The sequence below is a fragment of the Bubalus bubalis genome, chromosome 1, assembly GCF_019923935.1.
Source record: "Bubalus bubalis isolate 160015118507 breed Murrah chromosome 1, NDDB_SH_1, whole genome shotgun sequence".
Lineage (NCBI taxonomy): Eukaryota > Metazoa > Chordata > Mammalia > Artiodactyla > Bovidae > Bubalus > Bubalus bubalis.
The window spans coordinates 42,961,610-43,033,698 of NC_059157.1; positions in this window are offsets into that span (position 1 = coordinate 42,961,610).

Sequence of the window (72,089 nt, forward strand, 5' to 3'; positions counted from 1 at the left end):
CTGCCGCTGTGACAGAGCAGGACGCGGCTGTGCACTAGACCCACCGGTTCCCTTGAAGAAAGCGACTGCAGCTTGTCTGAACCGGCCTTCCTGCGGCTGCCAGTGCAGCCCATGGGCTCAGCACCCTCTCCCTGTGTGACCCAACATCAACCTGTGGGCGGTGGCGAAAGCGACAGCAGATACTGAACAAAGCGTCACAGGCACTGTCCCCAGGGCCCCCTCATACGTTCACTTCTTTCACTCCACAAAATTCAGTGACTTATACTGTGATGATCTGAACCCTCACGGGGAGGAGGCCGTACACGTGGGCTAAACAACTCACCTCTGGTCGCACAGGAAGGTAGTGGTGGACCGTGAGTTTGAACAAGGAAATCTGTCTCCTGATTCTTTGTTCTAAAATCTGCATCGGGAGGAAACATGCAGGAAGCAGATGTCCAGTTTTCGCTCGTAACTTGTTCCTTGTATTTATTACAGATCAGATCTGGAAATTCATTCCAAGAAGAAAGAAGAGTTGTAATGTAATTTGTACGAAATAATAAGATATGCTATAAAATACATTTCACTCTAATAAAGCCAATATTGAAAAAGAAACAGTATCTTTTAGTAAACATTAAAACCCCTTCCAATACTTCTTTCAGGGAAAGCATACACCACGAAAGACAAAGAAAGAAGACATTACAAAACACTATAATTTTCAGCAAAAACTTGTTTTATTATTTTAGTGATCACAAAGAGGAAATCTGCAAGTAATGATATGACCTATTATATCACAATAAAATAGCAAGAACAACATTCCTTGAAGTGGGTTTCTGAGATTTGCTATCAACATAATACTTTATACATGTTTTTATGAGCCAACAACCATAAAACTTTCCTAATATCTTTATCCTCTCTCTTTTCTTAATTTTTTTGCTTGTTAAAATTATGATGAAATAGTTTTGGATATTTTTTCCTTTACACATTTGAATTGGTTTGACATGTGGAAACTGAGGAATACATATTTGGGTTTGTTTTGATTTCCAAATATGGCCAGAAAGAAATGTAATAGGCTTACTCTATCATTTCCTTCAGCAACTCTTTTCTGCTTTAAGCCAACATTTAAAAGAGTGGAACACATATTCATCTAACTATTAAGGACCTTAACATTAGTGCCCAATCTCTTTGGATAAATATGTACTTAAATTGCATGTTTTCGCAGATGAAAAATCTCTTCATCGCCATCCCCATGTAAATAGGGTCATCTTTTCCCCAGTGGCTCCCACAGCAAAGCCCATCCTGCACCACAGGCATCCTGCAGTCCAGGGATGCCCCGGGGGAAGCCAGCCTCGCAGGGGCAGGTGTGCCCGGCAGCCTGCAGCGCAGGGTCGCAAGCGCGCTGTGATGGGTGAGGCGGGCCCCCGTGGGCTGACGCGGGGACACGCGTGAAGGCCACGCTGTCGGAGCCTCGCAGGGGCAGGTGTGCCCGGCAGCCCGCAGCGCGGGGTCGCACGCGCGCTGTGACGGGTGAGGCGGGCCCCCGTGGGCTGACGCGGGGACACGTGTGAAGGCCACGCTGTCGGAGCCACGTTTCCTTGCCGTCACCACTATCCCCTGTGCCATGTGTGCTGGAGTCGCTTCAGTCATGTCCAACGCTTTGCAACCCCGTGGACTGTAGCCCGCCAGGCTCCTCTGTCCATGGGGTTTCCCAGGCAAGAACGCTAGAGTGGGTTGTCCTACCCTCCTCCACGGGATCTTCCCAACCCAGGGATTGAACCTGCCTCTCCTACATCTCCTGCACTGGCATGCAGGTTCTTTACCAGAATTTCTGCCAAAGTCATAGCCTTCAGAATATTCAGGCCAAAAGGACCGAATGCTTGATCTTAGGGTACCAACAAAGCATGAAAACCATCTATCATTCCCAATGTACATTTCAGAAAAGCACCCAATGGTCAACATGGACAAAGTCAGACTCAGGCTGAGCACAGTGAGCACAGCTTTAGGTGGAATGGCAAAAACGGGAAGAGGGCGTGGATAGGAGCTGAGAAGGGCCACAATATGTTTAGTGCTCACACTTCTATCTTAGTTCAGTCCTATGCAATGACCGGGATATTTGGTCATAGTATCAATTTTCCAATAACAGTAACTCGCAGATCTTATGGAAAGAATTCAGAGATTGTCACTTTTATCACTTTGGTGATTAACATTTAATTTTGATCCCTTCCCTCATGGAAAGTGGTGACGTTAGGACATCTACCAAGCACCTGATACATTATTATTAGAGTCAAACATTAAAGTTGAAGGAAAAATTGACAGCCACAAAACACATCCACTCATTCTGTATTCTCATGCACAATGTCCTATTTATGTACTCAATGATTCACGGTTGCTTTGAGTTTATGGGCTTCCCTCATAGCTAAGAGGGTAAAGCGTCTGCCTGCAATGCAGGAGACCTAAGTTCGATCCCCAAGTCCGGAAGATCTGCTGGAGAAGGAAATGGCAACCCACTCCAGTACTCTTGCCTGGAAAATTCCATGGATGGAGGAGCCTGGTAGGCTATAGTCCACGGGATCACAGAGTCACACATGACTGAACTTCTTCACTTTTGAGTTTATAATTATAATGTATATGTGAGGTTTTTTTTTTGTATTATATGTGCATATAATGTATATGTCTGTTCAGTGAAAGAAAAACAAGGAGAAAGCCACATTATGAATTAAAAATTTGGAACGGATTCTGATGTAACACAACCGCACACATGCACGCACACAGTCACACAGACACAGAGCTCTGGCTTACGGTAAATAACATGCCTGCTGAGAACAAACAGAAAACCCAGAGAGTCTACAAAAACAAAAACCTTCTTGGAAAGCAGTGATATCTCTTAGGGCAACCAGTTCTCAAGTGCCCAAGTCAGAGATGAGAACTACACAGACGCGAGCTTACTGTGAGACCTGCCATTCTCACCAGCCTCTCGCCGAGTCGAGGCTCTGCAGAGAGAGGCTTCTAAGAATAAACACGTCTGCAGAGCCTTGGGAAATCTCCTGGACTGGAGAGGTAGGACTGGAGTTGGGAGTCCCCGGGCAGCAAGGGCTCCGAGGCCCCATCGTTGTGGCCCTGTGCCCCGCGGGGCAGTCTCAGGCAAGTGCTCAATCCTCAAGCTGAACTGAGTGGGTCCAGGGGAGCTGATAAACCATCAGAAGGCTGGGAGCTCTATGTCTGAGAGCAGGTGTGGCCAGGTGGGTGCGTGAGGGCTCCTAACGCCGCGGCGTCTCTGAGGGAGAATCCCAGTGTGTATCCATGTGTGGATGAAGACAGAGCAGGACACTATGACTGACTATTGAGTCCAAAGTAACATCAGCCTTATATTTTAAGGATTTAAATAAATATCCATAATATATTGCACATCAATAATGAGCTAATAAAAGGAAAAGTGGAAATTAAGAAATAAACTAATGCAAAAAGACAGAAAAAGAAAAATTTAAATATGTGAGATAAATAGGAAAAATTAAAATCATAACTAGAAATCAAATATTCCAGTAACTATATTAAATGCCAATGGTTCAACTATCCAGTTAAAAGACAAAGATTATCAAGTTGAATACAATATAGAAGTCAATACGTGCTACTAACAAGCAACATGCCTTAAATAGGAGGACACAGCACGCTGAAAATAAAAGTATGAAAAAGACAGACCTAAAAAGAACCCTAAACAAAACAAAGCAAGGGTATGTTAGTAATATCAGACTGGAAGGCAAGGAATGCTTCTGAAGATTAAGAGGGCATTTCAGGACAAGAAGATCAGCCCACCAGGAAGACATCACAATTTAAAATGTATCTACATATTGTACCATAACTTCAATATATGTGAAGCAAAGTTGAAAGACTAAAAGAGAAGGGAAGAAAAGGCAACCTATACAACTCTGTAAACAACCAGTAAAACAAGCAAATTTTTTAATACAGACAATCTGAAAACTATTAAGTTTTTGACCTAATTGATATTTTGTGTACATGTTCATCTACATGCACACTGGGCCTGATGGCACCTGCTGAGCCCTAGCATCAGGTTCCTGCCTCTGTGCCGCCAGCCTCCCGCCTCTGCCAGCACCCCCAAAACTCTGCTACAGTGACTGCTCAGCAGGGGAAGGTCTCAGGTCCCTCATATATTTTGACAAGGATATGACTGACAATGAATAACAAGGTATTACAAAACCTGAGTTCAAGAACTGAAATAAATTGAAGAAGTTGTTCAAAAAGTATAACTCTCAGCTGCAATATAGTCACTGGCTCCCCAGTGCTGCTCTGCTCCACCCAATGGGTCAGACACGTTCCTGAGGCTGCCCTGCACACAGTGCATGGGGGGACTGGGCTACTGATCCCAGTTCTTCATGCTCACCCTGGCTCTCATGCATATCCTCTGACATATGACTGCGTCATGCCCACTAGAGTAAAGAACGTTTTCCACCCCATTGGCATCGGACTCTGCCACATGACTTGCTTTGGTCGGTGGAAGTGGACAGAAGCTACGTACTCGAGTTTCCCACTAAGGCCTTAAGAGGTACTGTGTATTTTTCTTACCTCTCCTGTTCTTCAGATCCCTCTGTTAAAAAGGCAGGTAGCTGTTGGTCACCTAAATGAATCTGCCTTGACTTCTGGCTCCAAAATCACTATAGATGGTGACTGAAGCCATGAAATTAAAAGACGCTTACTCCTTGGAAGGAAAGTTATGACCAATCTAGATAGCATATTCAAAAGCAGAGACATTACTTTTGCTAACAAAGGTCCGTCTAGTCAAGGCTATGGTTTTTCCAGTGGTCATGTATGGATGTGAGAGTTGGACTGTGAAGAAAGCTGAGTGCCAAAGAATTGATGCTTTTGAACTGCGGTGTTGGAGAAGACTCTTGAGAGTCCCTTGGACTGCAAGGAGATCCAACCAGTCCATTCTGAAGGAGATCAGCCCTGGGATTTCTTTGGAAGGAATGATGCTAAAGCTGAAACTTCAGTACTTTGGCCACCTCATGTGAAGAGTTGACTCATTGGAAAAGACTCTGATGCTGGGAGGGATTGGGGGCAGGAGGAGAAGGGGACGGCAGAGGATGAGATGGCTGGATGGCATCACTGACTTGATGGACGTCAGTCTCAGTGAACTCCGGGAGTTGGTGATGGACAGGGAGGCCTGGCGTGCTGCAATTCATGGGGTCTCAAAGAGTCGGACACCACTGAGCGACTGATCTGATCTGATCTGATCTGACTTCTGGAGCCAGGATTTGCAAATCAAGGTGAGTAGAGGAGTTATGTGTGACCTGAAGGTCCAACTAATAAACACTTGTTGCTATAAGTCATTAATACTTTAGAGATATTCTGGAAGCAGCAAACACTTTTTAAGACAGCATTTCTATGCTCATAAAATTCAATGGGCTTCCTCTGGCCTGAAGGATGAAGATCATAAGAGTTATGTTCAGTGTTCTCTATAATTCTACCCTTGCTGTCTACTCACTTTCATCTTTTTCAATTCCTTCCATTAACCTAGGCTTTTTACCAAGACTGCTCCATAGTTTAGTCCATGAGCGATTACCACCTACAGTATCTTTACATGGCCAAGTCCGAGGTACACTTCCTTATAGCACATTCCATAAAAATCCATCTATTCCAGCAGACTATCTCCTCGATAGAGCTTTTTATTAAGAATAACTTTGTTCTAATCAAAATTCATAACTTTAAATCTACCAATACAAGGTTTTAATATCACCATCTACCTCATAAAAGGCTGTCTTGATAAATGCCTTTAAATTCACTGGTGACAGAAATTATACTCCTCTCAAGCTACAATACTTGATAGTACATCACCAGTGTTCTACACAGTGCGGCAAGTTCATTGAATTGGACTGAATTACTGTGGGAAAATACTACGTAAAATATTTTGCAAAAATAAATAGAGAGGAGCAAAAATAGGTATGGTTACATAAACAATTAACCCTCCAGAAATGAGACTTGTAATTTTTCTCAGAACTAGTCATGAAGGGCAGGTGGAAGATGACCAGAACACAGCGATCCTCTGCTGTAATTGACAAAGTCCAAATCTGGAGCTGAGGAAGATGCAGAAGCAAGAAAACACATTCATACTGAATCATTCCAGGTCACCGACAGCTACAAACTGAGCGTACAGGTATAGCTGTTAACCACACACTTAATATCTGATTCCAAGGTGCAGATGCTGGTGCCACAAAAAACTCCCCAGGCCGCACCAACATGAAAAACACTTTTTTTTTTTTTTTTTTTTCAAATTTTGCCCCATTCGCAGGATCATAACATTCCTATAACGTAACCCATTTTTGCTTTGTTGTTCAGCCTAGAGGTGGGAGGCTGCATCTGAGAGAGGTTATTCTTTTCTTTGCTTGGGTGATTAGATTGTCAGGTATTCGCAAGATCAATTATTTCTACAATGAGTACTGGAAGCCAGGAAAGCGCTGGTCAGGAGAGACCAGTGAAGACAAATGGAACTGCATGGGGACAAGACGGCGCATCAGACCCGCCAGCCCACTTTGGGCACAGCATCACAGCAGCCGCTGGCATCCCCAGGACAACTCTGGAGGCTCACTATAGCCTCCTCTTTTCCCTGAAGCTCCTGCCAGTTAAGCTTTTCACCACCTTCAAGCCAAAAAGTCCAACATTTTCAAAGACATGGAAATGACATATTTTCAGAGCTGGTGGTTCTTTCCATATACTTAAGCAATTATTTTGCAAATTAGAAGCAATGTAGGCAGAGATCATTCTGCCAAAATGCATTTCTTTCCTCTAGACACATTTTTGTTTAACATTCAGAAAGATGTATGGTACTCGATTCTGCCCATGTAGGATTCATGAACCAGAGGGCAAAGCATGGTTGTCATCTTGCAGGAAACAATTCAGAAGTCCAAGGCTGTTCAACCACACTGACACTGAGGAGACAGATCTGTACTGGATGAAAATACAGACTGATATCAGGTTACCTGGGCTTCTCAGGTGGCTCAGTGGTAAAGAATCTGCCTGTCAATCCAGGAGATGCAGGAGATGTGGGTTGGATCCCTGGGTCGGGAAGATTTTCTGGAGGAGGAAGTAGTAACCAACCCCAGTATACTTGCCTGGGAAAATTCCATGGAGAGAGGAGGCTGGTGGGCTGCAGTCCATGAAGTCACAGAGAGTCAGACATGACTGAACGACTGAGCATGCACACATTAGATTACCTGAGAGTATTCCAGTGAAGCAATATCAGTAGATCTCTACTTGCTCATGTTCTATCCCTTTGTCTCTGACACCGGTTACCTAAAGGCAGACAGAGGACCCTCACCCTCTCCCAGTGCTTTTAGGAGAATCATCTATATTTTGCAGACTTTTTGTTGTCTTTTGTCGAACGTTTGGGAAGAAGACCCAACCCAAGAGAACGTACACTAAGTTTCTTTTTGTTCAAAATGCAGCCTCAGGATAATTTTGATAACAACGAAGAGATTTTCCCTGGCATTTGAATGCATGTACACACCTCTGAAACAACTATTTTACTTCCAGTTCATCTGTAGCCTTCTTTAGAACCACATATGTTTGCATATGTATTCCAATTTAACTCCTAGTGTTTTGAGTCACTGAGATCCTAAGGCTGATCTGCACAGCACCAAGCACTAACGCAGGTCAAATGTCAGGAGCCCAGAAAAGTCAGCCTTTATCTGTGACACACACAGAGGTCTGAAACTTGAGATGGATACTTAACTCTGTGTCAAAAATAAGACGTGGAAGACTGCCTCATAGACCTCAAAATCTGCTGCATTTGGGCAATCAAATGATAGTTTTTTTTCTGGCTAATCTTTCATGGGTCCAGTAGTTTTCTTTGGCAAGAGGGCTATTTACCTTTTATTATCAATCATTGTGCATTTGTGCTAGGTCACTTCAGTTGTGTCCAACTCTTTGCAACCCTTTGGACTATAGCCTGCCAGGTTCCTCTGTCCGTGGGATTCTCCAGACACAAATACTGTAGTGGGTTGCTATGCCCTCCTCCAGGGGATCTTTCAGACCTACAGATGGAGTCTTACTGTCTCCTGCATTGGCAGGCAGCTTCTTCAACCACTAGGGCCACCTGGGAAGCCCATCAATCATTACCAAAGATATTATAAATGATTATATTTTTCTAAACAATATTTAAACAGTTTCTTCACAGGGATGCTTTCTTATCCTGGATTATGCTGTGTTTCAGGTGACACAGGAAGTTATTCTAGCTATCCAAGTTGCGCTTCTGTATCTACATTTATTTCAGGCAGCCATAATTACAGCTAAGTACATCGATGCTTTATTGTGACCTCCATGGGATTTACTGTTGTGGGCTAAACTGCTTACATCTGTTTATGCCTACGCCGCTATAAATCAATTCAAACAAACCTCATTCTGCTAATACTCCCATCTGCCAACTCCTACTCACTGTTTACCAATAGTAAAGGCTCCCCATCAGTCTAATAATAAGTGAATGAAACATTTTGTTTCTTTTCTCAGGCAGCAGGAAGCCATTCACTATGCTTGCTAGATTCTATTTAGCAAATAAATGTTTGGTAAAGGATTAACAGACTGGCTGGTCTCTAAATTCTGCAACTGAACAAATTTAATCAGCACTCCTACATTTTCGTTTTACTGATATTGTGCAATGCATTCAATATAAAAAGTTCTTAATTGACTGACCAGGGACAAATCAATCAGGTTCTCATTTTGTTTTGCCATCTCCGGCAGATGGCTGAATACAAAGACACAGAGTCAAGCCTCAGGTCATATCACACACAGAGCTGGAAGAAAGCATTAGCAAAGATCCCTTGGCGGCAATCACCTTGGGAAGGAAACTGGCTTGAGTATATAAACAAGGGCAGATCAATTAAGAATATAAGGGCTTGTGGTCATTGTGTAAGACTCTGAGGTCATTAGATACCCTGATCACACTGACCCCAAGTCCCGAATGAGCTATCAGCAGAGTAGCACTGATGGCCAAAACCAAGCACTGACACATGTTGAAAAAGTAGAAATGTCACCAAAATAATGGCTATACCTCCAAGGCTGAATTATAGAGGCTTAGTTTTTTCAAAGATTAATAAAAAGTACATACAGTATCTAGAGGCTTAGTTTTTTCAAAGATTAATAAAAAGTACATACAGTATCTGGTTGGAGTCTTGGAAGTAGATGGAAACATCGAAGCATATTTGAAGCTTAGATTCTTATGCGACTTTCCAAGTTGCTCTAATACTATCTAATCACTTTCATGTTACAAAGTAACCCTCAACTTATTACTATATAAGTTTAAAGACCCTCTGCTATCTATAGAGGACATCTTACTGTCACTAAATTCTACAACTACTGGCAAAGAAAAAAGATAAATCGTAACTGACCTTGGAGCATAAGAAAATACTACTGTCAATCAACACTTAAGAGGCAAAAAACGACTTATCACTTTAACAGCATTCTAAAATTATGTTGCCATGGTTTATCATTGAATAATAGCTGTTAGGGTATACTATATTATGAGAGATGCTACAGCAAATTACACATTAATAATGCTGACCCATGTGAAGAAGTTTTCATTATCTCCAAATTTAATTGAAAATATCCTTTTAAGGATGCTTCAAATGTGTGAGTCATTTTAATACAAAATTACAAGTAATCAAAATGCATTAATTATTTGCATGCATGTCCCATATGGTTACATTTAGAAATTAGCTTCTGACCCACATATACGCAATACAAAATTTCATGTTGCTATTATTTATTAAGATAATTGGTGATAATTATCTGAGCAATCTAAGCATTCTTGTAATGACAGGCAAGAACTGATTAAAATAAGAAAGGGAGGTGAAGAGACGGGTTAATTCAATGTTAAACAAGCTCCTGAGTGTCCTCCCCATGGCAGTCCCTAACCTTAAGGAGCCTCCACCCCGTGTCCTTTTGTTTCAGGTAGAAGCAAACTTAAATACTTCTTTGAGAAGGATAATGTTTTCCCATGCCTTAAGTTAGCCCTAAAACTTCCACATACAATGAACAGCATGCAACCAAAAAATAACCAGGCATATAAGGAATTCTACAACATTGAAAGTCAAAAAAATAAAATGGTGGGCAATAGCAATAAACAATAGACCCATATCTTGAAGTGATGAGACTTCATTACACCCATGCTTAACATATTTAAAGAAATAAAATATTGAAACTTTCAGAAATGAACTGAAAACAAACCAAAAAAGGAGAACCAAATAGAAATCTAAGACAGAAAAACAATAACTTAAAATAAGGTCTCAGTGAGATATTTAATAACAGATTAGATAAAGCTAAAAGAGAAATACTGAATTAGAGGTTGGTCAGCAGAAAATCCGAGCATCAAACATGGAAAGACAGAAAATACACTAAAGTGTGGAGGAGACACAGGGTGGAGATGTGCTGCTGATGTCTGAAGTAAAAAGTGAAACTGTTAGTTGCTCAGTTCAGTTCAGTTCAGTCACTCAGTCGTGTCCGACTCTTTGCGACCCATGAATCACAGCATGCCAGGCCTCCCTGTCCATCACCAACTCCCGGAGTTCACTGAGACTCACATCCATCGAGTCAGTGATGACATCCAGCCATCTCATCCTCTGTCGTCCCCTTTTCCTCCTGCCCCCAATCCCTCCCAGCATCAGAGTCTTTTCCAATGAGTCAACTCTTCGCATGAGGTGGCCAAAGTACTGGAGTTTCAGCTTCAGCATCATTCCTTCCAAAGAAATCCCAGGGCTGATCTCCTTCAGAATGGACTGGTTGAATCTCCTTGCAGTCCAAGGGACTCTCAAGAGTCTTCTCCAACACCACAGTTCAAAAACATCAATTCTTCGGTGCTCAGCCTTCTTCACAGTCCAACTCTCACATCCATACATGACCACTGGAAAAACAATAGCCTTGACTAGACGGACCTTTGTTGGCAAAGTAATGTCTCTGCTTTTGAATATGCTATCTAGGTTGGTCATAACTTTCCTTCCAAGGAGTAAGCGTCTTTTAATTTCATGGCTGCAGGTGTCCAATTCCTTGCATCCCCATGGACTGTAACCTGCCAGGCTCCTCTGTCCATGGGATTTTCCAGGCAAGAACGCTGGAGTGGGTGAGTACTTCCTACTCCAGGGGATCTTTCCAACCCAGGGATTGAACCCACGTCTCTTGTGTCTCCTATACTGGCAGGAGTGTTCTTTACCACCAGTACCACCTGGGAAATCAGGATATTTCTGTAGGGTATTTTGAGTGTGATTAACATTTAAATGAGTAGATTTTGAGTACAGTAGAATGCCTTCCATAATGTGGGTGGGACTCAAAACTGGTTGAGGACTTCAGTGAAGAAAGGCTGAGCTTTAGCCAGAAGAAATTCTGCCAGCAGACTGCCTTTGGAGTTGAACTATAACTCTTCCCTGGGTCTCCAGAATGACTCTGGACATTGACCTCACAACTGCGAGAGCAATTCCTGAAAACAAATCTCTCTAGATAAACACACACCTCCTGCCACTTCTCCTGCCGTTACCTCTGTGTCTCTGGAGAACCCTGACTAGTTCAAACAGCAGGGAGAGGATGGCTTGTCCCTCCGATGTTTGGGCTGGGGCTCCTGCCATGTCTCCACTGAGATGCCCTCCCATCTCCTCTCAGCCCAGGCAATCTCTGGCCCATTGATGATCTGTCCAGTCACTTCAAAGGTGGAAGATAACAGCACTATACAAGTTTTATGACACAACTACATATGTTCATTATATCTAAGGAAATTTTTTACTTACTAATACAGTATTTATTGGAGCTTCCTCAGCGGCTCAGGGGTAAAGCATCCACCAGAAATGCAGGAGCCTCAGGAGATATGGGTTCGATTCCCGGGTCGGAAAAATACCCTGGAGGAGGGCATGGCTACCCTCCAATATTCCTGCCTGGAGAATCCTACAAAAAGAGGAGCCTGGTGCACTACAGTCCATAGGGTTACAAAGAGTTGGACAAGACTGAATTGGAGTAGCACACACAGTATTACAGAAAAGTTGATAAAGTATAAGCACCGCCACTTCCTCCTCCCATTAAATCCTAAAACTCACACGCGCGCGCACACACACACACACACACACATAATGCCTAGGAGAATGAAACACTCCCATGATCCCATTTCTAGTATGATAACCACTTAAACTCAATATATTCAATCTAAAAATTTCAATTTCTATTTTTCCTGTGAGCTTGTGTATATTTATAATAATGCATGTATATTATAATTTAGTATGTCATACTGTGAATACCAGTAATAAGACCACCTTAAATATTACTGGCAAGGTGCACTTCAGAAGGAAATCTACCTAAAAATATGATGGGCAACTTAAATATACAGGAAAGTGAAAGTGTTGGTTGCTTAGTCGCATCTGACTCTTTGTGACCCCATAGACTGTATCCCTCCAAACTCCTCTGCCCACGGGATTCTCCAGGCAATAATACTGGGTGGGTAGCCATTACCTTCTCCAGGGGATCTTTCCAAGCCAGGGATCTAACCTAGGTCTCCTACATTGCAGACAGATATTTTTATCCACTGAGCCACTAGAGAAATCCTAAAGCCCCTATATAAATATACAGATATATATTTACATGTATATGTAACAGAAATTGTCATGATATTATTCAATATTTAATTTAGTTACCCATACACAATTTGTCATATCATATAGAACAAATAATTTATAAATATTAAATATTTCCACTCAGGTTTCATGAAACCATTTTATTCAAAATCTCCACATGTATTTTTGATATTCATGCATTCATCACTTTGACAACTAGTTTCTGAATCACCTAACACTGTCTTCTAGCATACATCACCTTTGCATCCACCTAAAATCTTAAAACTCTATCACTTTTTGAATGCATAAGATATTGTCACTGGAAAATGTATCTCAACTCAGAAGGTTCTATTCATATAACATTAGCACCTGCTTCCTCTCACACCACTGCAGATGTGCATGGTCTCCAGACCTCCACAGTGCAGTCATCCATCTTCCTTCAGGAGATTTTTAGAAGTCCAGTTTACAATGGCATTAAGTTCTATTTAACCCGCGGTCTTACAACCATATAGTCAAAGCTATGGTTTTTCCAGTAGTCATGTAAGGATATGAGAGTCAGACCATAAAGAAGGCTTCAGAAGGCTAAAGAATCGATGCTTTAGAACTGTGGTGTTGGAGAAGACTCTTGAGAGTCCCTTGGACTGCAAGATCAAACCAGTCAATCCTAAAGGAAATCAACCCTAAATATTCATTGGAAGGATTGATGCTGAAGCTGAAGCTCCAATACTTTGGCCACCTGATGCAAAGAGCTGACTTCATTGGAAAAGACCCTGATACTAGGAAAGACTGAAGGCAGGAGGAGAAGGGGCCAACAGAGGATGAGATGGTTGGATTGCATCACCGACTCAATGGATGTGAATTTGAGCAAACTCCGAGAGATGGTGAAGAACAGGGAAGCCTGGCATGCTGCAGTCCATGAGGTCACAAAGAGTTGGACATGACTGAGCGACTGAAAAACAACGTACAACCAGAAATATCTACCAAATCTATGTTACTCTGTGTGTGTGTGTGTGTGTGTGTGTGTGCATTTTGTGCACATGTGTTTCTCTCCCCTAACTTCCAGAAGCATTTAAATTTTCAATGTTCATTATAACATGTCTTACCCATGGGTGCTTCAAAATATGACGTGATTCACAGAGCAACATACACGTGAGAAGTTTTTAAGTGGAACTGGTAAACAACTCTTTGAAAGGTAATTTCAGGATATAATACATATCTGATATTTGGGCACAAGCTGTTTTATTTTTAAACCTATGTTTTATTCATTATGCAAATATTGAATTGCAATATTGCAAATAACTATATTTTATTAAATACTTTCTACCACAAAAAGTTTAATGATTAAACAGTATTTTGTTGTGTAGATTTGGCAAGTTTTGTTCAACCAGTTCCTTTCTGTTTGGCCTTTGTTTTGTTTTCTGATACTTCCCTAATGGAAAAACACAAGGATGAACCCCTTATGATTATAACCTTGGAAATCCCAGTTTCTTTCCTTAGCATAAATTCTTAGACATGCAAATGATGCACCTTTTATTTAAGGCTTTTTTGTGTACTTCCAAAGTAAAGAGGCAGGCCCCACTGGGCAGGACTGATTGTCTTTACTTTTGTGACATGCATTATCATCCTAAAGGCCAGTGCAAGTCACAGAGTCAGTGTGGGATGGGGTACGCAGTGGTGTGAGTATAGAGAGGTATGAGTAGATTTTTGCAACAATCTGCAGACGGTCTTGTGGTGCTTAGATCCATGATATTGGCATCAATCCAGGTTCAAGTTCTGGTTCTGAAGCTTAAAGTATGTGTGATTATGGACAAGTTACTGAAATTTTCTGAGCTTCGCTCTGATGTCTGAATTATGCCTAATCATAGCGGCTAGAGTGTAAGAGGGAGAATTAAATAAAACAGTGTACCTAAAGTACTTAGCATGAAGCATTCTACATAATAAGGGCTCAAAACATTTCAGTTACTCTTATTGAGTCACATTCTTAGGTTCTGAATGTTCTCTGTGATAAATTCTTTTCATTCCTTGTGGAAACATGTCAGTGGTGCCCACTCCTCTGAGGCTACATGTGTGTACAGGCCTGAATGCAAGGCTGGACACAGCTCACCTCTGAGTGAGCTCAGGACTGCATGCTCATCCTCCATGAGCAGTGCTTTTCCTCACTGCCTGCTGAGGAATTCCTAATGCAGAGAAATCCATCACCCGGCCTAGTTAGCAAACAGTAATGTGCTGGCTTCACCGTGGGGAGATGATTCAGATTTCCTTCATTGTAAAAATGACAAAGACAATTCTTCAGTATCACCATCTTTCATTAATAGGTTGCAAGAGGCAATATGTATGCAATCTGTTATCCTGCACTTAGCCTGTTTAAGAGCTCGCCTGCCAAAATATTACTTCTCATATGATTTTATCAAAAACATTCCCAAGTTTGCACATTTCCCCCACTAACTTTTCTCTAGTAGTTGGATTCACCGCTGTAATAACTCTACGACTGATCTTTCCACCATCCTCCACACAATACACAGAGTGCCATCCAAAGCACAATTCTGGTTGCCTACTGATGGATATACATCTGCCCCCCTGAGCTGCAGGGCTGCCCTACTCTGAGCTGCTGAAGCGTGAACTCTGCACACCACGCTCCAGGAGGCGTCCTCTGGCAGAGAGTGGGGGAAGGGCCATTCTTCCCCACATTCGGGTTTCTCCAGAATCACCCCGGCAGAAGCCGATGGCTCCAAGAGTAGCTACAGTGAACTGAACTCAGTACAGAGGCTCAGGACTTGGCCGGGGCACATGGAGCCCTGGACCTGCCGCACCTGGGCACCTGAGTACAGTGGCGCGGACTCCCCCCTCGCTCCTCAAGCTGCGGCAAGACCCGGTTCCATCCCCCGCGGGAGGCGGTGCCTCATCTGAAGAAGACTTTCCTGTCTGAGGCCTCCTTGGTCCCAACTCTTCCCCAAACCACAGAGAAGCGTCTTCTTGCATTTAACTACTTTGGGTTACCTTCAGTTCAGTTCAGTTCAGTTGCTCAGTCGTGTTCAACTCTTTGTGACCCCATGAATCACAGCATGCCAGGCCTCCCTGTCCATCACCAACTCCCTGAGTCTACTCAAACTCACGCCCATCCAGTTGGTGATGCCATCCAGCCATATCATCCTCTGTTGTCCCCTTCTCCTCCTGCCCCCAATCCTTCCCAGCATCAGGGTCTTTTCCAATAAGTCAACTCTGCATCAGGTGGCCAAAGTATTGGAGTATCAGCTTCAACATCAGTCCTTCCAATGAACACAGGACTGATCTCCTTTAGGGTGGACTGGTTGGATCTCCTTGCAGTCCAAGGGACTCTCAAGAGTCTTCTCCAACACTACAGTTCAAAAGCATCAATTCTTCGGTGCTCAGCCTTCTTCACAGTCCAACTCTCACATCCATACATGACCACTGGAAAAACCATAGCCTTGACTAGACAGACCTTTGTTGGCAAAGTAATGTCTCTGCTTTTGAATATGCCATCTAGGTTGGTCATAACTTTCCTTCCAAAGAGGAAGCGTCTTTTAATTTCATGGCTGCAGTCACCATCTGCAGTGATTTTGGAGACCCCAAAAATAGTCTGACACTGTTTCCACTGTTTCCCCATCTATTTCCCATGAAGTGATGGGACCAGATGCCATGATCTTAGTTTTTTGAAGGTTGAGTTTTAAGCCAACTTTTTCACTCTCCTCTTTCACTTTCATCAAGAGGCTCTTTAGTTCTTCTTCACTTTCTGCCATAAGGGTGGTGTCATCTGCATATCTGAGGTTATTGATATTTCTTCTGGCAATCTTGATTCCAGCTTGTGCTTCATCCAGTCCAGCGTTTGTCATGATGTACTCTGCATAAAAGTTATGGGTTACCTTAGTGACATTCTTTTTCAGGTTTTCAAGCCTTCAAACACCTCTGAAAACCAACCCTTGTGTTCAGTCCTTCTGCTTGAAATTCCTAGTGTTCTCTGTTTTCCTAACTGAACCCTGACTGAGGCAGCATGGGCAACAGGAGTTGTCCAAGGAAAGGACACAGACTAGAAGAGGGGATGATGGGGTCCCTCTGGTTATGTTCTTGGCCTCATGCGTCTCAGAGCCCCTTCCTGCTGGGAGATGGCACAGGTCACCCAGCTTGTCACAGTATCACAAGGATGTAGGCCCATGCCGACTAGGACAAAACACGGCTTTATGCCTGCTGGGACTGCCGAGGTCCACAGACCGGGAACCAACCTTCATTTGTCTCTGCCCCTGTTATCCCCAAATTTGACTTTGCATGGCCAGGAACCAATCAACCTGTTTCAAATATTTAACATCCCTAAAAGGCCCAGGCACTTTTTCCCAGGTGTACAAGTTCCCTAGTAACTGGATATACGTTTGTTCCAGGAAAACTTGGAGAAAGTGTTCATGACGTTGCTCTAGGTTTCCAAAGTCAAACACAGCAAAAGAGTGATCATAAGACACCTGAGAGTCTGGTCCAAGTCCAAGCAGCGATGAAGACCTTCTGTGTGGAAGGGTCACAAATTTGGGCTGGTAGTTAGAACAAGTGTACCCGGCAGGTAGCAGCGTCCGCCCACTGGCCCCGGGGCCCCAGAGTGATGACAGCTGGAGGGAAGGGAAGGTGAAGCCAAGGGGACAGCAGGCCTAGGAGGCACTGCACCCTCCAGAGGCGGCACGGGTGTGGGCAGCAAGGCTGATGCGAAGGCTGTCACAGCTCGGGCAGGGCATAGTTTCCGCTGCAGAGTCGGCCCCACGTGTGATGACTCTGCTGAAGCCAGCCAACGCCGCTCCCGGCACTGGCGGCCATTACCCAACTCCCCGAGGACTGTCAGACACGTCCCTCCACTCAGCAGAGGCCACGGGCTCCTTCATGTTCTGCTTCAGAACTGCAGACTCTTCCGCTCTCCATCACAGTCCAGACTCAGGACCAGAAAACCTGCTCTTAGGGGTCAGATTCCGAGTATTTTAGGGCCACATTCCCTAAATGCATGGCTGCACGGCGGAGGGCGAAGCCATGTCTGAGTGAAACGGTCTTCACGGACACAGCAGCCAGACTGACTCCATATGCAAACCTGAGCAGTGTGTTATCTGAACACCCTACAGGATAATCCCATTTACACTACAGTTGAGGACCCTCAAACTGACCTGACAAGCAATAATTAGCATGTTTTTTTAAAGAGGGCTTAGAAAGGTTTGTTTACAAATTTTTGTCAACAAGAGTTATCTCTTGGGAGACAAAGTTGAAAATATTTACGGACTTGCCAGTTGGTAAAGTTAAAGGGAAACCTAACTTTAAGCTAAGCATGCTGGAATATGCCTCCAATGTGAATGACATTTTGTTGGACTTCACGTTAACAAGATGATTGGATGGCACCATGGACTCAATGGACATGATTTTGAGCAAACTCTGGGAGATAGTAAAGGACTGGGAAGCTTGGCATGCTGCAGTCCGTGGGTCACAAAAAGTCTGACACGACTGAGCAACTGAACAACAATGAGAACTTCTGCTAACAATATACACCACATTTGAAAGGCAGCTAGTTAATCAATAAAGGTTGCCAGTTTCTCATCAGGTCCAGGATGAGAAATTACTCTGTATGTGTCCTGTGGGAAACTCGGCAAGAGAAACAGAACTGATCCCTAGGAACTGGGAACAGCCTCTGCTCTATGTGTTTGAAAATATCTGGTCTATGATTATTGGTAGAGAGCCTCTAATAGTTTCCTTAGATAAAGTGTGATGATCATATTTTAAACAATTCTTCCATATTGGATCTGAGTATAGTCTCCTTGGTCTATCGCTTGATGAGAGAAGTATGTATGTGTCAAAATCCTATAGACACTAGATTAAAAAGAATGAGTCCACTGATAACCATCAGTTTTATTGCCATGAATAAATACTTCTTCACACAATAAGAGAATGCTCTGCACTGCTTCATGAATGCTGTGTTTCTTTAGCCCTGGCAGTGAAAGGTTTAGTATCTTTGTTCCAAACAGGTTTCTAAATTTCAATTTAATGTTACAAAATTAAGTCTTTATTCTAGTTCTCAAATTATATTTATATGTTCTTTTCATTTTAATCCATTTGAGAAATACCTTTAAAATATTGTGGTTTTGATATTAAAAACATTGAGCTCCATAGAGAAAAGAGACATTTACCACTGACATTTATGAATAATTGAAGCAAGTATTAAAACCTTATTAAAACTCTCATCTTGGCTGAAGTATTATAGTCATATAATCACATACTTCATTGCCATGATATATTAATAAGAAAAACCATGTGGAATTCAGTTAGATTAGGTTTCTTCACTTGTATATCATCCATGACATTTTTGAGTATTTCTGATATGGTCTTCAGCCTCCTGCCAGAAATAGAGGACTTTATTTCCAGTTTCCACTTTTTCCCATGTGTTAATGCTAGGAAAATAATGTGTTAGGGACCACTTTTTCAATAGTTTCCTCTTTTTTCTGCCTAATGCTCACTTTTTCACTCTTTCTTAATGGTAAAATGTAACAATATAAATTAGGTTTTTCTACATATAAATTAGTATAATATTTGATTGATTTTCAGTATAACGTCAGTAATCAAAAAGCATCTAATTCATTAAATGGAGAACTTTCTATCTATTCAATTGTTTAATACTAGTCTGTGTGCAGGAAAGCATAATGGCTCATCTACATACTCTGTACACATTCTCTGGATACTCTCATAAATGTATGTACTTGTTAACTCTTCTAGTCAAGATCTGCACTTATGAGGGTGTCCCTGTGGGTCCAGTGGTTAGGACTCTGCACTCCCAATATTCAGGCCCGGGTTCAGTCTCTGGTTAGGGAGCTAGATTCTGCACGCAGCAATGAAGATCTGCACAGCCAAATAAATAAAAGTAAAAAAAAATTAACATATATGCACATATTGTATCAGGTTTCATGAACAGATTACATTAAAGGAGCACTAATTCCTGATGTTCAAGCTGGTTTTAGAAAAGGCAGAGGAACCAGAGATCAAATTGCCAACATCCGCTGGATCATGGAAAAAGCAAGAGAGTTCCAGAAAAAATTTCTGCTTTATTGACTATGCCAAAGCCTTTGACTGTGTGAATCACAATAAACTGTGGGAAATTCTTCAAGAGATGGGAATACCAGACCACCTGATCTGCCTCTTGAGAAATTTGTATGCAGGTCAGGAAGCAACAGTTAGAACTGGACATGAAACAACAGACTGGTTCCAAATAGGAAAAGGAGTACGTCAAGGCCGTATATTGTCACCCTGCTTATTTAATTTATATGCAGAGTACATCATGAGAAACGCTGGACTGGAAGAAACACAAGCTGGAATCAAGATTTCCGGGAGAAATATCAATAACCTCAGATATGCAGATGACACCACCCTTATGGCAGAAAGTGAAGAGGAACTCAAAAGCCTCTTGACGAAGGTGAAAGTGGAGAGTGAAAAAGTTGGCTTAAAGCTCAACATTCAGAAAACAAAGATCATGGCATCCGGTCCCATCACTTCATGGGAAATAGATGGGGAAACAGTGGAAACAGTGTTAGACTTTATTTTTCTGGGCTCCAAAATCACTGCAGATGGTGACTGCAGCCATGAAATTAAAAGATGCTTACTCCTTAGAAGGAAAGTTATGACCAACCTAGATAGCATATTCAAAAGCACAGACATTACTTTGCCAACAAAGGTCCGTCTAGGTCAAGGCTATGGTTTTTCCAGTGGTCATGTATGGATGTGAGAGTTGGACTGTGAAGAAGGCTGAGCACCGAAGAATTAATGCTTTTGAACTGTGGTGTTGGAGAAGACTCTTGAGAGTCCCTTGGACTGCAAGGAGATCCAACCAGTCCATTCTGAAGGAGATCAGCCCTGGGATTTCTTTGGAAGGAATGATGCTGAAGCTGAAACTCCAGTACTTTGGCCACCTCATGCGAAGAGTTGACTCATTGGAAAAGACTCTGATGCTGGGAGGGATTGGGGGCAGGAGGAGAAGAGGACGACAGAGGATGAGATGGCTGGATGGCATCACTGACTCGATGGATGTGAGTCTGAGTGAACTCCAGGAGTTTGTGATGGACAGGGAGGCCTGGCGTGCTGCGATTCATGGGGTCGCAAAGAGTCGAACATGACTGAGCGACTGAACTGAACTGAACTGAACTGAATATACTTATAGAATTAGTAGTTAAACTACTAAACTTCCACAATAAGTCTGGAGTCATCTAGTCATTTTAATGGATAGTTATCTATCCATCTATCATCTACCTGTCTGCTTGTCTGTCTATAGGCAGAGGAGAAGGACAAGAAGATTAATTATTTCTCAAAGTTATGTACTCAATTTAATTCTTTTCTATGGGTAGCACAGAGTCTGTGCCTAGTAAAGTTCATACAACTATTTTGTTTTAAATAAATACTTCAGGTCCTATTGCGTGATGGTTTAAAGTCTGAAGGAAAGATCAACTATACTTTTTTTGCTCATGTATCTCACATCTGCCCATGGATCTTGCTTCTGATAATGACCACTGAACTGGAGCGGCACTTGCCGTGCACACACTGGTGCCTGCAGTGCTAGGCGGCGGCGGCAGGCTGCCTCTGTGACGGCTCTCTGGCACAGCACGGGCAGTGCCGCTGCCTGACGGGCAGGCTGCATGTGAACGTGAGAACGCGGAAACTCCGTGTTCACAATGTAATCTGGGGAAGCTTCACACAGCTGTTGCGACTTGAGCTAGTTCTAACATCTTAGTTAGGACTTTTCCCCCCGATAATATAAAGAGAATTTGTTGAATTTCACTTGTGAGCAGATATCAGGTGGGGTCTCCATGCCCACGGATGGGGTGTGACTGGCCTCAGAGCTTATCTAACTTAGGGAAAACCCACTGTCTCCACCAGGATTTCTGCAGGATGGGACTAATGGCAACTTCCAACACCAGCCTCTGTCTTCTGAGGACTCGTGTCTTCTGTCCATCATCACTCCTTGGCCCTTAACTCCAAAGTGGAGATGAAATAAAATCATGAGAAAGTATATATCTACAGGAAGCAGTGGAAAAGAAGAAAAAAGAGTCAAAACAAGGAGAGAGATGAGAAGAACTGAAAGCAACAAGCAGTGGTAGATTTATATCCAAACATATCAATAATTACATTGATACACTTAGATAATTTATAATTAATTAAAAAGCAAAGGTTTTTTGTTGTTGTTGTTGTTGTTTTAGGTTTTTGTTTGAGTAACAATTTAATATCCAATTATGTGCTATCTGTGACATTCACACTGCATTAAACATGTAGACATGCTATAAATAAATGTATGGAAAACATTGCATGTAAATACTAATCAAAGGACAGCTAGAGTGGCTGCATTCATACAAGACAAAATAGAGTTCCAAATAAGGAATTATCAGAAGTACAGAGAAAACTAAATAAGGAGACACAGCAATCCTAAAGGTGCAAGCATGAAACAACACAGCATTTAATAATCAAAGCAAAAACTAATAGAATTGAAAGTAGAAAAAGACAAATCTGTAATTAAAGTTGGATAATTCAACAGACATCTTTCAGTAATTAATAAAACAAGCAGGCAGAAAATCAGTCTGAATAATCCTATTAAGCAACTTCAACTGATTGACATTTCTATAACAACTCACTGAGGAGGAGCGTAGTACACATTTTCTCACATGCACATTGAGCTTCTACCAGGACGGGGAAAGGCAATCATATAATATATAGTCTTTGTCCAAAAGGAATGAATTTAGGAGCCAGTTACAGAAAAATATCTGGGATATCACTGTAAATTGAACAGTACATGGTATATTAGGAAATATTTCTAAGTGAATAAAATTGAAAGGAAAACACAAAGAATCAAAATTTTTAAGACATAGCCAAAGCAGTGCTTAGAGGGAAATTTACAGCAATCAGTGTTTGTATTAGTCAAGGTTCTCTGGTTAAATAGAACCAGTAGGGATATATATGAAGAGATTTAATAAAAAAGAGTTGAGTCCCACTATTGTGGAGACTGAGAACTCCCACAATCTGCTCTCTGCAAGCTGGAGCCCCATGAAGCCAGAGGTGGGATTCAGTCCAGAGGCGAGGCCTGAGAACCAGAGGCAAGTTGTATATGAGGAATTCAATGTCCTCGTGCAAGAAATTGGGCAGGAAAGGCTGAGTTCTCTTCCTTTTCCTGTCTTTCTGTTGTATTTAGACATTTCCTGGATTAGAGGATGCTCCCCACACTAGGGGCTGCAAAATCGCTGCGGATGCTGACTGCAGCCATGAAATTAAAAGACACTTGCTCCTTGGAAGAAAACTATGACAAACCTAGACAGCATATTAAAAAGCAGAGATACTGCTTTGCCAACAAAGGTCCATATAGTCAAAGTTACAGTTTTTCCAGTAGTCATGTATGATTGTGCGAGTTGGACTATAAAGAAAGCTGAGCACCAAAGAATTGATGCTTTTGAACTGTGGTGTTGGAGAAGACTCTTGAGAATCCCTTGGACTGCAAGGAAATCAAACCAGTCAATCTTAAAGGAAATCAGTCTTGAATATTCATCAAAAGGACTGACGCTGAAGCTGAAACTCCAAAACCTTGGCCACCTGATGCGATGAGATGACTCATTAGAAAAGATCCTGTTGCTGGGAAAGATTGAAGGCAGGAGGGGAAGGGGACAACAGAAGATGAGATGGCTGGATGGCATCACTGACTCGACAGACATGAGTTTTAGTAAGCTCTGGGAGCTGGTGATGGACAGGGAAGCCTGGCGTGCTGCAGTTCATGGGGTCGCAAAGAGTCAGATATGACTGAGCAACTGAACTGAACTGAATCCACACCGGGGAGGCAAGGTACTTTATGATCCACAGACCAAACACTAATTTCATCTGGAAACACTCTCACAGACACATCCAGAAACAACGTTTATCCAAATATCTAGTCACCCTGGGATCCAGCCAAATTGACATATAAAATTAACCATCACGATTATAAAGAAAAAAAAGCCTTGAAACAATAGTCTAAGCTTCCACATTGTAACACTAGATAGGAAAGCCAAAAAGGGCAAAATTCAGTGAGACAGAAGAACAACAGAGAAAACAAAACCAACAGTGAGTGAGTCTAGTAGAGAAAAAAGATGGGAACTACAAACTACCAGTATCAGCCTAAAGATAAGCCACGAGTACATTCCGTACATACATAGAATGATAGTACCATGGAAAAATGAACAAATTACTCTACAGACACAATCTTCACAGTCTTCAAATTACTCTAAAGACACAATAAATAACCCAAAATACAGTGAATAAATGAAGTTTTAGTGAAAAACCTTCTTTCAAAGCAAACTCCAGTCCTAGGTAGCTTAGCTGCTGATTCTACCTACTACTTTACAGGCAAATACTACCAATTTTATTTAAATTCTTCCAAAAAATAGAAGAGAACAGAGTATCTCTCAACTAATTTATGAGACCAGAATTACCCTTATATCAAAACCACACAAAGATTCTACAAAAAAAGAAAACTTCAGATAATTTCACTCATAATCATATATGTAAATGTCCTTAACAAAATATTATCAAATCAAATCCAGCCATATATATACTAAAATTATACATGACCAATTAGGGGTTTATTTCATAAAGGTGAGCTTTTTTCAACATTGCTATTTTTCATTCTATTAACAAATTTAATACAAATTAATTATTGTATCTAAGAAAATAAAATCACCTCAACAAATGCTGAAAAGTCTCTTAATAAAATCAACATCCATTCATATAAAAATCTTAGGAAAGTCATCCAATTTCATACATGTATGCACACAAAATCAATAGTAAATATCATAATTAATAGTGAACAACTGAAAGCTTTCCCCCAAAACTGGGAATCTTAATGTTTTCCACTCTCATCACTTCTATTCAAATTGTACCAGATTTTCCAGCCAGTAGATAAGGAGAAAATAGACTAAGACTGTTTAAATTATAAAATAGACTTTTTCAGAAATAACTTATTTTTGTTAATATAGAAAATCCCAAGGAATATGCAAAATATCTCCTAAAACTATAACAATAACTGAATTTAGCAAGGTTGCAGAGTCAAAGAGAAAAAAGCCCCACTGTTCTATCTTCACTAGCAATAAATACTTTGATATTGAATATAAGAAATAATGACACAATATAATCAAAAAACATGAAATGCATAGGGATAAATCTAAGTAAATATGAGTTTCATATGATGAAAATTATTAATGAGATAAATTAGATAAGACAAATAAATTCAGAGATACATTTTGTTTATGGATCTGAAGACTATTTTAATATGACTGTTATCCTCAAGTTAGTCTATACTTCCCATCTCCTAGTCAAACATTCAGCTGAAATTTTGAGCAAATGAAAAACAAATGATATAATTTACATGGAAAAATAAACATCCTGAAAGAGCCAACATAGCCTATTTTAAGACTGTACTATAACAACACTACACTAACCAAGATAGAGTATTGGTGTTGGATAGACATGAATGGAATAGAATCAAAATTACAGAAATATGCAAACTCTTATTCAGTTCATTTTTGTCAATGTTACCAAAGCAATTCATTAGAGAAAGGACAGTCTTTGCAATAAGTGATGTTGGTATAAAAAATAAAATAATCAAATTTGAAAACAACCCTTTTCTCTGAAGCTCCAGCAGTTTGGCCACCTGATACAGAGAGCTGACTCACTGGAAAAGATCTTCATGGTGGGAAAGATTGAGGACAGGAGAAGGGGGTGGCAGAGTATGAGATGGTTGGATGGCATCACCAATCCAATGGACATGAATTTGAGCAAACTCTGGAAGACAGTGGAGGCTTCCCTGTCCTGGTCTATGAGGTCTATGGGGTCACAAAGAGTCGCACATGACTTAGTGACTGAACAACAAACAACAACAACCCTTTCCTCACAGCTTATACAAGACTAACTTGAACGAGATCATCTTATGGATCATAAATACCTAAAAGTTTAAAAATCTGTGTCAAAACATAGGAGAATTTCTTTGCAGTCTTGAGTTACATACACATTTTTTAAAGAGTATACCAAAAAAATTATAAAATATCATAAAAGAAAAAATGAGACTTAAAATTACAGTGTCTGTCTTTGAAAGATCCTGTTAAGAAAATAGACAAATATGCTCTGGGAGAAATTATTTTAAAACCAATATCAAATTAAATATCAATTCAAAAATACTAACTGAATGATCAGAATCCAATAAAAAAGAAAACCACAAAATCAAATAAATAAGGGGGGAGGGCATATCATTTGAAGAGATGTGTCACCAAACAAAAACCGAAATAGCTGAAGCAGCACACAAAAGATGCTCCACACCTTTATCCAACAGGGAAATCCCAACTAATAGCTGAAGAAGCACACCAAAAGATGCTCCACACCTTTATCCAACAGGGAAATTCCAGCTAAACCACAAATGAAATACTACTTCACACCTGCTAGAAGAGCTAAGAACAACAACAAGAAAAAGTGAACAAAACAACGCGGACACTAAGAACACCAAATGCTGGCACAGATGTGGAGCAACCAGAACTCTATCCTTTCCCATTAAGTCATACAAATGCTTTACCACCCTCAAAAACAGCTTGGCGGCTACTTATTAAATTAGCAGCCCTAAAAAAATAAATAAATAAATAAATTAGCAACCCTACTCCTAGATATCTACCCAAGGAAAATAAAAACACTGTCTACAGATGGTTTGCAAATGTTCATATAGCTTTTTACTCATAGGGGTCAAATACTGAGGGAGGAAATGTAATGTCCAAATTACTGAGCAAATTATCAGATTGTGGCCTACAGACAACAGTGAAAATGAACAGAATTATATGAAAGATTACAACAAGGACTGATGGAGGGGATCAGATACAGTCTGTCTGAGCCCATTTACAACATCTAGGAACTGCAAAACCAGTGACCAGATTAGTAGTTATGAAGGCCCAGGGGGCAGAGAGAGGTTAATTACAAAAGAGCATTAAGAAGACTCCCTGGAGGGACAGAAATATTCTGCATCTTGATTAAAGTATCAGTTATACCTCTGTATACGTATGTCAAGACCCCTCTAAGTACAAATAAAAGAAGTATGTAAATAATACCAATAAGAACCCAGCTTATTAAAAAATGTAAGGAAACAGATGCAAAAAATTAAAAACCATGCCTTGCCTTGCTAATCTTCCATAATTACTTCCTCTATACCCAAAATAAATGGGGTCTAATTTCTAAATTCTTCGGAAGATCATGGCATTATTTTTTTATTCACTGCAGCAAGAAATAATTTGTACTTTGTTGGGTTGCTCTATTATTAGGTGAAATCTAGAAATTAGTACACTGACTACTGGGCTTCCAGAGAGACTTTATTTTGACATTTAAAGCCTGATGGATAGACTCAAATATAATTTTTCTAGTTGCCTACTTGATTTTTTGTGCTCAGTTCATATTGGCTACTTGTGTACTCAACCATATTCTTATTTCTGTGTTTTTACTGGATCGAAATTTTGGAACTCATTCATGCAAAATGCTGAGCTGAATGAAGCACAAGCGGGAATCAAGATTGCCTGGAGATATATCAATAACCTCAGATATGCAGATGACACCACCCTTATGGCAGAAAGCGGAGAGGAACTAACGAGCCTCTTGATGAAAGTGAAAGAGGAGAATGAAAAAGCGGCTTAAAACTCAACATTCAAAAAAATTAAGATCATGGCATCCAGACCCATCACTTCATGGCAAATAGACGGGGAAACAATAGAAACAGTGACAGACTTTATTTTCTGGGGCTCCAAAATCACTGCAAATGGTGACTGCAGACATGAAATTACAAAATGTTTGCTCCTTGGAAGAAAAGCTATGACCAACCTAGAAAACATATTAAAAAGCAGAGACATTACTTTGGCAATAAAGGTCCATATAGTCAAAGCTATGGATTTTCCAGTACTCATGTATGGATATGAGAGTTGGACCATAAAGAAAGCTGAGCGCCAAAGAATTGATGCTTTTGAACTGTGGTGTTGGAGAAGACTCTTGAGAGTCTCTTGGACTGCAAGGAAATCAAACCAGTCAATCCTAAAGGAAATCAACCCTGAATATTCACTGGAAGGACTGATGCTGAAGCTGAAGCTCCAATACTTTGGCCACCTGATGCGAAGAGCTGACTCATTAGAAAAGACCCTGTTGCTGGGAAAGATTGAGGGCAGGAGAAGGGGACGACAGATATCCAGCCATTAAATGAGTGGATGGCATCATGGACTCAACAGACATGAGTTTGAGCAAGCTCCAGGAGATGGTGAAGAACAGGGAAACCTTACGGGCTACAGTCGATGGGATCTCAAAGGGTGGGACACAACTGAGCAACTGAACAACAACAATGCTAGAGATAAACATAAAAACACACAAAAACTGAGATATATACCTAATTTTGCCCACATTACTCTCTGATGTGTCAAGAGAAGTATCAAGAGCAAAGATAAACAACATGACCTTAATAAACCAACAGTCCTGAGGCAGACTCGGAACCCAAGGTACAAGGCCATGATTCCAAACAGATCTGAACACAGTGTCATGCAAGTAAGAAGGAAAGAAGAATAATGCTCAGAAAATTATACGATAAACTTACTGTGATAAACTTAATGGGACATGAAGGGCCGGGACAAATGAGATTAGCTGCTCATGTGAAAGAGGAAATAGGACTGGAGATATAAATGAAGATGCCAGAGTGCAAACACCAGTTTATTAAATTTTATCCTGTATTTTTACTTCCTGTTCTGATGGGAATAAAACACAGGGGCAAACAGAGAGCAGGAAGAGGTGTTAGGGAGCAAGCCTTGCCACGGGGGCTGAGAGGTAGTCATGGATCAAGTTTATTAGCTACACTGAACTTTTAACTCTTAATTAGGTCTTGGCGGCCAGAAAGCCAGGAGCATGGGGCTTTCCAGCAGAGCCACGCAGCCCCAGGGGAACAGGAGCGTCACGCCTTTCAGGCCTCTGGGAGCCGCAGCAGCTGATGCCCCACAGGGCCCGCCCAGAGCTGCTCTGCAGCCAGGCCAAGCCCTGGAGTCCAGCAGCAGGGCATTTCTCTGAGGCCCCTGACTCTGGAGAAGGAGGGCAGGGTGATACTTCTACCTCATAGAGGATACCACTGTGTCTGGGGGAAGGGGAGGTCACTTATTTGGGACAGTGGATTATAAATTTAAAGGTGAAAATGTGTATTTTTCTTATTTAGTGAGAATGAGCTGTCCTTTTCTCTCTGGGTTGGATTGATGAAGTCATTTTTCTAAGCCTGTTCTTCTACATCTGAGAATACTGAGGTTAATTGCTTCACCTAAAGGCATACATCTTTAATGGTGGGACTGGGTGGGGGGAGGAGGTATCTTTAATTCCCAGAGGAATTTTCTTTAGTCACAGTCTGAATATCTGTTTTGTTAGGGAATACAAATCCCATAATTCTTGAGTAATTCACACCTCCAGTGAAACCCTCCCAACCTTTGTAGACTCTGCCTGGGGGAAACCAACCACCACCACCACCACCACCTGGCAGGCACTTATGCAAAGTACAATCACACAAGAAGAGATGGTTTCTTCAATAAATGGTGTAAAAAAAGGTGGGTGGGGGTAGGAACTACAATAGATTAATGGGATGTAAGAAGAGTGTAGGGTGTGGGTTTCTTTGTATCTTGATTCAAAACAACCAAATAGAAATAAAGATTTTTAAGATAATCTGGAAAATTTGAACACAGACTGGGTATTGAATGATAATAAGAAATTACTTTTTTTAAAAATTTATTTTCACTTGGACTGCTTTACAATTATTGTTTTGGTCTCTCCCATGCATGGGTGTGGGTCAGTCATAGGTATGCGTGTGTCCCCTCCCTCTTGAGCCCCCCTCCCATCTCCCATCCATCCCACCCCTCTGGGTTGTCACAGAGCACTGCTTTGAGCTCTTTGTGTTACAGAGCACATTCCCAACTGCCCATCTCTTTTGCATATGGTAGTGTACGTATTTCATTGTTACTCTCTCAGTTCATCCCAGAGCCGAATTTATCCCAGAAGCACTCTCTCCTGCCCCTGCTGTGTCCGTGGGTCTGTTCTCTATGTCCGAGTCTCTATTCCTGCCCTGCAAACAGATTCCTCAGTACTGTTTTTCTAGATTCCATATATATGCATTAATATATTTGTTTTTCCTCTTTCTGACTTGCTTCACTCTGTATGGCGGGTTCTAGATTCATCCATCTGATTAGAACTGACTAAGATTTGTTCCTTTTGATGGCTGAGTGATATTCCAATGTATCACAAATTCCATTGTATGTACCTACAGCTTCTTTATCCATTCACCTGTTGATGTACATCTGGGTTCCTTCCATGTCCTGGCTATTGTAAAGAGTGCTGCGATGAACATTGGGATGCATGTGTCTTTTTCAATTATGGTTTTCTCATGGTGTATGCCCAGTAGTGGGATTGCTGGGTCATATGGTAGTTTTATTCCTGTATATACTAAGGAATTACTTTGAATTGTGTTAGGTGAGATGATGGAATTGTGGCTCCACCAAAAATAAAGTTCTTATCTATTAGCTTTACATACTGAAATATTTATGTTTGTGATGGTATAATGTAAATACAAGATTTGTTTTGAAATACTCATGAGAAAAAGTGTGTGATAGAGCTGGGTATGTAAACAAGTTTGATGAACTCTTGATAATGATTAGAGCTGGATGCTGAGTACTTAGAAGGTTAATAATATTATTCTCTTTGTTTTGAATTCTGCTTGAAACTTCTCACAAAACATTTAGATAACAATATTGAATTAAACTAAATTGTTTCTGTTTCTTGTGAAGGTTCTGATCCTAACATGGGCTCCCTTGTTGCTAAAAAATAAAAATAAAAAAGATCATTAGCAAAAAAAAAAAAGAAGAAGAGGACAACAAGGGATTTTAGTCCAAACAAGCCAAGCACAGTGACAGATTAATCATAAAACCCTCCTCAGCCTCGTCCCACAATGTGCCCACTCCGTCCGCATGAGAGGGGCCTGTTCCCTCCCCACCAGCAGCACCGCCCTTCTTCCTAGAGTCCCCCCATGTCTGAAAGGAAAGTGTGCCCCGGAAGCACACTGGGGTTGTCAGGAACTGCTTCTCGTTCAGCAGCCTTCCTGTCTGCCTGGGTTGGGCCTGTTTTCCAACCCAGAAGATCCAGCCTATTTTCCAAGTCAGGAGATCCAGCTGCTGGCCCCACGCTCTGTGTGTGGAAAGGGCCTCTGTGGGTGGGGGGCGGAGGGTGGGGGCCCCCACAGTGGAGGCCATGGCTGTCGCAGGAGGGGAATGCACGGGCGCGCTCATTTCCTCCAGTTCCCTTCCCAAGGCTGCCTTTTACCCTTGAGCAAAGGTCGAAGATTTCCACGGTAAAAAATAACAGCAGTGTGCAACTAAGGAACTGGCCCACAAACAAGAGCAGGAGAAAAATTTCCCAAGGACACTGGCAGGCCACCAGCTCTTATGAAATGGATATCTTTTAAATAGCACCAGAAAAAAGAGCTCCCATTACCTGGAAACGCAACAGCTCTGCAAATTAAACTCCTGTCATGCTTTACTGGACACAGTAAGTGTGCAAATACAAGGGTGACACAGCTCTGCTAAATTCATACTAGAGAGTGCAGTGGTTGGGGTGTTGAGAACTGGAGAACTGCACACACATCCGCCCCTTTGAAAAGTCAAAGAAACTCCACTTTGACCAAATGAGGGGAAAAGTGGAAACGTGTCCTCATTTTTTCCCCCTTTTTAGACATACTCATCTGTGTGCATTCCTCAGACCACAGCTTACAAAAGAACTGGCTGAGCAGACCTAGCGGGATATTGCAGTGGAACAGCAAATCGGGCAGGCAAATTCATTTCCTCTGCCATGGATGGCATCGCTAGCCTGCTGTGCCTCCATCCTCGGGTCAGAAAGCTTGCCTGTGTGCCTGTGTACTGGGCGGAGGTCAGCCACTTGCCCGGCGGGCTCTGTGTAATTAGTCAGAGTCATGTAAGACTCAGCTCCCCACACTGGAACTGTCTGAAGAGTCTTGCTTCAATTCTTTCCAAACTAAGTTTAGGCGTTTTGCCAGAGAAGACAGAAAAAGGCTCACTAAAACCAAGAAGTCGGGCTGATTTATGCAGGGAAAAGTGTTCATGGTCATCAAGTGACTTTCTTGATTCCTAAAAGGACTGTCAGGACTTCAGTGGGACCGGACAGGCGCCCTACGAGTTTGTGCTTTGTTGAGTCTGTTGAATCTGGGGCACCCACTGAGCAGGTCAGAGCAGAGTCAGGTCCTGATGAACTGGATGCAGGGCCTGTGCCCATGTGATGATTTTAGGATGTTTAATGTATATATTACATGATCTTAAAGCTGACATAATGACTTTAGGTTAGCAATCTTCTGAAAATCCTTATAAATGAACACTAAACTTACAGTAAACATAAAGCAACGGTTCAAGACTTGCTTCAACAAATTCCCCCTTAAGCCCACATCTGTGTTTGTAACTAAGCCTAAAGTGTTCCATAAAGGAACTCTCCCAGTCCCACCAAGACCTGCACTGAAATTTCCACTTCAAACTAAACTCTACAACACAAAATATCCTGCTTTCCTGCCCCGCTTCCCAGATACTAAGACTCTGGCCTGTCAGTGCCCCCCTGTACCTTAACTGTGCTTATCAACATGCTATTGGGGTAGTATTTTCAGGGAATGTTATTTAACTTTTTTATTTCAGATACTTATAGAGTATTAAAATCATAGGAAATACTGTGATGCACATATTTATATACTCTTGCATATATATATATGTATAAATGTACACTCTAGCTAATGTTTATTATCTGTGGATAATACCAGTTCATCTACTCACTAACATTTATGTGTAACCTCCAAACCAAACTTTGAGAACTTAGCAGGCCTTTGGGTTCATTTGCACATGTGCACACCAGTCTGAAACTGGAGTAGCCCCGCCCCGCCCCACAGTCCTGGTTGAGGTCAGAGAAAGGGGCACGCTGCCTGTTCATGTCCCACTAAGACCCTCTGTAAAAACGATCTACTCTGTTCAATGTACATTTGGTCATCTTTAAAATGGATCTAGAAAGCCAAAAAGGCATATTAAAGCAACATAATTCAAATGATCAAAAGGAATAACATCTTAGTAAAAACACATTATTAAATTCTTCTTTCCTCTACTATTTAATTTCTTATATGCAAAATGCACATTGCACAGTAACATATGAATAACACAAGGAACGACTTTACCAGAACATTAAAAGCATAAATTTTATACCTAGAATTTATTTATAATTCTTGCCAGGTCTACTTAAAGATGATAAAGATAAATTTCACCCTACACAGTTAAAACCCAACTTCAAAAGAGTTAATCTAATTAAACCCAGTTATTTAAAAATGAGTGTCTCTATTGAGTGTTAAAATATGTTAGCATTTTAGCTAGTGTATTTACAAAGGGTCCAATAGTTTACAACTCATATTGACTAATGATTAACCTCCTTTGGTAGGTTACTTTCATATTTCCAAGGTTTTAGTTATATAATGGCCAGAATATTTTGTAGCAGACCCATGACATTAGGGAGTAAGTCTGTGACATTTTCTTATAGAAGAATCAATGGGATTCTGTAACAATAACTCTTTCTTCTCCCAACTTGTTATCTACCTGAGAAGAAAAAAAAAATATCCAAAAGTATACTGTCATGCAAATGTTAAAGATAGAAAACTGTTTCTCTCTTTTTGGAGAGAAACTGAATGGTGGATAATAATTTCACCTCTGTTCATTGCACAGGTGAAACAAAATGTTTCTGTAGGTACTAACTGGATCTATTCAAAGCTAGAGTTGAAAACAAATGTTTAAAGGGGATGTGTTCAGTTCCGAGTTTCTACTTGCTTTTAGTGCCCTGGAGCTAGAGTCAGGGAAAGCAGATGAAGCCGTGTGACTGCGGCAGCTCATCAACTCTGCTGGATGAAGAACTCCTGTGTTTCATAGGTGAACAGCCCTGACCATCTGGCAAATAGAAAGTGTTCTAGGAAGTTCATTTTGATCAGTGGGGATAGAAAGAGTTATTTGGGAGAAGTTGTACAGAACAGAATCAAACAAAATAGAATTTTGAATGGCTGAGTATGCTAGATTTTGTAGGAAGCTATGCTGAAATGTCAATATGAAACATAAAAGATAAAATAAGTGTATGCAATTTGTTCAGTTAATAGAAAACTGTAACAGACAAATAATAAATAAATTATTCTATGAAATAAACAATAGAAAGAGTCTGATTTGTCTTTGAAATTGTACCACAGTTCCAAATAAAAATCATTCAAATCTACATGCTGTTTCCCTGCAGTTCTGCATTTTAACTAAGTGGCCACTGGGTGTCACTACTTCACATTAACCTGTAATACACCTAAATTATAAAGGATGTTTACAGAATTCTTGGATTTGTCAACTCTCTGAAACGTCACCTTCCAAAATGAAATTTTAAATTTAATTCAAATTAAGATTATTTGGCTGTTCCTAAGGTACAATAATGGAGAAGGCAATGGCACCCCACTCCAGTACTCTTGCCTGGAAAATCCATGGACAGAGGAGCCTGGTGGGGGGCAGTCCATGGGGTCGCTAAGAGTCGGAGACGACTGAACGACTTCACTTTCACTTTTCACTTTCATGCATTGGAGAAGGAAATTGCAACCCACTCCAGTGTTCTTGCCTGGAGAATCCCAGGGACGGGGGAGCCTGGTGGGCTGCCGTCTATGGGGTTGCACAGAGTCGGACACGACTGAAGTGACGCAGCAGCAGAAGCAGCAGCAAGGTACAATAAATAAAACTGCTCTACATATTAAATGACAGGTCTCTGTGTGGACACATTTTCATTTCTTTCAGATAAATTTCTAGTTGTGGGATTGTTGGGTCTCAGAGTGAGCCATGTTCATCCCTATAGGAAGCCAACAGTTTCCAAAGTGGCTGAACCATTTTACATTCAAACTTGCTATGTATGAGAGTTTCTATGGCTCCACACCCTTCCGGCATGTAATGAGGTCACATTTCTTTTTTTTCTTAAAAAAAATAAAACATACTCAAGATGGTGGGAATGCAGTGGATTCTCATGATGGTCTTCATTCTTGTTTCCCTAATTCTGACAAATGCTGAGCATCTTCAGTGAAGTGTCTGCAGATTACATACTTTGTGCACATTCTATTGGGTTCTGTGCAATCTTCTTTCTCTTATCTCTTTCCTTCTTTTCTTCTCTTTTGAAATAAGAGTCTGTTACATATCCTGGGTACAGTTTCTATAGAAGATATGGTTTTTGCAAGTCTGTTTCTCACTTTATCATTCTCTTAAGAGTGTTTTTTGAAGGCAGTCTTTAATTTTGACAAGTTTAGCTTATGTGTTTTCTTATTTCATATTTTAATCAATTTGATTCTGACACTTTTTTTGTGCTTCTTTTGCATTAATCCAATTTATAAAATAACTGATCTTTATATTTGCAAATACTCTTTCTGCCCTCTCCTCTCTTCTCTTTGTTGTAGACTTCAAAGACACTTGTATTAAGCAACTCAAATAGTTTCACTTTTTACTGAGGCTATTTTGAATTTTCAGTCACATTTTCACCATCTGTTTCATTTTAGATAGTTTGTACTGCCATATCTTCTATGGCAGATTGGAGAATCTGCCAAATTCACATACTGAAATGCCTAATTTACCATTAATCTCAACCAATCTGTTTTTTATCTGAGTTTAAAGAATATTTTTCATGACTCTACCTATTTTTTGACATATAGAGTACAAATATATTTACTGACTATATTTTACTGGTAATTTTGATGTCAGTGTCAGTTTTGGTTAGGTTTGGATCAACCGATTTATCTTTTCATTACCAGACATTATTCCAAATATTTTGCTTTGATGAATTCATTTAATTGTCATAGGAACCCTTAGAAATAAGTATAATTATCATCCCCATTTAAGATGAAGAAGCTGAAGTGTAGAAAGTTAAGGAACTTGCCCAAGATCACACAGTTAATATGCAGGGCTGGGATTTGAAACCTAATCTATGCTATGCTGCCGCGTAAGAGTGAATATGATGAATACTAAACAGAATTCAAATAAATTTAATCTGTCAAATTTTTAAAGATCTCCTCAGGGGGTTTTTATAGGCTTTCAGTAGAAAATATGGTTCATTCTTTGTATTTTAATGATTTTTTTAAAATCTAAAGAATCTAAATACTCTGAAGTTCACAAGGAAGTAAAGACAAACTACTTCAAAGAAAATGTTTTATTATCACAAAACTCCATGCTGGTTTGTGAGGCAGACTACACATAAACAAAGCTTAAAATTTTATTTTGAATGTGTTAAAGGAAATGCATAAAATACAACCATGAAAAGTCACTGTGTATCATCCACCCTCATTCTTTTAATCTCCTGAAGTATCTTATTGAATAGCATGAAGAACAAAATAGCAATTCTTTACGTCACACGGACTTGTAAAGATATTAACCACTGATTCGATTTGCGGTAAAGGGGAGTAGGTATCAATTGTGAGACGTGAATTAACCTTTTAATGCAGTTTTTGAACTTACAGACTGGATTCCATGGTTTAGAATGGAGCGCATTTACATTAGAGCCCAAAGTAAGGCTCCCACCAGAAGAGGGTGAGTCCTGCCCTTGTCACTATGAGGTGGTGTGACACGGTATGAGTGGCTTAACCTGCGGCACCATTGCTATTTATCAGTAAAATGAGGCTTTTGATAATATTCTCTAGATAGAGCTCATTATTTGGGACTCACACCGGGCAAACACCTTGGTAACATGTAGAAAGTAGCCAATAGCTTATGAATTTTAAACCAATAGGTTGTCTTTTAATTCACAGCCTTAAAGAGACCCAAAAAAAAAAGTTTCCCTTGAGCAGAAAACTGTCTCTCACCACCACAGCAGGTCCCACTGCCCTTTAGATCATTTGCTATCAATTTTTTCATCCTCCCCAGAATTCTGATATTCTTAACTTCCCATAGTCTAACTTGCAGTTGCATTCACTAGTGTCTATCAAGAACAAGCAGTGGAAATCCACAGCATTAACTGAGTCTCTTTGTTCTTGAACTCCATCTGAGTGAATGTGAACTCATCTGGAAAGAATCCCATTTCCAGCCATCTGACATCCAAGAGGTTCATTTGAAATTTATATTCATAAGATCTCCTAAAGACCCAAGCATCTTCTTGAATAGCTCACATCATGTGCCTCTCAATCCCATGGAATGCTGTGTTTCACTAATCTGAAGGCAGGTGAGCCCTTGACTTCAGGCAGGGCAGTGGTGCGTGCTGTCATGGACTGGAGGACGGGGTGTGAGAAAGAGCCACAGAAGCAACACAAGCAGTGATGCTAACTAATGGTCTGCAGCCTCTGCACACTGCAGAATTTCCACTTGGCTGCTTCCACGCGCCTGACCTCTCTTCTTCTCCTTCTTCTAAATTTTCATCCTCAAATTGTTCTTCATTTTTGTAATGCAGAGCCTCAGCTATCTCTTTTTCTGACGTGGATCTGCAGACCGATGTCCTCACTGTCTAGCATCTTCCACCTAACAGCCTTTCCAGTATATTAAAAATATATATTTTAAGAGAATATTAGCATTCTCTGTTAAGATTTTTTTTTTAATTTAAGATACTCTATTTCAAAGGGAAAAAAAATGAAGGCTACATCCATCAATCCTGCTGCTGCTACTGCTGCTGCTAAGTCGCTTCAGTCGTGTCCGACTCTGTGCGATCCCATAGACGGCAGCCCACCAGGCTCCCCCGTCCCTGGGATTCTCCAGGCAAGAACACTGGAGCAGGCTGCCATTTCTTTCTCCAATGCATGAAAGTGAAAAGTGAAAGTGAAGTTGCTCAGTCGTGTCTGACTCCCAGCGACCCCATGGATTGCAGCCCACCAGGCTCCTCCATCCATGGGATTTTCCAGGCAAGAGTACTGGAGTGGGGTGCCAGTGCCTTCTCCGCCATCAATCCTGATTTTCCCTCAAATAACATTTTTTTTTCTTGAATTGATTTACTCTCAAACGTTCCATCTGCATTTGGCTAATCTGCTTCACCAGCATTTGCAAGGGAGAATGATGAACAGGGTCCCACCCACACATCTCCAGGGAGACCCTTCTCTTCAAACAGCAGGTGGTAATTATCACAGCCTCTTCTCTGTCTTCAGCCTCCTTAATCCTGGAGGCATCCACTGTGATCACCTTTTTTTCTCAGAGGATTTTCGCTTCTTCTCTAACACTGCAGGGTGCTGGCTCTCCTCTGTGTCTTGGATCCCCGTTTTGTCTCTTTTGCTGTAATTCTTCTTCTAACCTACCACCCGCCCCCTCCGCACTCTAAGATGCTGCTAACGTGTCTGTGTCAGCTCTCCTTTACTGGGAACCCCACACCCCATCCAGCTTCCTCCTCACTCATGGACTCACCAGTTACTTCCTTGCTAGCTTCCACCTCCATCTCCAACCTGTCTTCTCATCTCCAGTTTCACATTTCTGATATTAAGGTATGAAATTTTACCACATCCCCAAGTCATATTTCAAAACTCATATTCCAAACACTCCAAAAATCATATTGTTTCTCTTGACGGCCACATATGGTTTAATGGACTCATTCCAATGAAAGGCTGTTGGCCCTGAATCTCTGTCTTCTTTCCCTCCACCACATCTATCTCTTGGAAGAGAAACTCGGTGGTTCCATCAGCACCCCATCCGCACCCCAAGACTCACGTTAAGAACCACCTCCACCATCCCATGTCTACTGCTATCATGTCAGTCAGGCGCTTCTTAGTATTTCTTTGGAAAATTGCAACTGCTCTGCACTTGATTTTGGCATGTACAGTTCCCATAAGTATTTCTCCATTGAAGATAACCTATAACACAACCTTATTCATGTTACTCTGCTGCTTGAAAACTCGCATATGCCCTAATGCTTAATAAATAGCATATGTATTCTTCACACAAAAATTGCCAAGACTCCTCTAAATACAACATACTTTTCCAAACTGAAGGTCCACTGCTTCCCTACCAGGGCCCATGCTTCATTTAAATTATGTTATTGATTTTTTTTACGAAGCATTTCTGGAGCTTTGCTTAATGCTCGAGCTTTGAACCTTTTTTCTCATATTTTTTACTGCTTATCTGGATTCATGATTTGCATTTTGTACATTCTTTATCTACCTTAAGTATTGAGATTTTAAACAAACTACATCTTAATGGAGTGTCTCAGTAATCTGAACTCTATAAGTGGCAAATACTTAATAAATGTTTATTCAATGCAGTGTTACCTATATAATCTCATTTTGGTAGTTAATGCTATATCTTTACAATGAGGCAGATTATATATACAAATTTTGACTGGTTTAATAGTTCACTTCAATTGGCTTTAGTGTTCTCAATACATTATTAAAAAAAAATAATGCTGTTGCAGACACGTATTTGAAATGTTATAAACTTACACAGGGGCTTCCCTGGTGGTTCAGACGGTAAAGAATCCATCTGCAAAGCTGGAGAACTGTTTGATCCCTGAGTTGAGAAGATCCCCTGGTGAAGGAAATGGCAACCCACTCCAGTATCCCTCCCTGGAGAATCCCACAGACAGAGGAGCCTTGTTGTTCAGTCGCTAAGTCATGTCCTACTCTTTGCAACCCCATGAACCTCAGCATGCCAGGCTTCCCTATTACATGAAGTTTGTTCAAACTCATGTTCATTGAGTCAGTGATGCCATCCAATCATCTCATCCTCTGCTGCCTGCTTCTCCTCCTACCTTCAATCTTTCCCAGCATCAGGGTCTTATCCAATGAGTTGGCTCTTCACATCAGGTGGCCAAAATATTAGAACTTCAGCACCAGTCCTTCCAGTGAATATTCAGGGTTGATTTCCTTTAGGATTGACTGGTTTGATCTCCTTGCTGTCCAAAGGACAGAGGGAAGCCTGGCGGGCTACAGTCCATGGGATTACAAAGAGTCAGACACAACTGAACAACTAACACACACAAAGTTATATAATGATGTATGTAATGCTATTTGTCGAAAACTAAAATTATATTAGTGCAACTTCCCTTGTTGAAATATCTTTTCTCTCTTCTATGTGGCTTCTGTGTAGCTGTATCTGTTTTCTGATCCTTTCTTTCCTTCCTCTTCTTCTTTTTCTCAACCAGAATTAATCCTGTTAAACACATACTCTTTTAAACCTCATCCACACTTTCATAAAATGTTTGGAAATAATGATTTTCATACTTCTGATACTGTCCTCTAGATTTATTATAATTATCTGAAAATTTCTCCGAGGTGTATGTACTTAGTAAACAACATTTGAACATGTTCAGAATTCTGAGAGTAAAATTAGAACCTAAGACATGCAAACCATGTTAGAAATGGCTACATCTCCACTACCATCCATCCACTTCTGAGTTTCAGCTCAGGACACACCCCCTGCTGGAAACCACATCTCATGGTCTACTTGGCAACTGGATGTGGCCCTATGAAAATTCCTGTCAATGAAATTTGAGCAGGATGGATATGACGACCGCTCCTGGGTTAGATCACTGATAAAGGAATACATATATAGGTCTTGCCCCTTCTTTCTTTCTACTAGCTGGGAGTGGCTGAGGATTTTTCAGAGCAGCTGCCTTGAACCAGAGAAGAAAACCTACAGCCTGAAGAGCGTTCATCGGCAATGTGTCTTGAGAGAAAAAGAAATTTCTATTTTTAAGCAACTGAGTGCTGAATTCTTTTATACCAACTAAGCTGCTATGCTAATACAGACAATCACAAGGAATAATAAAAGTAGGGAATTATTTAGAATAATTTGCAACTTCTAATCAAAATTCAATATCTCATATGTAGTGATTTAATACTCAGTGGTTATGTGTCTATGGATATATCACTTATCTAATCCTTTTCTGAGGAAACAAACTTACTGGACGAAAACTAACATATACAGAATTAACAGAAAACGTGGGGCTTCTGGTGAATGCTGGGGTCTGCCAGACTCAGCGAGTATTGCTCTACATCTAGCTCTGAGACCCTGACTTACAGCACCCAGAACAATGGACCGGCAGACCCAGTGTCAGCCAAAACCCAGCTCATCCATCGAGGCACATCACAAAACCAGAGCCTTGGCTTCCTCAGTTATAAAGCAGAAACTCCAAGCCACCACTGCCCAATGCACAGCATGTGATAAGGGGAAATAATGTCATGACTGCTGAAGCTAACCGGAAACTGTGCCTTTAGAGCAGGGCTTCTCACATGGGACTGCGGAGCAGAACCACCTGGAGGCTTTGCTGGGCCCCATCTGAGAGGTTCTGACTCTCTGGGTTGGGGCTGGGGCCTGAGAATTTGCATTTCTAACTCTTCCTTATTCTTGTTTTGATTTCAGTTTTTGTTTTCCTAGTTTCTTAAGGTGCTAGAGTAGGTTAATGACTTGAGTTCTGAGTTGAGTTTAGTCACTCAGTCATGTCCAACTCTTTGCGACCCCATGGACTATAGCCCACCAGGCTCCTCTATCCATGGGATTTTCCAGACAAGAATACTAGAGTGGGTTTCCATTTCCTTCTCCAGAGGATCTTCCCAACCCAGGGATCGAACCTGGGTCTCCCACATTGTAGGCAGATGCTTTACCATCTGAGCCACGAGGGAAGTCTTTTTAATAGAGCTGTTTGCAGCTATAAATTTCCCTCAGCAGTGCTTGTGTTTATAATTGTTATCTCCACTTGAGAGATTGACTCTTTTATCCTTATAAAATGTCCATCCTTGTCTACAGGGTCAGGTTTTGTCTTGGACTGCAGTCTACTGTGGCTGGTACCAACATGGCCACTTCCAGTTCTTCTGGAGTTTCCATCTGTGGAGTTTATTTTACACCTTTATTCTCTTTCTAGCTGTGTTTTTGAATCTAAAATGTACATCTTTTAAACAGATTATCGTTGCTGTTGTTTAGTCACTCATTCATGTCTTTGTGATCCCATGGAATGCAGCATGCCAGGCTTCCTGGTCAATCACCAACTCCCAGAGCTTGCTCAAATTCATGTCCATCCAGTCAGTGATGCCATCCAACCATCTCATCCTCTGTCATCCCCTTCTCCTACTGTCTTAAATCTTTTCCAGCATCAGGGTCTTTTCTAATGAGTCACCTCTTTGCATCAGGTGGCCAAAGTATTGGAGGTTCAGCTTCAGCATCAGTCCTTCCAATGGATATTCAGGACTGATTTCCTTTAGGATGGACTGGTTTGATCTCCTTGTAGTCCAACGAACTCTCAAGAGCCTTCTCCAGCACCATAGTTCAAAAGCATCAATTTTTCAGCACTCAGCCTTCTTTATGGTTCAACTCTCACATCCATACATGACTACTGGAAAAACCATAGCTTTGACTAGGCGAACCTTTGTCAGCAAAGTAATGTGTCTGCTTTTTAATATGCTGTCTATGTTTGTCATAGCTGTTCTTCCAAGGAGCAAGCATCTTTGAATTTCATGTCTGCAATCACCATCTGCAGTGACTATGGAGCTTAAGAAAATAAAGTCTCTCACTGTTTCATTTGTTTTCCCCTCTATTTGCCATGAAGTGATGAGACCAAATACCATGATCTTAGTTTTTTGAATGTTGAGCTTTAAGCAAGCTTTTTCATTCTTTTTTTTACCTTCATCAAGAGGCTCTTTAGTTCTTCTTTGCTTTCTCCCATAAGGGTGGTATCATCTGCATATCTGAGATTGTTGATATTTCTCCTGGTAATCTTGATTCCAGCTTGTGCTTCATTGAGCCCAGCATTTTGCATGATGTACTCTGCAAATAAGTTAAATAAGCAGGGTGACGATGTACAGACTTGAAGTACTCCTTTCCCAATTTGGAAACACTCTGCTGTTCCATGTCCGGTTCTAGCTATTGCTTCTTGATCTGCATACAGGTTTCTCAGAAGGCAGGTAAGGTGGTCTGGTATTCCCAACTCTTTTAAGAATTTCCCACAGTTTGTTGTGACCCACACAGTCAAAGGCTTTAGTCAATGAAGCAGAAGCAGATGTTTTTCTGGGACTCTCTTTTTTCCTATGATTCAGTAGATGTTGGCAATTTGATCTCTGGTTCCTCTGTCTTTTCTTAATCCTGCTTGTACCTCTGGAAGTTCTCAGTTCATGTACTGTTGAAGCCTCACTTGGAGAATTTTGAGCATTACTTTGCTAGCATGTGAAATGAGTGCAATTGTGTAGTAGTTTGAGCATTCTTTGGCATTGCCTTTCTTTGGGATTAGAATGAAAACAGACCTTTTCCAGTCCTGTGGCCACTGCCAAATTTTCCAAATTTGCTGGCATATTGAGTGCAGCATTTTAACAGCATCATCTTTTAGGATTTGAAATAGTTCAACTGGGATTCCATCACCTCCACTAGCTTTGTTTGTTGTGATGCTTCCTAAGGCCTACTTGACTTCACATTCCAGGATGTCTGGCTCTAGGTGAGTGACCACACCATTGTGGTTATCTGGGTCATTAAGATCTTTTCTGTATAGTTCTTCTGTGTATTCTTGCCACCTCTTCTTAATATCTTCTGCTTCTGTTAGGTCCATACCATTTCTGTCCTTTACTGTGCCCATCTTTGCATGAAATGTTCCCTTGGTATCTCTTTCTTAAAGAGATCTCTAGTCTTTCCCATTCTATTGTTTTCCTCTATTTCTTTGCACTGATCACTTAGGATTTCTTATCTCTCCTTGCTATTCTTTGGAACTCTGTATTCAGATGGGTATATCTTTCCTTTTCTCCTTTGCCTTTAGCTTCTTTTGTTTTCTGAGTTGAGTCATTTTTTTTTAATCCATCTGCTTACCTCTTCTGATACAGTGTTTAGCCCATTTGCATTTAATATATTCACTGATAAGGTGTTTACAATTGCCATTTTGCTGTTTGTTTTCCATTTTTCTCTATTCCTATGGCTCCTCTTTCTCTATTACTGCCTACTTGTGTGCTAAGTGTTTTTTTCTAGTATGCCAATTTAATATTCTTGGTTTCCCTTTATAATTTATAATTTTTAGTTAATTTTTAACTGGTCACTTTGGGTTTACACCTAGCATTTTAGTTTCCAAAAGTCCAGTTTGGGTTGATACCAAATATGTTTCAGTGATTTACAAAAATTCTCCTACATGGAGAATGGTTTATGTTTCCTCTACCTGCCTTTGTGAGGCTATTGCCTCACAAATTATATCCTTGTATATCATATTCGTGCCATGACAGTTTCACAATTACTGTTTTGTTCAGTTGTATTTTAAATCAGAAAAGAGGAAAAATATTTTGACCCATGCAAGCTTTTTACAACTGCTCTTTGTCACTTGGTGTGGACTTGAGTCACTGTCTGGTGCCCTCTATTTCTGTCTGAAGGGCTGTTTGCAGTGTTTCCTGTAGTGACGAGTTCTCCTGGTTTTAACAGGGAATGTCTGCATCTTCCTGGATCCTGTATAAAGAATGCTCTTATATTTCCTTCATTTGTAAAAGGCTTTTCTGCTGGACATAAAATTCTCTGTTGACTAGCGTTTTCTTTCAATTCTTTGATTATGTCATCCCCCTACTTTTCGGTCTCCACAGGTTCCAGAGAGAAATCAACTAAATTTCTAGCTTTCACCATTATTAAGGGGAACCTTGTTTTTAAGGATACCATGTTTCTGGAGGAGGGTATAGAAATAAAGAACATTAAAATGGTGAAAAAATCACCTTTTTTAAACTGAGATTCAGTCATCCTTGAAAAAAAAAAGTTCCCCAGAATATAAGCCTGTGGTTAGTTACTTTCCAGATAACCTGAAAAATGTTGATTTTGTCAAGATTTTCCAGCATCTTCTATAAGAAATAAAAATTTTATAGGTCCTGACTCTACAATTCTGGATGACATAATTGAACAAGTAAAATTTGTAAATCTGTGTTCACCAGTTAGCTCTTGAAACCAACAGTTTCAGACATAAAATAGTGTCTCATTTCATGTGGGTACATAAACTTGAACATAAGTTCAAATAAGGAATGGGAAAAGAGATTTTCCTCCTGATAATAAATAAAGATTAGACATCTCCCTTCATGAAACTCACTCTTATTTCTGGAACTGTCTATACTTTAGCAGCGTAGTTATCCAGGTTAAGTTTCTGGGACTTAGTTGAAGCGTATCTATCTACTACTTGTGTGGGACACTGAAATGTCTCAAGACTGCATCCTCCTCAAATGTCAGTTTAACCTGCACTAAGGAAGCCATGAGTAAATGTAGATCCCATACTGGCTGAGTAATCGCATTTTAAACTTAGAATGATTTTTATGACACCATCTTGTGTTTAATCTGAACATCTAACTTTCCCCAGGAACTCACTCCTCATGTTGTTAAATATACCTTCCTTTCTGAATATATTTACCTTATAAAAAGGAAAGACTTTATTTCATTTCCAATTTCACAGTCATACTACTTCTTCAAGTTATTTCATATCAATGGCAATATTTGGACAATAGAGGCATCACTTTAAGATACTTGAACCTTATTCTACATTTCTGAATTTTGTTAGTTCCCCTATTACATCAACCTTATTTCCTAAATTCCTCTGTATATGCATTCTGAAATAACTTTCTTATGATGAGCTGACATAGTCTGAGATCTTATATTGTGTTCAGTGTAAGTGTTCACATTCCCGGAGCCACTTTAGCTGCATTGCACTCATTGTCCTTCTTATCAGCAAGCTGCAGACTTGGTCCCAGTGCTCCTACTGAAAATTATATTCTCTGGTTAAAAAACAGTCTATCTCCTTTGGAAACTTAGAGGATACCTGTGAGGTTTTGGATTAAAAAAAAAAAAACCTCTACAATGTCTTAGTTGTTTCAGTTCCCCACTGGATGTCATGAAATTTTAATTACAGCCTAAATCTATATGTTTTGTTTCTTTATGCTACTCCATTGAAGACTGATGATTTAAGACAATTCTTTACTATTGCCATTTTACAATTTATTTCATATTTCTATATCACAAGATTGCATATATAAAATGATTTGACTCTTTTTGCCTTAGGACACTTCTATGGGGTTTTTAGAAAGACAAATACATGTAATTGTTAAGCCTTACTCATAAGAAACTCTGTATTTGCAGACTGTGTGGTAAGCAGTGCCAATCGCACTGGTTCAGAGTAGGTTATGGAGTATTTTAATGCAGACAATCATTTATTATGCCCTATTCTTTTCTTTAATTTCCCCTTTTTCTCTTTCCCTTTATGTAGGTCCTTTCAATCAGGTTTTAAATAGACTCAGCTCTATCTCATCCTTAAAAGAAAAAAATGCGAAAGAACAGAATCCTTTTCTGTGCTACATTCCATTCCACACATGCGCTCATCTCTCTGGCCACACGTCTTCGACTTTGCAGGCACTCGGTGCATCTGTATATGTGCTTTCCACAGTTGTACGCAGACGGCAATCCTGCTTTGTCCCCAACATCTCACAGAAACTGCTTTCCCCAGGGTCATTGCTTGTCTCCCCTAATTGCTCCTGCTTTGGCTTCTGGGACAACCAACTTCCTGGCTGACCCCAGCTTCTCTGATCAGCTACCTCACCTACTTCCTGAAATCACCTCTGTTGATCACATTCATCAGTTTTATTCCATACTCTCTTTACAGCCTCCTCACCCTACATGAAATGTGACCCCTTCGTTGATATTTACAGGAAGACAGAAACAAAGACTGTAGTGTACATCCAGATCTCTCTCCAAAGCCCACATGCCGTTCTCACTTTGTATCAGATAGGCTTGCATATCACACACTCAAGGGTCATTTCCTTTCTAAACCTAATTCATTCCCCCAACCATCTTTTGTTGACTGATTAGGGTTATAGTGAGTTGTAAGAAACAGACCTGTAATGGTGTGAGACTTCGTGCCCTGGCTGAATATGGCATCTCACTTTTTGTGTTTGCCCTATTATGTCTATAACTTTTGTTATCAAGGGGACTTTATGGTCTGAGATGCTTGCTCCAGCTCCAGCTCCAGCCATCAAGTCCAATCCCAGCCGGAACAAAACAGAAAGCAGAGAGAGGGACTGCCCTCCCCTCGAAGGATGCCCTCCCCTCTAAGGACACTTCCCAGGAAAAAACTGTCCCCTCTGTGCATGTCCCAGGGACCAGAAACTGGCTCCACGAACTGATACTCAGAAGGAAGTTTGAAAATGTCACCTTTATCGCAAACTTCATGCATTCAGCAGACTTTTGGAAGCCCTTTCACTGTAGAAGCAGTGGACAGTGGTAGACAGCTGGACACTGTCCCCGCACTGTGGCCCCTCCACTGTGGGAACATTTCTGCCCAAGAAAGGAACACCTGTCTCCTCACCACCACTCAGTCACTGTGCACGGATCAGCTGGGGTCTCAGTGATGGGCTGATATGAGTTCGTCATGCCTGCTGTGCCTACTTAAGGTCTAAACCCCTAAATCTTAAGTACAATTTTGTTTACCCCAATAACTCTGTCTGAATAATATAACTACAATAGCAATTCTCTTTTTGGAAGATGAAACTAGGAAATGAAATAGTAGTCATTTGTCCACAGGAATTTGCCAACAGTCATTTGTCCAAAAGAATGATCCAAAATCTTACTCCCATTTCTGTCAGTAGGTTCCTGGTTTCCATAAGGCCATTTTATTAAATAAAATTCTTTTAGGCTATTCTCTAGAATAAATCAGAGAGACAATTTGTTTTTTCCATGGGTTATGTTTTTGGCTATATTGGTTTTCAGGGTTTTGCTAGGAGCCTTCATTACCTTTCAATTATATTATTATTTATTTTCATATATGCCACACCATTTAAAAACAAGCATCCAGACAATGGAATGTTACCCAGAGCTAAAAATAAATGAGCCATCAAGTTATGAAGAGACATGAAGGAAACTCAAATGCATGTTCCTAAGAAAGAAAAGGCAATCAGAGATGGCTCCATACTCTGTGATTCCAACACTATGACATTCTGTAAAAGGCAGAACCATGGAGACAGTAAAAGATCAGTGGCGACCAGGGTTTGGGGGGAGTTCAGGGGTGGGAAATGCTAGTGGAGCACAGAGGACTTTAGGGCAGTGAGTCTACCCTGTGTGATACTCTAATGGCAGACACGTGTTGTTGTACGTTTGTCCAAACCCAGAGAACGGACAGCATCAAGAGTGAACCTTAATGTAACCATGGACTTTGGTGATCATGACAAATCAATGTAGGTTCATCAATTATAAGAAATGTACCACTTTCATTTGAAAAATTATCTGATTTGTGTTTACTTTTCAGCAGTTTCTTTTGCTTTGTGTTCATATTCAATAATATCTTCCCCTTCAACATTTAATCTGCCAAAAATCCTAACTAGAATACTTTTATAGCAGATATTGTTTTTTACTCTTTTGAATTGTCATTTGAATATGTTTCTTTCCCATGATTCTGTCTCATTTTAAAATATGTGAGGTACAATTATAGTCATTATTTTAATATTCTTTTTTGCTAAATCACATCTGTATGAATTCTAGGTTTTGATTTTTTTCCCTCTTATTTAAGGATTATAGTTTCTTCTTCTTTGCATGCCTGGTAATTTCATAACATCAATTATTATGAACTTTACTTTGTTCTTGGCTGTATATTTTGTTATTCCTATAAATATTCTTGAGCCTTGTTAGAGAACATATTTAAACTACTAGAAATGAGTTTGATCCTTGCTGTTATCACTTTTAATATCTCTTTAGGTATTACCAGAGCAGAATGCACTCTGGGGTAATCATTCCCCATGGCAGAGCCAAAGCTGGTCTGCACATCCTACTCAATGCCTCACAAATTAAGCAGTCTCCAATGTGGCAGACTCTGTTGACTATGAGGGCTACTCCATTTCTTCTAAGGGAAGAGGAACTACAGAGCCTCTTGATGAAAGTGAAAGAGGAAAGTGAAAAAGCTGGCCTAAAATTCAACATTCAAAACACTAAGATCATAACATCTGGTCCCATCACTCCATGGGAAACAATGGAAACAGTGACAGACTTTATCTTCTTGGGCTCCAAAATTGATGCAGATGGTGATTGCAGCCATGAAATTAAAAGACACTTGCTTATTGAAGAAAAGCTATGACAAACATAGATAGCATATTAAAGATCAGAGAAATCACTTTGCCAACAAAGGTCTGTACAGTCAAAGCTGTGGTTTTTCCAGTAGTCATGTATGGATGTGAGAGCTGGGCCATAAAGAAGGCTGAGCACCGAAGAATAGATGCTTTTGAACTATGGTGTTGAGAAGGCTCTTGAGAGTTCCTTGGACTGCAAGGAGATCAAACCAGCCAATCCTAAAATAAATCAATCCTGAATATTCATTAGAAGGACTGGTGCTGAAGCTGAAGCATCAAAATTTTGGCTACCTGATGGGAAGAGCCAACTCATTGGAGAAGATCCTGATGCTGGGAAAGATTGAAGGCAAAAAGCAGAAGGGAGTGACAGAGGATGAGTTGTTTAGATGGCATCACTGACTCAAGGGACATGAGTTAGTCTCCAGGCGAGAGTGAAGGACAGGGAAACCTGGTGTGCTGCTGTCCATGCAGCCTCAAAGAGTCAGACATGACCGAGCAACTGAACAACAACGTGGCGAGGGAGCCCCGTGCTCGTGCCGAGTGAGCACTGCTGCCGCTCGAGTCTTCAGCAGGTTCTTGCTCCAGCTCTCAGTGCTCTTCTCTTCTGTGTGTGCTTGCTGCTGCAGCTGAGCGCTCCAGAGGGCCGTCTGCAGACCCGCAGGCTCCTTTCTCCCTGAACCTCTCGCTCCCTGTGCTCGGTTCTGGGAACTTCCGTTGCCCTGATCTCTCTGGACTCGCAGCTCTGCCGGGTTCCACCCCGCCCCCCTCCGCTCTATGACTGGAGCCTCACTCAAGACGGCTCCTGGGGCGACCTCACAGCCCCGATATCTTTCCCATCTCTCTGAGATCACTGATCTCTATTGCCTGGTGTCCAGTGTCTTGAAAGCTCACGTTTCATGTTTTTTTGCACTCTGTTCATATATTTTGTGGTATTTGGTCTGATTTTAATTCAGGGACTGCTATTAGCTTCTGGATCATCTGTCAGGGTTTTTCTTTCTTTCTTTCTTTCTTTTTTAACTTCTGGTGGAAAAAAACTTAATAATAACCACATTTCTGGCCCATCTCTCTAGCCTAAAGGGTCCCATGTTTTACTATACTCCCCCAACTCCTCATGGCTCAGGTCCCCTGGCAGCAGCGGCAGCAGCTGGGCTGAGTCCAGGCCCAGTCATAACCTGAAGCAAACCCTCTGGACGTTCTGGAATTAATAGTGGTCTTTTATAATTGCACACAGGTGCCATGGGCCACCCCTTCACACATCCACACTGACCAACAGCAGACGTGAGAGGCTGTGGGATAGGCACCTCTGAGCGGTCGAGGAAACGCTGCCAGGCTGAGAGTGGACCTGTGCCGCCAGCACCCCCAGCCGGGTGGTGAGTCCTTGTGGATGAGGAGTCCAGGTGGAGTGTAACCGCCTGTACCACATTCATATCCTTTAAAGAATGGCTTGAACATTTAGAGATGCATGGCCTCCAGAAGAAGGCAAGGAAGGAGAAACAGAAGATCAATTGTATGGCACAAGAATTACAGCTTTCTATTTATGCATAAGAATATCTCTTATTTCCAATCTAGAAAATATGTCTAAACAAAAGTGTGTGTCCAGCAGTGATTGTAAACACAGGCGCAGTCACTTGACGGGATCCATAGCGCAAAATGTTGGCACCCAGTAGGAAGCTGGACTCCAGTACATGAGGCCCCTGCAACCCTCTTATCGCTTCTGCTGGTTTGACTTTTCCCCTCTACAGTGCTGCGATTTTTCTGGGATACTGCAATCTTTTACAGCAATGTATAAAGACTCACATCAGTAAATAAAAATGTAGTCACTTGTTACTCCCCTTAACTGAACTGAGGACTGTTTCCAGGTCGTTCCACTGCTACTTAAGTGTCTCTAGCTCCTGTTTCTCACCCAATCATTATCAAGCTCAATGCAAACATGCCTGGAGGCAGCACTGAATCCCCCTGCAATTAAGGCTCTCCTCCTGTGAATCCTTGTGCTTCCACTGACTTTGATTTGACGTATATTTTCCTTTGGGACGCATATTCAAGAAAAAGTAGAAAATCCTAGGTTAAAAAAGATTGCCTCAACCCCCTCCACAGTGCGGCGTGCTTTTCACTTTCTACCCAACAGTAAGTTTATAATGATCCTTATGATTGTCACTGAGCTCTGGAATTCTTGAAAGAAAGCACTGAGGTACACAGCTAAAAAAAAACCACAGAAGATCTCTCTGCTTGTAAAGTCACTCATGATACTAAAGCCCCAGATCACCCAGCCGTCTTCATTTGTTTCTAATGAAATAACTGGAGATGCTATTCAAAACAGTAGATGCTGTTTCCAAGAAAAGGTTAGATTTCACAGCATATGTAAGAATATTTCAATACCACATGAGTCCATGCTAGGTCGCTTAAATCTTGTCCAACTCTTTTGCGACCCTGTGGACTGTAGCCTGCCATGCTCCCCCATCCATGGGATTCTCCAGGCAAGAATACTGGAATGGGCTGCCATGCCCTCCTCTGAGGGATCTTCCCAACCCAGGGATCCAACCCACGTCCCTTCTGTCTCCTACATTGGCAGGAGGGTTCCTCACCACTAGCGCCACCTGGGAAGCCCCATTTTAATACCACAAGGATTCTTAATAACTTACATCTCAAACTTTGAGCAAAAAAATATATTATTTTGAATGTTTTTATATATAAAATATATATATATTATATATAAAAATACTGTAACTATATTTCATAGAATACATTTGTTGCTAGTTCTACAAGGGAAAAAAAAGAGCAGAAACTCTTGTTCTAAAGTAAGGAAAGTCCTCTAATGAGGAATTTGCCATTAAATCTGATATTTTGGAATAACAGCCAACTTGAGACAAGTTGTAAGGTTTTGTATGCAAAATCACAAATTTGTTTCCCTCGAAAGTAGTAAATAAATGTCTCCCAGGATTTACAAATCTAGTTCAGTTTTTAAAATGTAGTTTGAAGGCATCTTTTGAAATATGGGATTCTACCCCCACCCCCACTGTTTATTCAGTAGGAATACATTTGACATTTTATATATTTTTAAGGGGACAATTCACTAATTTCTTGGGGAAATGATATACAAATGGTGGCATCTTCAGAACTGCTTGCTTTTACTGCAGAGAAATTTCCTGGAGAACTTAAATGCAGATGAACTGCATGTCTGAGGATTTTTTCCCCATCACAGGGAAATCCCATGAAAAAAAAGATTTTCTTTTTTTAGTGATGAGACAAATCTTATCTTGTATGAATGCCTTAATCTTAAATATTTCAATATTTCATGATGATTTTAAGTATTTATTATATTATTTAAAGACTATTTAAATCTTTCAAGTTGACAGTCTAGCTAAATGTATCTCCTAACAATTTAAGGTCTTAAAATATCACAGTTATCAAATGCATTGTATGTGATCTACATTAGTCTAGCTATAAGATATGGCAGATTAAAAACATTATTTAAATGTCAGAGAAACAAGAAATCTAGCCATTTTCTTGCTCTAATATATTTGTTTACATGATGATAATCAGATATACTATAAAATTTCAAAATTCATGAACAGTATAGGATTCAAATCATTTCTTGGAGGACAGGGGGAATATGCCCAAACAAAAGTTAATGGCCCCAGGGAAAAGGGACACTGATAATTCCTCAGGGCACCATCAGACACACTGGTCTGTGCCGTCACTCACATTCGGACACCTGGGACCGCTTCACTCCTCCCTTTGTACGGGGCGCATGTGGGAGCCAGGCACAGCTGAAGTGCCAGCTAGGCTCCCTCTGCCACACGCCTTGCAGCTCACAGGTCTGCCCAGCAGCTGGTTCTTCAGTTCCTATGTGAATAAACAGAATAGCTATGTTTTTGAATATGTCATCGTTTCCACATTGGGTCTTCCACCTGGTGGCTTAGAAGCTACTGTATAGAGAAGACCAAGGAGACGCCTCTATAACTCGCCCTCCTGACCCCGGAGTGGCCAAGACTGTAAATCAGCAGCAACGTTCTTCCCCTTGCACACTGTGTAAATCAGGGTCACTCTTGCAGGCATAAAGGGTATTGGTGGTGATGACCATCACGCTGCCACTCAAATTAGTGAGTGGCACTGCCACTCAAATCAGTCAGCATCCTGCAAAACACCTGTGGGGCTGGGAGCGTGGCAGCAGGACAGACGTCTGCACACCTAGCCAGGGGCAGCTCCCACGCCTGCGCCGTCTCTCCTCAAGCCCATTCCCCCAGATGACGTGGCTGCGGTGAGAGGAAGAGGTGAGACTGAGTTCACATCCACATGGATAAAACAACAGTACACGTTTTGAGTTTTGCCTCAGGCTGGGTTTAATATCCAACCCTCTGCCACGTCGTTGTCTGGGAGAGACCTAAATTTCCTGATCATCTTCCTAAATATTGTGTGAATTCACAGAACTGATGACCGTGCTAACAGATCAGAGAAACACACTGGAGGCTGCAGTAAGACAGACGTGTCCCACAGGGTAGGATGCTCACCCTATTCATGCTTCGAGTGTTGCCACAGTGGTAAAACTCAGGTGTTCCCGTCAGGGGAATGCTGGAGCACATTATCAAAAGTAAGGGAGAAATGACTGAACCATGCACCTCTCACCACGAAGAAGGCACAACAATGCCTGCAATGGGTAATTCTAGGTGCCAACTTAAGGAGGCCACAGTGACCAGCTGTTAAGTCAAACCGTGCTCCCATGAATGACTACTATTTACAACAAGTAGACTTTGAGTAAAGCTGACTAGCTGCTGTAACATGAGTGGGCCTTCCATCAGTTGAAAGTCTGAAGAGCAAGATCTTTGAGGGTTTCCCAAACATTCCCAGATACCACCTCAGCTAAAAACAACTGCCTCTCCAAAGACTGCGATCCTCCCTGGGCAGCTATGTATCATGAAAGGTCAGTGGAGATCTAAAGAACCAGGCTGGGCCACCTCTGCAGGGTCATCTACCCTGGGCTCCCTGGAGACCATCAACCTGGACTGCAGTCCAGCTTCTTCGCCTGCCCAGTTCTGACCCACTCTCTCCCCTCTACACAACTTCACACAAAAGCACATGCTTCCAGCACATGTACATCAGAGGCTGATTCTTGATTTTTTGATATATGAAAAAAAAAAAGGTGCTTTTTTCCCTAATGAAGATCATAGGCACCTAGGAAAGGTAGGAAAATTCTAGCAGAACAAGAGAAAGTAGTTTAATGTGCTTTAATTATTATTTCACACTTTGGACTATTTCAATTCAGTCTTGTTTCCACTAGGGTCAGGCAAAATTTTTACCACAGTGGATTCTTTAGTTAATATCAGTGTTCCAGTGATGTGATAATACGTTACTTGTCTTTGATGTCACATACTTCTTCATATAAAAGCTTCATAGTTCATTAACACGAGCCCTGGATTACTTGAGTACAGGGACCAGTTAATTTTTACTACAATATACACATATGCTATCACACTATGAAAAACTCTTTACAAAATTATTTGTCCAAATTTCTATAGCAACAAATTCTCCACTTTTCCACTGTGGTAAATCATAAAAAGGTGAAGCCTGACGTTCTCCAAAGTACAGATTACATCCACAAAGCAGTTGAAGCATTTATGAGCACGCTTTGAGCCTCTTTCTGAAGAGGCACCTGGAAAGGCTCTTTCGCATGTAGACGGGTTCCCACTGCGCTGAGAAAAGCAGTGCCATCACTAATGGCCAGCTGTGCGTGGCCAAGTTCCCAGCACATTAATAAAATTAGCCATTTAAACGGCACTGTGTCAAAGGAGAGAGTTTACAGAGCTTTTCACTTGTGCATTTTTTAAATAACACATCTCATTTAAACACCTCAAAAATGTCCAAACCTTCTGCTAAAATTAGAAGGGTAACAGTGAGTCTACTCCAAATAAGTGAAATAACCTAGAAGAGAAGACAAACAGGCTTTGTGACCACAGAGCTACCGGATCATAACATTCTGACAAAAAGTAATTACTTCCTTTATTTTGCACAAGGGCTAAATTTCTAACCAAAAAAAAGTAAAAATGAAAATTACAGAATACATGTTGAGTTAAATGTGTCAATGGATGGGGAAGCATCAGTGCTAAACAGTCATATAAACCCAAACCAAGATTAATTGTGTACTTACACACTAAAATGAAGAATACAGAGAAGTGTTTTCTTTCCACCTAAATTGCCACTTTAAATTACAACAAATATGCCCAAACATTATGTTGTTTTTTAAAATTATGAATAACTCAGCTTGACTCACAATAATTAAAGATTTAAAATAAAAAAGAGAGAAGTTGTATTTACTCATAAGTACATTTTATTGCAGAAAATGTTATTGTCTGAAATAAAACTGTGCACCACATATGAGTTTTCTAATTCAGAAGTCTGCGAAAAATTCTAACTTGTGACTGAAAATCAAGGTCTGTTTGGGGTTTGGCACTGATGTGCTTTAACTGCCTGTGTCTCTGTGGACATGAAACAAGACTCTCATCTTCACAAGAGAAATGTGGACAGTGGCAGGAACGTGTCCAGGAGGATGCTCAGGAGGTCACGCCTGTACAGCTCTGAGTTCTACTCATCCCTACAGGACAAGGCTCACACGCCGGGAAAATTTCACCCACTAATACTCTGCTGCTGCTGCTGCTGCTACTAAGTCGCTTCAGTTGTGTCCGACTCTGTGTGACCCCAGAGACGGCAGCCCACCAGGCTCTGCCGTCCCTGGGATTCTCTAGGCAAGAACACTGGAGTGGGTTGCCATTTCCTTCTCCAATGCAGGAAAGTGAAAAGTGAAAGTGAAGTCGCTCAGTCCTGTCCGACTCTTAGCGACCCTATGGACTGCAGCCCAGCAGGCTCCTCCATCCATGGGCTTTTCCAGGCAAGAGTACTGGAGTGGGGTGCCATTGCCTTCTCCACACTAATACTCTAGGACTCCGGATTCAGAAGATAGATTCTGTGCCCAAATGGGATCTTCAGAAAACCAAGCAGAGAGGCATTCTGAGAAATGGTCCCCAGGATGCACCACCATCCAGAAATTGAGGGGAAAAAGGCAACTCCGTGAATATCCACTGAAAAGGAATAAGTGCAGGAGGAAGAACATCAAGTGTGTGTATTTTCCCGAAAGTCAAGTTTAGAGAGAATCTGAGGAAGGGGAGTTTGGAGGCGGACAACTGCTGACATGACACTGATGAAGGATCCGACAAGAGGGAGATTAACTGCCCGCTCACAAAGTGGAGGAGTGATGTGTAGAAATCATTCACATCGTCAGCCGTAGATGTCTGTTTCAATGGAGATGAATGTGTGACTGGAAAACACCAAGAAAAAATGAAAAGTGAAGGCTTGGAGACTGAGACAGGTAATTCGAAGATGGGCAGAATTAGGATTTTGGAAACAGATCTATTAATTCTGGAAGAAATGGCTTCACTAGAGAGGAAGACAAAAGGTGTGAGAAAAATAAGCAATTTCTGGAACAATCTGGAGCAGATGAAAAAGCACAGGACCCTGTGATAAAATTTAACTTAGAAGAACCAACAGTTCATTGTGAAAAAGGGAAAGACAAGGTAGGTAGACTGATCGATTTATTGATGAGAACTTAAGTTTCCTTTTTGGGTAACTCAGAAGCAAAGTTACCGCCAAAGGGGAAGAGGCGAAAACAGTTAAATATTTTCATTTTAAAACTTATGACATGATATGAGGATCAGGGTAAATAATGAGACCACCAGGCAATTCCAGGAGACCAGATGAAGTATGTGCTCTGCATGCACTCATCATATACACTCAGTACATATGCTCAGAAACACTTGATTTTTTTCTTCAGCTGAGTTTAGCTTCTGCTCAGGTTTAGCCACAGAATTCATGGAGAACAGAATTAAGGAGGATGTGTCTTTACATTAGTATCAATAAATTGAAAATCGCTTACATGTTATATACATACATATCATGTTATTTCCCATAAAGAAGTTCATTCTTTGCACCCTATTTGTAGTTACTTTGTATTCACTCAGAAGATATCTTGAATATATTTCTGTATAATATTTAAAAAATTATAGAATTACAACTTACTTTATACAGTTGCATTTTATTCTACCATATGTATGTTACTAACTTCTTTTTTTTTGCGGAGTTAAAATTTATTATCTCTGGGGCAATGATGATATTTATCATTCTCTCTGTGCTTTATATTTATTTACTTCATTTAGCTAAACATCACAAGAACACATGAATACATTCTTGTAAAATGAGCATGCTACAGATAAAGCTGAAACCCCTCAGACCAACCCCTCACTCACTTCCTGTATCTTCCCAACAGGGACTCATCCTCAACAGTGTGTGTCCGTCTAGAATTTTCCCTCCACATTTACATACATATTTTCTCTTCAGTATTTTGGCACTTAAAACCCTAAAAATTCTGTTTGTATTTACTCTGAAAATATTGATTAGATTTTTCTTTTGGTGTCTAGAATTGAGATCTTCTCCCTATTATTTGCTTCTCTACCTCTTCTCCCCCATCCCCTGCCACCTCCTGTATTGTTATCCATCGGGATTCTATTCCTCCTGATTTCAATTATTTAGGCTAAACTATTTGTTGTTGTTCAGTCACCGACTCTTTGAGACCCCATGGACTGCAGCATCCCAGGCTTCCCTGTCCTTCACCATCTCCCAGAGCTTGCTCAAACTCATGTCCATAGACTCAACTATAAACTTTACCAATTTCTTTGTGCACTATTGCTATCTTCCAATAGTCTTGGATCTTACTTTATTTTGCTGCAATGCATCTTCTTGTAATTCTTCCAGGAAGGATTTGTGTGTGGTAAACTTTGAGTCATTGAATAATTTAAACAGTATCTTTTTTGCTCTAATACTTGATTGATATTTTGGCTGGATATAGATATGTAAATTCAATATAAGTATTTTCTCTGAAATTTTATGATGTTGCTCTTCAGTATTCTTTTTTTAATATAAATTTAAGTTAAATGGAGGCTAATTACTTTACAATATTGTATTGGTTTTGTATGAATCTGTCATGGGTGTACATACACATGTTCCCCATCCTGAACCCCCCTCCCACCTCCCTCCCCATACCAATCCCTCTGGGTCATCCCAGTGCACCAGCCCCAAGCATCCTGTATCATGCATCGAACCTGGACTGGCGATTCGTTTCACATGTGATATTATACATGTTTCAGTGCTATTCTCCCAAATCATCCCACCCTCACCCTCTCCCACAGAGTCCTATTCAACATAGTTTTGGAAGTTTTGGCCACAGCAATCAGAGCAGAAAAAGAAATCCAAATTGGAAAAGAAGAAGTAAAACTCTCACTGTTTGCAGTTGACATCATCCTCTACATAGAAAACCCTAAAGACTCCACTAGAAAATTACTAGAACTAATCAATGAATATAGTAAAGTTGCAGGATATAAAATCAACACACAGAAATCCCTGGCATTCCTATACACTAATAATGAGAAAATAGAAAGAGAAATTAAGGAAACAATTCCAACCACCATTGCAACGAAAAGAACAAAATACTTAGGAATATATCTACCTAAAGAAACAAAAGACCTATATATATAAAACTATAAAACACTGGTGAAAGAAATCAAAGAGGACACTAATAGATGGAGAAATATACCGTGTTCATGGATCAGAGGATTCATATAGTGAAAATGAGTATACTACCCAAAGCAATCTATAGATTCAATGCAATCCCTATCAAGCTACCAACGGCGTTTTTCACAGAGCTAGAACAAATAATTTCACAGTTTGTATGGAAATACAAAAAACTTCGAATAGCCAAAGCAATCTTGAGAAAGAAGAATGGAACTGGAGGAATCAACCTGCCTGACTTCAGGCTCTACTACAAAGCCACACTCATCAAGACAGTATGGTACTGACACAAAGACAGAAATATAGATCAATGGAACAAAATAGAAAGCCCAGAGATAAATCCACACACCTATGGACACCTTATCTTTGACGAAGGAGGCAAGAACATACAATGGAGAAAAGACAATCTCTTTAACAAATGGTGCTGGGAAAACTGGTCAACCACTTGTAAAAGACTGAAACTAGAGCACTTTCTAACACGATACAGAAAAATAAACTGAAAATGGATTAAAGATCTAAACGTAAGACCAGAAACTATAAAAGTCCTAGAGGAGAACATAGGCAAAACATTCTCCGACATATATCACAGCAGGATCCTCTATGACCCACCTTCCAGAATATTGGAAATAAAAGCAAAAATAAACAAATGGGAACTAATTAAAATTAAAAGCTTCTGCTCAACAAAGGAAACTATAAGCAAGGTGAAAAGACAGCCTTCAGAGTGGGAGAAAATAATAGCAAATGAAAGCAACTGACAAAGAATTAATCTCAAAAAATATACAAGCAACTCCTGCAGCTCAATTCCAGAAAAATAAATGACCCAATCAAAAACTGGGCCAAAGAACTAAATAGACATTTCTCCAAAGAAGACATACAGATGGCTAACAAACACATGAAAAGATGCTCAACATCACTCATTATCAGAGAAATGCAAATCAAAACCACAATGAGGTACCATTTCACGCCAGTCAGAATGGCTGTGGTCCAAAAGTCTACAAGCAATAAATGCTGGAGAGGGTGTGGAGAAAAGGGAACCCTCTTACACTGTTGGTGGGAATGCAAACTAGTACAGCCACTATGGAGAACAGGGTGGAGATTCCTTAAAAAGCTGGAAATAGAACTGCCTTATGACCCATCAATTCCACTGCTGGGCATACACACCAAAGAAACCAGAATTGCAAGAGACACGTATACCCCAATGTTCATCGCAGCACTGTTTATAATAGCCAGGACATGGAAGCAACCTAGATGTCCATCATCAGATGAATGGATAAGAAAGCTGTGGTACATATACACAACGGAGTATTACTCAGCCGTTAAAAAGAATACATTTGAATCAGTTCTAATGAGGTGGATGAAACTGGAGCCTGTTATACAGAGTGAAGTAAGCCAGAAAGAAAAACACCAATACAGTATACTAACGCATATATATGGAATTGAGAAAGATGGTAACTATAACCCTGTGTACGAGATAGCAAAAGAGACACAGATGTATAGAACAGTCTTATGGACTCTGTGGGAGAGGGCAAGGGTGGGATGATTTGGGAGAATGGCATTGAAACATGTATAATATCATATATGAAACAAAATGCTAGTCCAGGTTCGATGCAGGATACAGGATGCTTGGGGCTGGTGCACTGGGATGACCCAGAGGGATGGTATGGGAAGGGAGGTGGGAGGGGGGTTCAGGATGGGGAACATGTGTACACCCATGGCAGATTCATGTTGATGTATGGCAAAACCAATACAATCTTGTAAAGTAATTAGCCTCCATTTAAAATAAATAAATTTTTATTAAAAAAATATTATGAACAGATCTTTTGCTATCTTGGTTAAATTTATTCCAAAGTTATGTTATTCTTTATGATGCTATTGTAAATGGGACTGTTTTCTTAATTTCCCTTTCAGATTGTTCACTGTTCATGTAAAAAGACACAGAGATTCTGCACATTGATTTTGCACAGCAACTTTGCTCAATCTGCTTACTATATAATTCAAACTTTTTTTTTTTTTTTTTAAACAGAACTCCCTTGGTTCTTAAAGGAGCCTAAACTTTCTGCGGCCTTCAACGACAGTAAAATCAGCATTCTGTTCTGTGGATGCTAAAGCACCATCTGGCAACTGCCAGTTTATAAAGGTAGCCAAGATTATATTTAGGTTTAAATTAGTTGTATTTCAGTATTATAGTTTTTTACACAGTTTAGGGCGAATGCATTGGAGTGAAAAAGAAAATTAAAAAAAAAAAATCATTTTCTACCCAGCTGGATGGAAACTAACCAAGAGTTTGAAATTTTCACAGCAGTGAATCTGTAGAGCTCTTACCTAATTTTATATTATTATTCTCGTAAATCTTTCCTATGTCTGATTAGGGCCAATGTAATCCTCATTTATATACATTAATATAATGTTAATGTTATGCTAGGGGAATTTTACCCACCTTATAATATTTAGGCTCAAAGGCATGAATAATATTCAAAATATTTAAATGCTATGTAGGACAAACTTCAAACAATCAGAAACATTTTCACCACCACCAAGAAAGGCTATAAAGCACCTGCAATTGCCCAGCACAACCTACAAATGCGGGCTCTGAAAATAAAGGCAGCCCCTGCACGACTGTGCTGAAACATTCAATGCAAAAATGAAGGAAAACTTGAGCATACAATATGTTTTTAGCCTTCCAAGCTTTGCTGTCTATAGTCCATAAATTGAAAGCCATTTCTTAACATGAAGAGGCAAGTGACAAAACAAACTACTTCTTATACATATATTAGTAATGGTTCTCTATTGAAGGTCATAGGTATAGTTTCAGGGCATATAATCAGGTGGGCATGAGGTAAATACAGTGTTCTCCATCGATTTATTCCTATTCTAAATCCCATTTTGTCTGCTTATATAACATTTGATACACTCATTTCCAACAAGTCCAGTGATTTCAGGGCTTTTTTGGTCATTTTAGGTTTATATTCAGTCTCCTCAGGGTTTCTTCCCTCTGGCCCTGCCCCACAAGTACAGGCTTTCTGAGGCAACATGAAGATATTGTTAGGAAAAGGAGTTCTGGTATGGACGTGATCATCTTTCTCCTCCACTGCTCCCTGGACTGGAACCTTCCCTCACTTGTTCCGATCCCCGGCACCATCCCTCTGGGGCCTGGGGCAAACTAAGTTAATTCAGTCGTGTCTGACTCTTGACAACGCTATGGACAGCAGCCTGCCAGACTCCTCTGTCCATGGGATTCTCCAGGCAAGAAATATTGGAGTGGGTTGCCATGTCCTTCTTCAGGGGATCCTCTGGACCCAGGGATCAAACCCACATCTCCGGCATGGACAGGCAGGTTCTTTTGGAGAGGGGTTCCAGTTACTCTACTGTCCTCTGGTCCTTGGGAAAAACCAAGCCTTGCTTGTTTCCACTTATCCCAAATGCTGGGCTTCCTCAGGTATCCAGCTGTTGTCAACAAGGTCACTTGCCATTTGGCACAAAATCTATAATGTCACCAGGCTGTCTCAAACCTTCTGTCATAAACACACTGATATTACACAAGAAGATTTTCTTCTGCATATTCCCTACCCTCTCAGGCTTCACATAAGGAGTCATAAACAAGAATTCTCTCCACTTGACTCCAAATATGTGGAGGCATCATCTGGTCTAGCAGTTCCCCCTATGTCCCACAAATGTCCAGAGAGAGTAGGCCATAGATTCCTCACAAGCAGTCAGCAGGACCGGAGCTGAAGAACATCAGAAAGCTTGGGCTCAAGTTCTGGACACTGTTATGAGACCCAAGAACCTGTGATGAAGCTCCGATTCCAAATATGTCTTGTTTTCTGTGTTTGGCTTTGAAGGTCTAAAATTTTCAGAATGTCTTAGCTTCAAAATCTGTATTGATGAAGAAAGGCTCATGGTAAACTTTTAAACTTCTAAAAATCAGATACATGTTTATGTCTTACATGTAAAATTATAGTTTCTTTCTGTAAAAGATCCTGGCTGCTTCTCGAGTTATAAGTCAGTCTCCTTTTTCTCTTTCTTTCAATCAAATTATTGGCCTTGACTCATGAAAGCTTGAGAAAATTTAGCCATTAATATTGTGTAAAATTGCTGCTGCTGCTATTTAGTTGCCAAATCATGCCTGATTCTTGAGACCATGTGGGCTCTAACCCACTAGGCTCCTCTGTCCATGGCGTTTCCCAGGTAAGAACACTGGGTCGCCATTCCCTACTCCAGGTGATCTTCCCAACCCAGGGATTGAACCTGTGTCTCCTGCTTGGCATGAAGATTCTTTACCACTGAGCCATCTGGGAAATTCCCATCATGTAAAACTACCAGTCATCTAAAATGAGGAGAGTCTGGAAGATGTATCTAACCGTGTCTGTAATAAAACCTAAAAAAGAAAAGAGAGGAAAAAGGAGGAGAAAAGGAAGAAGGAGAAGGAGGGGGAATGGGAAGGGGAGGGGAGAGAAGAAACAACCAGATTTAGAAATACTGGACAGAGGGTGATCAGGTTCTAAATAAGGAGAGGTATCAAGAACAATGCCAGGAGATGGGAGCGGCTGGCTGGAGGGCTGAGGAGCTAAGTGCTCAGGATGAAGTAAGCAAATCCATTCAGTGGAAGACAAGAGTAATAAAAGCACTGAATTCTATGCTGCAAATTCTGAAGGGCAACACACTGGAAAGACATTTGCTGGAGCACACCTGCCAGAAAATCATGAGTTTCCATGCAAACTGATGCTAGAATAAATAAAGCTTACTTGATAACCTCATATTTTTAAAAATACTTGGAAAAGTATATACTGAAGTATGGAAATTTTAAGGAATATTTCAGAATATATGTCAAATAATATTTCAAAATAAGTAATGCTAAGGACATTATAACCTATCCAGATGGTGCTAGTGATAAACAATCCACCTGCCAATGCAGGAGATGCAAGCGACATTAAAAAGCAGAGACATCGCTTTGCCAACAAAGGTCTATATAGTCAAAGCTATGGTTTTTCCAGTAGTCATGTATAGTTGTGAGAGCTGATCCATAAAGAAGGCTGAACACCAAAGAATTGATGCCTTTGAACTACAGTACTGGATAAGACTCTTGAGAGTCCCCCTGGACAGCAAGGAGATGAAACCAGTCAATCCTAAAGGAAATCAACCCTGAATGTTCACTGGAAGGACTGATACTGACGGTGAAGCTCTAATATTTTGGCCACCTGATGCAAAGAGCTGACTCATTGGAAAAGACCTTGAGGCTGGGAAAGATTGAGGACAAGAGGAGAAGGGGACGACAGAGAATAAGATGGTTGGATGGCATCACTGACTCAGTAGAAATGAGTTTCAGCAAACTCCAGGAGACAGTGAAAGACAAGGAAGCCTGGTGTACTGCAGTTCATGTGGTCACAAAGTCAGACTCAATTTAGCAACTAAACAACAACAAAGGGGATTTTGGCATACTATCAAAAATAACACTGAGTTATTTACAGGACAATGGCAGAAATCCATCTCAATGTAGGCTTATGGATAATGAAGTCATTATCCATGAGGAAGTACTAAATTAACAGCATTTGGTTTCTCATTCTCAGAGAAGAAGGACTGAAAGGGATTAACCAAGAGCAAATATGGGCTGTTTCCTGAAGAGGCAGTGATGCTGAAAAATTAACAAAATTCTGATTTTCTTACAAAAAGCGAAAGGAAAATAAAGACCTATACTGAGTGTGTGTGGAATGTGTGTGTGTGTGTGTGTGTGTGTGTGTGTGTATGTGTGTGTGTATTCAGTACCATCTTATGAAAAACCCAAGCAAATTTTTGGCCAACCCAACATATATATCTCAATAAAGAAACACGGACACTTTTTAATGAGGACTGCACTACACAGGAGTACCATGCCTCTCCTGTGAGAGACAAGAGAACTGAGTTGAGGAACCAAGTCCTCCTGTTAGAGAACTGAGCCGAGGTGGCCATGGATTTGACCATTGCCTGCGCTGATTATTTTTATTGTTTACAAAAGCATTTTACCAAAATAGATTGGCAACTTTAACCGAATCATTGGCAATGCTTGTGGTGTTACTTGTACTGTTCATATATTTTCACCTTCTGATAGTTTACAAAAGTTCTTTTACTGGTATTTTTCACAGAGATTGAATGCACAGGGGTATAAAGGACTTTATGCAGTCAGAGAATTTAGACAGAGCATTTAGAAAGAATTCTATGTACTGTGGAAGGAAGGAAGATATTCCTAGAGAATGTGGCCTAGAGAAGAGTTCACAGTTCTGTATAGTTTCAAGTGGTTTTTTCCTAAGCATCTTTTAGTATTGAATGCCAGCACCACTGTCATATGGTAAAGATGGAATTGGGTATTTATTTTCATCTGCATTTTCAGTATTCTAAGTGACACTTATTTCATTCCTAAAAGGAATTGTTCCATTTTATTTTTAAGCAGCACATATTATTATGGTTACCACATGACTTTATGTATGTTAATAAATAGGAATTGCTTCCAATAATGAAATAAGGTAAAGCTTCATCTTGAGGCAAAATCACTAATAATTATTGAGTTTTACACAACAGTTACTTTCCCATTTGTTATTTAAATTAGCCCATTTGACCTTCAAAACAATATTAACTAGTATACAATTAATTTGTTCGTTTTACAAATGAAGAAGCTGAGTTATGGATGGGTCGCTTACTTTGCAAGTGGCTTATATCACTGGATTTTGAATTCACAGTGGATTCTGGAGTCCATGATCCCAAATATGACTCTACCACATCCAAATTTCCTTTTAATATGCTTGCTCTTCCTGAAATCAGTGTTCTAAAACATATGCTAGCTTACGGTCACATGCATAACATATTAATAGAATTCTATTAATTCAAACTGATAAAATAAGGTATTGGGGAGACATCAACAGACTAAATATTTTTGCAGAAATTCAACCTCTAGAAGAAAATAAACAAAAAACATGTTTTTCTTTTTCAAAAAGCTCAGTAATATGCTAAATAAATATATCATTTAATTCAGAGATTTTTCAAAAGGAATTTACAAAATCATTTATTTCAAGGAATTTAACTTTTTTCTCTAAATTAAAGTCAATTTGTAAAAGTTAAAAATATATATACTTCACTACAATTACTGTTAAAACAAATATTGTAGACTTTCTCATATTTGCAATTAAAGGAAATTATTTTTGTTTTAAACATATCTACCTGAAGTGTTTTGTACTTTGTTGTTCAAAAAAATGTATCTGTGACAGAAATGATATTGAAAAGGTTGATAAAAATCCATTTTGACTCATAGGGTTTAAAACTACCATATATTTGTGTACGGTAAAATGAATTGCCACTCAAAATAACATGTCTGAGAGAAAAATGGCAGTTGTCCACAAAATCAATCTCTGGTGCAATCAATATTTTTTTTACTATTATGATTTATTGAAAGCATAGAGTCCCCAACTTCAATATCCACAACTTAAATTTAGATCCTTGCTGCTGCTAAGTCGCTTCAGTTGTGTCCGACTCTGTGCGACCCCATAGACGGCCGCCGGCCAGGCTCTGCCATCCCTGGGATTCTCCAGGCAAGAACACCGGAGTGGGTTGCCATTTCCTTCTCCAATGCATGAAAGTGAAAGGTGAAAGTGAAGTCGCTCAGTCGTGTCCGACTCTTAGCAACCCCATGGACTGCAGCCTACCAGGCTCCTCCGTCCACGGGATTTTCCAGGCAAGAGTACTGGAGTGGGGTGCCATTGCCTTCCTTAGGGACTTACAAAACAAAAAATTTCAGCTAAATTTAAAGAAAAAGATCTCAACTCCGTTTTATTTACCAACAAATACTTACTATGACATGGACCCATTGGGAATGATCTAATGTAATTAAGTATCAAGAAGGCTACTTACACTATTGGGTGTGTGTGGTGGGGGTGAGTGTGTGTACAGACAGAAGATGTTTTCTTTCAGTGTTACATTCTAAAAGTCTCATAATGATAACAGATTATTTTAAGGAATAATTACTGTTTCTGGAAATGCTTTTGTTGTTGAAGCTGACATTATGAATGGTTATTTTTAAAGGGTCAAGTGGACGTGGGCTTCCACAGCAGTTTAAGTATCACTGACTGTGATCTGTCTGCCTTTGGAGAGGTCTCTCCCACACTCCTCTCCCTGTGCTCTGAGCCTGTCTCCTGACTAGTTTACAGTAGCCACTCACTTGCTGCTGCTACTGCTAAGTCACTTCAGTCGTGTCCGACTCTGTGCGACCCCATAGACGGCAGCCCACCAGGCTCCCCCGTCCCTGGGATTCTCCAGGCAAGAACACTGGAGTCCGTTGCCATTTCCTTCTCCAATGCATGAAAGTGAAAAGTAAAAGTGAAGTCGCTCAGTCGTGTCCAAGCCTCAGCGACCCCATGGCCTTCAGCCTTCCAGGCTCCTCCGTCCATGGGATTTTCCAGACAAGAGTACTGGAGTCGGGTGCCATCGCCTTCTCAGAGCCACTCACTTACCCATTGACAAAGTAAGTGAATCTATACTTCCCAGAGAATGCCTTGTTATTGTTCATATTAAACTGCTAAATTTTGGATCTTCGTCATTTATGCCATAATTACATTTTTAAAGTAAGACCCAATCTTTTCATTTTTAATAGTGTTTTTAATGACTGTTATTCTTCAGTAAAAGGAGAAGGGCCAGACACCGCACTCTGAATGGATGCCCAGTTGGGGCAAGGCAGGGCAGGAGTGTGTTTGGGCCTGGCAGCCTGTGGGGGTGACCCAGCGGCACTTGTGGGCACTAACTCACCTCAGAGTCCACCTTGGTCTCAAGGAAAAGGTAGCTGAGCCTCCTAATCCAGCTTACGGAAGGGAGGAGGGCGATAAACAAAGCCTGTTGTTTTAACAACCAAAGTAATCTCCTGAGTGACACTGTGAAGCTAGAAGGTTTAACATGGGGCTGCGGAAGGGAAGGCCCAGAGGGAGCCCCCGAGGGGGAGTTCAGGGGCAGCAGCCAGGAGTGTATGCAGTGCTTTCCTGACCCTCAACACAGGGCGTGTTTGTGAGGAGCCACCATGTGTCAGGGCCAACTGCACAGTGTGGCGTCAGGACCAAAATGGACAAGACACTTCAGGAACTTCTCTGAAATGTCGCATAACAGACTCCAGAAACAAAAGAACTGAGTGGGCCAAGTGTCTGTGGGGGTGGCGGTCAGTTTTGCAGTTTCACTTGGATAGTTTGGGGAGCAGAGTGGGTGGGAAAAGTCCACGTAAGCTCTTATTCAACCCACTGGAAAATGAACTATTCATGAGTTAGGGAGGGATAGTTCTTAATTTCTGTCTATTACAAAAGAACCATGCATGACCCTTCAGGACTCCATCAGCCTGCAGGGTGAAAGCACAGATGCCCTCCTGAGAGTCTGGGAGGTGCCTGACACTTCCTTGTCATGGGTCCACACTCCTGATATCAAACAGCCAGTATTAGGCTTTAAACACTAGACTAGATGAAGCTAACCAGCTGACAACTTATTGGAAAGATAAAGCAAGTTACTGGAAGGATAGCTCAAAGAAAGAACAACAACAAAAATGCAGAAAATAAAGACTCTGAGCAAGTCAGGAAACAAAGCAGCTCCAGGACGGCCGAGAGGAGGCGCGAGGGGCACTGCAGTGGGCTGTCACTGCACAGGGTTCTCCACGTCCCTCTGGGGCCGGAGGTTGGGAGGGAAGGGCTGACTGTCGCAGCCAGCGCCCGTGGTGAGGATGAGAGGGCTGCGTGCCTCGGGGCAGGGCCACTCCCTAAAGACACACTACACCACATAATCACAAGAATGAGACCAGCTGCCAGGAAATAATGGCAAAGGACAATCATTAAAATATCACTATTCTTAATGACCGGCAGAGTCTTCCTCTCACAAAATCCCTATCTAGAACAAAGCAAAACAACAAAACAATAAAAAAGCAACAGTTATTACTTTGCTGATTATTAGCATTGTTTGGTTGATTTGTAAATCCACATGCATGCATAGGATAAATCACAGTTCAATTATAAACCAACAAGGACAAAATGATCCTAGAAACAATCAGGGGAAAATATCTGAAAAGGACTTAAAAATAAAGGACACACACTACTTATTCCACAAGAGGTAATTGAACAGAGTCACATAAATTTTCAGAGCATACTATTTTGTAGGAAATATTTTTGACCAAAGAGCAATTAAGAATGTCAAGATTCAGTTCATGTGTGCTGAAAGACTGCAGGCTGTCACCACATGTTCCTGAAACAGTAAGTAGCTGGACAACTGAAATCCATGTGAGCTGAGGTCACAAAGGCAACTGCCACCTGAATTCTAGAGATGGGTGAACCCAGAAGGTCTGCTTTCTTGGACAAGGAGCTCCAGTAGGAACATTTAAATGCAACGTGCATCCCAGCTGGTGAAAACTCGGATGACACCCAGGCTGCCCACCTTCATCACACACAGCTGCCTGGGGGCCCGCCCTCCAAGGGTGCACGTCCCTGTGAGCAGATGCTCCGGGAGACCCAAGAACAGACTCTGGAGCTCTTCTCTCTGTATGGCTCCCTTCACGGCACAGCCCCTCCTGCCAACCATGAGAATCCTTCAGCTCTGACTTGTCTCCTACAAGAAAGGGATGTGCCTGCTCACTATGCTACTGGAAAAGAGTGGAGAAGTAGCTTCAGAAAGAATGAAGAGGCAGAGACAAAGGGAAAAAACATCCAGTTGTGGACGTGACTGGTGATGGAAGTGAAGTCCAATGCTATAAAGAACAGTATTGACTAAGAACCTGGAATGTCAGGTCCATGAATCAAGGTAAACTGGAAGTGGTCAAACAGGACATGGCAAGAGTGACCAACATATTTTAGGCATCAGTGAACTAAAATGACCGGAATGGGCAAACTTCACTCAGATGACCATTATATCTACCAAATGGGTAGGAAGCCCTTAGAAGAAATGGAATAGCCCTCACAGTCAACAAGAGTCCGAAATGCAGTACTTGGGTGCAATCTCAAAAATGACAGAATGATCTCTGTTTATTTCCAATGCAAACCATTCAATATCAAAAAAATCCAAGTCTATGTCCCAAACACAAAAGCCAAAGAAGCTGAAGTTGAAAGTTTCTATGAAGACCAACAAGACCTTCTAGAACTAACACACACACACACACACACACACACAGAGATGTCCTTTTCATCATAGGGGACTGGAATGCAAAAGTAGGAAGTCAAGAGATACCTGGAGTAACAGGAAATTTGGCCTTAGAGTACAAAATGAAGCAGGGTAAAGGCTAACAGAGTTTTATGAAAAGAAAGAACTGGTCACAGCAAACACCCTCTTCCAACAACACAAGAGACAACTCTACACATGGACATCACCAGATGGTCAATACTGAAATCACACTGATTATATTCTTTGCAGCCAAAGATGAAGAAGCTCTACACAGTCAGCAAAAACAAAACCGGGAGCTGATTGTGGCTCAGATCATGAACTCCTTATGAAATTCAGACTTAAATTGAAGAAAACAGAGAGAAGCACTAGACCATTCAGATAGGACCTAAATCAAATCTGGGATGATTACACAGTGAAAGTGAGAAATGTATTTAAGGGATTAGATCTGATAGAGTGACTGAAGAAACATAGACAGAGGTTCATGACATTGTACAGGAGAAAGTGATCAAAACCATCCACAAGAAAGAAATGCAAAAAGGCAAAATGGTTGTCTGAGGAGGCCTTACAAATAGCTCAGAAAAGAAGAGGAGCAAAAAGCAAAGAAAAAAAGGAAAGATATATCCATCTGAATGTAGAGTTCCAAAGAATAGCAAGGAAAGATAAGAAAGCCTTCCTAAGTAATCAATACAAAGAAATAAAAGAAAACAATAGAATGGGAAAGACTAGAAACCTCTTCAAGAAAATTAGAGATACCAAGGGAATATTTGATGTAAAATGGGCACAATTAAGGACAGAAACGGTATGGACTTAACAGAAGCAGAAGATATTAAGAAGAGGTGGCAAGAATACACATAAGAACAATACAAAAAAGATCTTCATGACCGAGATAACCATGATCACTCACCTAGAGCCAGGCATCCTGGAGTGTGAAGTCAGGTGAGCCTTAGGAAGCGTCACTATGAACAAAGCTAGTGGAGGTGATGGAACTTCAGCTGAGCTATTTCAAATCCTAAAAGATGATGCTTTGAAAGTGCTGCACTCAATATGCCAGCAAATTTGGAAAACTCAGTAGTGGCCATAGGACTGGAAAAGATCAGCTTTCATTCCAAAGAAAGGCAGTGCCAAAGACTGTTCAAACTACCACACAATTGCATTCATCTCACAGCTAGCAAAGTAATGCTTAAATTCTCCAAGCTACGCTTCAACAGTACATGAACCTAGAATTTCTAGATGTTCAAGCTGGATTTAGAAAAGGCAGAGGAACCAGAGATCAAATTACCAACATCTGTTGGATCAGAAAACAAGAAAGGAAATTTCAAAAAGACATCTATTCCTGCTTCGTTGATTACACTAAAACCTTTGGCTGTGTGGATCGCAAAAAAGTGTGGAAAATTCTTTAAGAGATGGAAAATACCAGACCACCTTACCTGCCTCCTGAGAAATGTGTATGAAGGTCAGGAAGCCACAGTTAGAACTGGACATGGAATAATCAACTGGTTCCAAACTGGGAAAGGAGAAAGTTAAAGCTGTATATTGTTACCCTGCTTATTTAACTTATATTCAGAGTACATCATGTGAAATGTCAGGTTGGATGAAGCACAAGCTGGAATCTAGATTGCTGGGAAAAATATCAATAACCGCAGATATGCAGATGACACCATCCTTATGGCAGAAAGCAAAGAGGAACTAAAGAGCCTCTTGATGAAAGTGAAAGAGGAGAGTGAAAAGGCTGACTTAAAACTCAACATTCAAAAAGCCAAGATCATGGTATCCAGTCCCATCACTTCACAGCAAATAGATGGGGAAACAATGGAAAGAGTGAGAGACTTTATTTTCTTGGGCTCCAAAGTCACTGCATGTGGTGACTGCAGCCATGAAATTAAAAGATGCATACTCCTTGGAAGAAAAGCTGTGACAAACCTAGACATTGTATTAAAAAGCAGAGATATTGCTTTGCCAACAAAGGTCCATCTAGTCAAAGCTATGGTTTTTCCAGTAATCATGTAAGGATGTGAGAGCTGGACCATAAAGAAAGCTGAAGAATTGATGCTTTTGAACTGTGGTGTTGGAGAAGACTCTTGGGAGTCCCTTGGACAGCACAGAGATCAAACCGGTCAATCTAAATGAAATCAATCAGTCCTGAATATTCATTGGAAGGAGGGATGCTGAAGCTGAAGCTCCAATACTCTGGCCACCTGATATGATGAAATGACTCACTGGAAAAGATCCTGATGCTGGGAAAGATTGAAGGCAGGAGAAGGGGATGACAGAGGATGAGATGATTGGATGGCATCACCAACTCGATGGACATGAGTTTGAGCCAACTCCAGCAGTTGGTGATGGACAGGGAAGCGTAGTGTGCTCCAGTCTATGGGGTTACAGAGTTGGACATGACGGAGAGATTGAACTGAACTGAACTGCCTGCCCAGAGTGCCCTCCACTTTCCTCCTCCCTTGGGAATGTGCTACTGGCACAAGTTGAAATCACCCAGAATGCAATGCACATATAAGTTCCCAGCGCCTTTTCCCGGCTTGATGGCCTATGTGTCTATGATGGTGAGGAGGTGGGACTGGGGAGCAAGCTACCCTATGTGAGGGGCTTGCTTGGTCTGAATCTCCTACTGGCATTATGGAAGGAGCCCTCAGGCTTCTCATTAGCTTGTGCATAGCCAGGGCAGAAGGAGAAGA